Source organism: Nothobranchius furzeri, chromosome 4 (assembly GCF_043380555.1).
Source record: "Nothobranchius furzeri strain GRZ-AD chromosome 4, NfurGRZ-RIMD1, whole genome shotgun sequence".
Classification (NCBI taxonomy): domain Eukaryota; kingdom Metazoa; phylum Chordata; class Actinopteri; order Cyprinodontiformes; family Nothobranchiidae; genus Nothobranchius; species Nothobranchius furzeri.
In genome coordinates this window covers 55737377-55798883 of record NC_091744.1, presented here as the reverse complement: position 1 = coordinate 55798883, position 61507 = coordinate 55737377, and the positions used below count along the sequence as shown (strand labels likewise).

The 61507-nt window shown below is 43.7% G+C and overlaps 2 protein-coding genes and 1 long non-coding RNA gene across 4 annotated transcripts in view; 1 reads left to right on the top strand and 2 right to left on the bottom strand.

Annotated features, from left to right (window-relative positions):
• Window positions 1-7964: 7964 nt before the first annotated feature.
• LOC107372895 (mannose-binding protein C) lies at window positions 7965-45669 on the bottom strand. The gene is made up of 6 exons (XM_070550286.1): window positions 45443-45669; window positions 44940-45114; window positions 44154-44222; window positions 26118-26270; window positions 8724-8786; window positions 7965-8472 (listed from the first exon to the last, which is right to left on the bottom strand). The coding sequence occupies exons 2-6, from the start codon at window positions 45097-45099 to the stop codon at window positions 8090-8092; spliced, it is 828 nt and encodes a 275-aa protein (XP_070406387.1). The 5' UTR covers window positions 45100-45114; window positions 45443-45669; the 3' UTR covers window positions 7965-8089.
• On the top strand, window positions 33363-36216 carry LOC139069635 (uncharacterized). The gene is made up of 3 exons (XR_011520330.1): window positions 33363-34588; window positions 34666-34726; window positions 35667-36216. It is a non-coding gene; the product is annotated as an uncharacterized lncRNA (long non-coding RNA).
• A 6971-nt stretch (window positions 45670-52640) lies between the features above and the next one.
• The window catches only part of LOC107372896 (mannose-binding protein C), a 16224-nt gene continuing 7357 nt past the window's right edge, over window positions 52641-61507 (bottom strand). For both annotated transcript variants that reach the window (XM_070550656.1, XM_054732838.2), the window contains one exon: window positions 52641-57882. In XM_070550656.1, coding sequence (XP_070406757.1) covers window positions 57530-57882 — 353 coding nt within the window. In that variant the 3' untranslated portion in view covers window positions 52641-57529. The remainder of the gene's footprint in view (window positions 57883-61507) is intronic.

The following is a 61507-nucleotide window of genomic DNA, read 5'->3' as shown; positions in this document are numbered from 1 at the left end:
TTCGGCTGTGGTCATGGGTGTGGTGACAAGAATCTTCAAAAGAGTGACAGTCTCTGTGAACGTGCTTTGAAGATTGTTCTCCATGAAAAACTGGAAGAGAGTCAGTGCACCAGTGCAAGCCCTGAACTCATGGTTCTCATAGATGAGGGATAGCTCTGTTCTGAGCTTAGCTTTGTTCAGCATGGGCTAGGCCTCTACAGCGGTCGCCAGTGCTGCATCTGGGAACTGTGCTGTGTGTTGCACAAACAAGTCACTTTTCAGTAGAGTGGCAGTAACGAGGTGCTTGGTAAAAGAGAATTGCTCTTTTGTATGGCTCAGGATGGTGTCGCAAACCTGTCATATGATAAATAAAAAAACAACAGATAAGTACATAGGAAACACTTTCATAGGAAATAATGTCATCAGTATCCTCTTACAAATGTTATATTTCCCAGTTTTTGGGACAATAAAACATTTCTGATTCCCAATTAGATGTTTTTACTTCAAATGTAAAAACATCTCATTGAGAATCAGAAATGTTTTATTGTCCCAAAAGCTGCGAAATTTGTTTGCTGCAGCAGAAGTGTAACAAGTAAAATGGAATCAGATTGATGTATGTACAAATTTACATGAAATACACATTTACGTGATTAAATATGTATAATAAGTATGTGTTGAAATGAGTTTTTACAGTTATTGCACATTAAACAATGTACATGTTATTAAACAAATGTCCCTGTTTGTGGGACAACCAAGGATTTCTGATTCTGATTGTCTTGTTAACAGAAATGTAATGTACAGCTTACCTCTGCACCCAGCTGCTGTTGTTCTCCCTGGCCAAACGTCCTCCGTTTGTTGACTGCTGCTGCATTGACGCGCTGCATTCCTCAGTCAGAGAATGAATGGAGTCCCTAATGAGACACAAGTTCCACATCCACATTACTGGTTGTGAAACTAACATACTGGAGAATTTCATCACAATAATATTAAATAAACAAGTATGTACCTGATCTTTTGCATGCTGTTGGTGAAGCTCTGGATGACCCCTGTGATGTAGACTGAGTCAATGTTCCTCTTCTGCAGCTGGTTGAACAGCATGTCCACATGTGGCATGATCTTGTGATCCTCCAACACATTATCAAGTGAAGCAACCAGATCCACTTGGCCCCTGAAGACGCCCGGGTTGTGTGAGGATTCAGTCTCATCATGGCCACACAAAGCCTGCTCAAATGCTCCACAAAATTTAACACAGTCAATCGCTGACGTCGTTAGGTCCGTTTTACAGCCCCCCTAAAATAATCACAAGCCCCCCTATCATTTTGAGTTTTTTGAGGGCTGGGACTTTAATGTGTTATTATGATTAATTAGAAAAAAACGACTCGTTAAAAAAATTTCACGCATTTAATCGCAGCTTGCATTTCGAGCACGACGGAACCTTTGTCATTGCACGACTTCCTCGTAGACAGAATATCACTGACGCACACAACAATGCACAGTGCTAATGGCTACTAAAATGGAATAAAAACAGAAAGAAGTTGCCTTGCTTGGACTGATGCAGGATTTAGGAAACACGTCCGCCTCTTTTCTTAACTTGAAAAAACCAAACTTCCAGACAACAACGGAGTCCGTGTCGCGGACATTTTTCAGAGATCGTCTCTGCTGCGGCTGCCCGGTGGCAACGGAAACTTTACAAAAGTTGCAGTAAGCTATATTTTTAACATTTGCATAACATCTGTGCAGCGCTGAAAGCACCAGACAGAATAATTCTGTGCCCTAACAGTAGTTTATGAAAGTAGTCAGAGAAACGAGAGGCACCTGGCTGCCGCTGGGAAAACGCTCCGTGTTCTCACTACTCTGTAAACAATCACAAACAACGTGTCTTAAAGTTGAAAACAGAAGTTTAAGTTAAAACAGAAACACTCTGAATCTTTTCTGATGATTTTCTACACAATTCTGTCGGGGAGTTATACGTTTCTGAGACGAGTCTCTCTCATATATTAAAACTGTCAACTGCACACTCATTTGGCAGAATATAAGTTTGACAATTATTCATTTGTTCTTTGTCACATTTCAGTAACATTTATAATCAAGCAAGTTGTAATTAAACAAATTAAACAAATGACTGCAACATTTCCCCCTGTTAAGTGCAGTAGACTGAAATTAATATCTTTATATGGAAAAATAACATTTCTAATTTTTAATGGACTTATATAAAATCTTTCTTCAACATAGACCCCACTAATGAACTGGTTGTGTTATTTTTTTTTATAAAAAGAAGAGAGAAAATGCACAAAGGTAGGAAAGGAAAAGAAAGTGATAAAATAATAGGTTTTGTTAAATGTTCTTCAGATAATGAATTAATTGACAAAGTTTTTGCAGGGTGTGAAAAAAATGTTCAAGGTCAACCTCCTGGGGCTAAGCCCCCCCATATCTCAATCCTAGTGACGTCCATGCAGCCTCTGGACCCCGAGCAGATCTGGAAAGTACAGCGCCAGAAAACTACAATCAGCATTGCATTCGCTGGATGGAATCAACTGACTAAGTCTAAGGAGTCACACCGAGGTGACATGCTTTATGCTCCACAGCAACATTTACCATAATGTGTTTTAAAGTAGCAACAGCGTCGGTGGTACGGTATAAAACTGCCCTGAAATGTATGTACTGCCCCCTATTGACAGGAAACTACACACTGCCATTTTAGGAGGATAAAATCTCTAGATGAGCCATCTCATTTTCGAGCGGGTCCTCCTAAATTAGAGGATAGCTAATGAATGATGGAACTAGGCTGTAAACAAGTCAGAAAGTCATCACAGATGCCATTAAATTAATTGTATCTGTCTGAGAGGGAAGAATCAGTGTGCCCTATTTGTGATGTTGCTTTATGGTTTGTTCTGACTCCTGTGCCATGTACACTTTTATGTATCTTAAATTAAAGGATGGCGCCGGTGTACGTGGCAAGCCGTCTGTCTCCTGTCGGATATTTTATCTTTTTATTATTTTTGAGTGTTTTCGTGTGTAATGTGACTTTGTTGCTGACTTATGACCGAGAGGCTCTTCTAGAACTTCGATCAGCTGCTGGCCTGGTGAAACCGGGTGCTTGGACGGGCTGGAGGAGTTCCGGTTTTTTATCCTCCTGCCAGTGCCGCTCGGCACCACCGCTTGTGCCTCGACGGCTCCTGGATCGGGCTAACTGGAGGAAGCGTCGTAGGGGTCGTGGAAGGCGTGGTGGACGGCGGGTGAGACTACGGTCCAAGCTGTCACTGTCCCGTAGGGAGCTTGCTGAGCTGACGGGTATCAGCTGTCATCTTGTGGCGCCATCACGCCTGTTGGAGCCGGCCCCGTCCTGCCTCGTGCCGTTGGTGGGGTTTGAGGAGGAGACTGCGCACCCGCGCTTTCGTCCAGTGTCTCGGTACCGATGGAGGGGAGTCAACCCAGCGAATCTCCACCCGGTGACATGTACGGGGGTAGCATCCGCGTCCCTGGGCTTAAATAGCGCTGAGCCTACGACTCCACATCTCACACGGCTAGGTCTGGTCAACGCCAGGTCGGTAATGAATAAAACTTTCATTTTGAAATACTTCTTTGTTGCACAGGAGTTGGAACTCCTGTGCATATGTGAGAGCTGCTTCCTATGGGAGATTCGAGTGCTTTACTGGAACTACTACCAGTGGGTTGTAGCTGTTTTAATGTCCCGAGGTCTTCTGGCAGAGGCGGTGGACTGGTTGTCGTGTATAAATCTCACTTCAACTGTAAACAGCTTATTCCGTCGAATCCTCCTTCCAGCTTTGAAATGTGCCTGTTTGAACTTGGCCCACCTCCTCTGTTGCTCGTGGCGTTGATATATCGTCCTCCTAAATTTGATGTGGACTTTTTAAAGGACTTCTCTGACCTCCTGTCTGTAAACATGCTAAAATATGATCATGTTTTGATTCTTGGTGATTTTAATATTCATGTGTGTTGCCCTGATAAGCCATTGGCCAAAGACTTTTTACATCTGTTGGGCTCCCTTAATCTGTCACAGTGGGTCCTGGGTCCTACTCATGCACAGGGACACACCTTGGATTTAGTGATGTCTATTGGTCTCTCTGTTGCTGGTGTAGAGATACTGAGCCCGGTTTTTTCTGATCACTCGCCCATTTTATGTGATTTTAACTTGCCCTGCATGCCTGCTGTGGCTTCCTCTCATGTGAGGTTCCGTCGTGTTTTAAATGCAGCAAAGGTTATTGAGCTTGGTGAGCTCCTATGTGCAGAAGGAAGTGAGCTACACACAATGTCACTTAATGCAGAGGAGCTTACACTCCAATTTGACAGTATTTGTAAAAACATTTTGGATAAAATTGCACCTCTTAGGATTAGAAAGAAGAGGCCTAGGCCAGAACCATGGCTCTCTGATGATGTTCGGGCCTGCAGGCAATCCTGTAGGAGGGCAGAAAGGAAATGGAAGAAAGACAGACTCCAAGTCTCTCGTGAGATATTCAGAGAATCTTTGTTTAGTTATCAGCAAACTCTTAAGGAAGCAAGGGTGAAGTTCTTTGCTGATATCGTGGAAAAAAATTCTCATGATCCACGCACTCTTTTTTCTGTTGTAAATTCGCTACTTGAGTTCTCTGATTCTAGCTCTTTGCCTCCCACAGTTGAAACTTGTAATGACTTTCTTCACTTTTTTGTTGATAAGGTTACAGCTATTCGAGCTGCCATTACAAACTCACCATCTGACTCTCTACTCCCAGATCCGCTCCAGGCTACACTGGAAACATTTGAGACTGTTACATTATCAGACTTGGAAAAACTGGTCGCTCAGCTCAAACCTTCTGGCTCTCCTTGTGATGTGCTGCCCCCTAGAATTTATAAAGAACTCTTTCCAGTGATAGGCCCTTTGCTGTTGGCAATCATAAATGGCAGTCTTAATTCTGGTATGGTTCCGTCCTCGTTTAAGAAGGCTGTTATTCATCCCATGTTAAAAAAACCGGGGCTGGATGTGACAACCTTAGCTAATTACAGGCCCATCTCAAAACTCCCTTTTCTTTCCAAACTGCTGGAGAAGGTCGTGTATTCACAATTGGTTGACTTTTTGGACACAAATGATTTATGGGAAACCTTTCAGTCAGGGTTCAGGAAAGGTCACAGCACTGAATCTGCTCTTTTAATGGTTTTTAATGACATGTTTTTAGCCTGTAACATGGACAATGATGTTGTTCTGCTATTGCTTGACTTATCTGCAGCTTTCGATACAGTCGACCACGAAGTCCTTCTGGACCGACTACAGCATTGGGTGGGGATAACTGGGCAGGCCCTCCAATGGCTTCGCTCTTATCTTCAAGACAGGACATTTAGTGTTCAGATGGGTGAGGTAACGTCACCCAGCGTGAAACTTCGTTGGGGTTCGCCACAGGGCTCTGTCCTTGGTCCTCTCCTATTTGCAGTGTATTTGCTTCCTCTTGGAGTCCTCCTTCGCCAGCATAATATGAAATTTCATTTCTTTGCTGATGACTGCCAGATCTATCTCCCTCTTCAACGTGGGGAGGATAGATCAGTTTCTCATTTACTGGATTGCTTGAAGGACATAAAATGCTGGATGGCTTCTAATTTTTTGCACCTAAATGAGAGCAAAACGGAAGTTATAATACTTAGTCCTGGCAGAAGAAATGGCTCTGGTGCTGATATTGACCTTGGCCCATTGACACCCTATGAAAAGAAAATGGTCAGTAATTTGGGGATTAAAATCGACTCAGCACTTAATCTTGACACTCATGTAAATACAGTGGTGAGGTCCTGTTTCTTTAACCTGAAAAGACTATCCAGGATCAGGCCTCTGCTGTCCAGAGCTCATCTGGAGTCTGTGTTGCATGCCTTCGTCCTGTCTCGGCTGGACTACTGCAACGCTCTGTATGCTGGTCTGGCCCAGTGCACGGCTCCAGTTTGTGCAGAACTCTGTGGCTAGGTTCCTGACAGGCACTAGATGTCGAGAGCACATTACCCGCACTGGCTCCCGGTAAAATATCGAGCTCAGTTTAAAATCTTAACTCTCGTTTATAATGCCCTCCAGGGCAGTGCCCCCTCGTACATTACTGCACTTTTGAACAGATATGCTCCATCTCGGTCTCTTCGCTCAGCCGAGCAGGAACTTCTGGTGGTCCCCCGGTCGAAATTTTGATTGAGGGGTAGTCGTGTTTTTTCTATTTTGGCTCCAACTCTGTGGAACGAATTACCACTGAGCATTAAGCCGGGCGTACACTGTGCGACTTTTTCACTCGCAGCGTTCAGCTTCAGCTCAAACTGTACGACTTCCTCGCAGAGCAGATCTCACGAGTCGTGTGCTCACACTGCACGACCCAGTTCTCGCATGCGACCTGACTGCTCACACTGTACGTCTGGTAGCAACACGTCGGCCCTAAAAATGTGCTAAAAATAGCAGTTTTTACTCAACACGTCAGACTTTTTTGTCTTGCCTGTTGTCCTTCGGGAGTGCTGCAGGAGGACACACAGGGATTTATGGGGGTTGGATGAGGAAACGAAATAAAGAAAGTAAATATGTGTTTTGTGATCAGTTTAATTTGACATGAACACGACAAACACGCTTTCTTGACAATCTTTGTGAGTAAAAAAACATGTAGAAACAAAAACGCACAGCGTGTGTTATTAGGGAAATAGCGAGCGACCGGCCGGCGTTGATGCAGGATCGCGCGCGCATGCGCCGTGAGCGGTTCTGATACTTTTTGGATCGTAGCTGCTCGCAGCTGCTCGCAGCGCCGCTTCAACAGTGCGATACCCTCACGAGGGACGAGCGAAATATTAAACACACCAGAAGTCCGTGCGACCTCACGACTGCTGATCGGCGGCTGGTCACGTGGTGTTAATCGCCTCTCGTAACCCCCTGTACACTACACGACCGCTCGGCGCAAAACTCGCCCCGATGTCGTGGCTTCTCGCACGACTGGAAAATCGGCTCAAAAAAGTGAAAAAGTCGCACAGTGTACGCCCGGCTTTAGGCAGGCACCATCCATTCAAGTCTTTAAGTCTCGTTTAAAGACTCATTTTTATCTGATTGCGTTTCAGCGCTAGGGTCACTTGAATTGCCCTAACATTATGGTTTTAACTATTCTTCTTTTTAAACCGGATGCTTGATTTTATTTTGTCCGACATTTGTTTTTTTTTAATCGATTGGTCTTATTCCAATATCTCTTATCTGTAATGCTGTTTGCTTGCTATTTTATGATTTTATGTTTTTATCCTGCTTTTATGCCCATGTATTGAGAATGTTTTTCTTTTAATGATGTTGTTCAGCACCTTGGGCTTCGGATAATGTTGTAGAAGGTGCTATACAAATAAAATTTGATTGATTGATTGAAAGGATATGTCAACTTTTATAGAGCAAACTGAAGAGTACATGGTGCTCTGTCAGACAAAAAAGCCCTGTTAAACACATTGTTGTGGGGGAATTCCGCCATGTTTTCCAGTGTTGGGAATTTAGTAAATGCAATTTTTAAGCCATGCTATCTTATTTTCTTTTGCTTCCATTCTGCTTCACAAGCAACTCTTCTAATTTTACTACTACTGGTTGTTTTGAATGGCATCTGCTGAAGCCACTTCCTACTGAGTTACAAACTATCAGCATGAGTTAACCAATAGTTTCGCTCAGCTACTCCACCAGGCCGTTCCAAGTACCTACCCCAGATCAGGCACTCAGAAAGTTCCTGAAAACGGCCGTTTGGCCGGCCCGGTCAAGTGGAAACACGCATGTTGGGAAGTTCCTGTAAATCTACCCTAAAGTTCCGGTGGTGGAAACGCACCTGTTGAATGCCCTATACCTACGTCTGTATCCTCAAAGTCATAGTCAGCCTTTGCTAGGCTACTGTGAATAGAGAATTCCTTCCTAATAACAACAAAACTGAACAAAAATCATAAATATACTCATTTAAAAAATACAGCAGATGTTACCAAATCTTACCGGTAATATTCTGCCATCAGTTCACAGCAGAAATATATAGTAGAGATAGGAAACTATTTTATTTTTTATTATCCACACTTTCAGTTTGTTTGGCCAATTGGAAACAAAACAATTTATAAAATACAGGTCAGGAGAAACTATATAATCAAGACAGAGATCATTCTAGAGCTGACAAACAATGAAAGCATTCAGGAAACACTCTCTGGTTGCTCTCCAGATGCCATTCTCAGTCACCATGGTGCAGCCTGTATCCTGGATGGAGGGGTCTGGCTGATGTTCTCCCCATTTTGTGAAGGTCAGGGGTTGATTATTCATGTCAACACCAAAATTCCCCTCTGATTCATTCTTGTTGACATTGATCCAGACTTCATTGTAACCATCTCCAAACACCTCGGTCAGTTTGTTGTTCTCCTCGTGGTTCTTGGGCAGAGCCAGCTCTAAGCCTTTTTGGGAACAGAACTCAATGGCCTTCTCAAATGAGTCCCTCTCTTTGTTGGACACAATGTATTTCTGACCGACCCTTCGGACAAACTGATAACTTACAGCTGAAAGTGAAAAAGATCACATAGCTAAGACACTGATGGAAAAACAGGTAACGGCAAGCAACAAACGAGAACATTTTACTCAACAATCTAAATGAATTCTTTATGGTGGCCAAATATCATCAAATATTGTGACACTTCAATGTAATGTTGAATACATTATCTGATTGTAGTGTCAGTGGAAAGAATAAAGATAGTAAATATTGTTTTCTAAATTGGTTATTGTTTCTATAGTCTTTGATCATGCTTCTTACCCATCTCTAGCTTTGTTACTCTGTCTTGCAAGGCCTTGATGTTTGGGCAACTGCAGTTAGCACCTGAATCAAAAAGGTAAAGTTTAGTTTAAAGGTGTGGTTCATTTGTTCAATCAATACATTTGCCGTGGTCTCTAGTAGGAACGAATGCCTTATAAGTCATACTCTGGGTACAAAAAGCCCTGGTCCACCTGTTTCAGGATCTAGAAGATTGCCAAACAATCCGCCCGGCACAGTGAGGCTGGCACTGTGGGGAATAGTCAAACAGCTGCTTCTGAGCTCAGAGGATGTTGTTATCCTTCTCAGACGAGGAACGACTGTAAAATATCTAAAACCACTTGGTATCCTGACGGCTGGAAACCTTGTTCTACTGTTGCAACTACAACCTCCACACACTAGGTGTCACTTTGGTGTTCGTGCTTCATATTTTACCTTTAAAGTTTAGGTTCACTCATTTTTTTCACTAGATTTGCTGTTGTCTCTAGTATTAATGAATTCCACGTGAGTAGATCTCTGTGAGAAAAAAGCTCTGGTGCTTCTGTTTCAGGAAGTACAACTGAGCCAGAGAAGAACACGGTGGAATTTGGAGTCTAATTTCCTGATATTCAGACATATCGCCTCTGACCTGCCCTCAGTGCCAAAGCTACCAGTACCTGGTTTAGGGACCATGGTATCCCTGTTCTTGATTGGCCAGCAAACTGGCCTGACCTCAACCCCATAGATAATATATGGGGAATTGTGGAGAGGAAGATGCAACACACCAGACCCGACAATTCAGAAGAGACAAATTTTGCTTCTTACTATATTTTTTAGTTATTAAAATTTTGAAATCTGTAGGTCAGAAGCCCTAGGACAAGTTTGCACAAATAGGACATGTGCAAAAGAGACAAAATAGTGTCTTTGGACAAAACGGCCAACCCACTGTGGCATTTGGGTCATGGCTGCCAGATTCTTAGATGTAGGTCTAGACACACTACATACAGCGGGGCAAAAAAGTATTTGGCAGCCACCAATTGTGCAAGCTGAACAATCAGTAACTGACAAATATTTTTTGCCCCACTGTACGTGTGCCCAACGATTACTCAAGACAATAATAGCAGGAGGTGATCAGTTACAAGTTTAGGGTGATCTGTGTGGTAAATATCCTGTATTGGAAAAGCACCTTGTTGGGGTTCTACAACCTCCCAAGACACTCAGTCATTCATCCATTCACACACACATTAACACGCTAGGGGGGCTATGGTGTAGCTACAGCTGCCCTGGGGCACACAGATAGAGCTGAGGCTGCCGAACACTGCAGCCACTGGTCCCTCCGACCACCACCAGCAGACAAGGGTTAAGTGTCTTGCCCAAGAGCACAACAAAAGAATTCTCTAGTGGGAGCCAGGATTGAACCCACAACCTTCCAATTACTGGACAACCAGCTTGTTGAGGGTCTGACCTCATGAGGAAATTACTATGCAGTGATTTTCTCCAAAATGACTGTGCTTAAATTGCTTTGAAAAGCAAATAATCACATCAGCGCCAAGAAACTTCATTTCCCATGATGCTTTGCACACGGAAGCATTGTGATGACGTCACCGCCTAATACCAGAAACACATTCTGTGCATGTGTGGGAGTCACAGAGCTTTCCCGTGAACTCAAACTATAAATCATCAGGAAAGACAAAGGAACCTGGTTCTTTTGCCCAGGATACCTGGCGGTAAGGACACGCTTATCGAACGCTCCGACTCCCTTGAGCACGCGGAAGCTCTAAGTGCCCAAGTTGAGGACACAGAACGGCGGAGGAAAGCAACAACTCCATCCAGCTCTCAGAGACGCTGTAAGTTGTCAAACTCAGCACAAAAGAAACTTCGTTCTCTTTGTGTCCAGCCCGTGGAGAAACACTCGTGGAGGTAAACAACCGAGAAAGCATCAAACCGACGGACGACGCCAAACTGCGGAGAAACACGGAGAACCGTCAAATCAAACAGCGGGGACGCCTTGCTGTTCTGGTGATCAGAAAACTCATTTCTCTCTCTCCTTTTCTTCTCCCGTTTCCTCTATAGTCCAGAATAAGCAATAAAACCGCACTATTGCTTAAAAAATAGCTTCGTGTTTTCCTCTTTCGTTCCCAAACACATCCGTCGGGTCATTTTGAAAGAATAAACTGCTTATTGATCATTGTTTGGTATCTTTAAATGTTTTCTGCTTGGCCACGTGGTTAAACTAAAAGATATTATTCGTGATTAATCTTTTGTGTTGTTTCATGATCCTTTGAAATGTTTTGAGTGAATTTAAGGTTAAGTTACTTATGATTCTAAGTGCCTTGGAAGTTAAAGTGCAAGTTGCCACCCACACTTTAGCCAGACAAAGGGGTCAGCCATCTTGCATACAGACTCCATTTTAGAAACACACACACACATACATACACACAAAACACCTTGAACATTATTTTGAATATACATCCTTTTATTATATCACATGGTTATTATTCATTTATGCCACTGTTTATTCATTTGACAAATTGTTAATTAAACGTTATAAAATTCAGATTTTCGTCTCCAGTAGCTTTGTTGTGTCGAAGAGAAGTCTCTGCTCCGAGGATTCTACGAACTTCAAGAAAGACTGATAAGAGTTTTGGATTCAATTTTTCCCCGGTTAAAGGGGAATGGTGCCCCGTATATACTTAAGAATATCTTAATTAATTAATAAATCAGTAAATATTCCCATATTTACAGAATTTATTGAAGAATCCAAAAGTAAGTTAACGCTTACTAATTGTTCGCTACCGAATAACCCCAACATTAATTGGTGCCCCGTGTGAGGCGGATACACAGAGATTTCTATCCGGCACAAACAAACAAATAAATCTTATCTTGAATTAAAAATAATCAGTTGTCCAGCCTTGAACCAGCAACAGAGTGGTGCTGATTTCGCTGAGCAGGAAGCTGCATCGAACTCTCACCAGTAACTCAGTGCTTCTTTAAAGGTGCAACGTGTAAATTAATTCTGGTTGACTTTTAGGTTAAAATTCAGTTTTTCCTTAAAGGTGCAATGTGTAATTAATTCTGGCTAACCTTTTAGGTTAAAATTCAGTTTTACTTAAAGGTGCAACGTGTAATTATTTCTGGCTAACCTTTTAGGTCAAAATTCAGTTTTTCCTTAAAGGTGCAACGTGTAATTAATTCTGGCTAACCTTTTAGGTTAAAATTCAGTTCCTCATTAAAGGTGCAGTATGTAAGTGATTCTGACTAACCCTTTTAGGCAAAAATTAACTGCTAATTTAGCGACTTTAACTCACAGTGGGTATTATAACTAACTGAAACCTTCACTCAAAGACTGATAACACCCTGATTGCTAATATTCTGAAGGAATAATAGCACATTTAACACTGCAAGTGTTGTAAGACGTTGCTACGGCAACGCACCAGCTTTTGCTAAAATACTGAAAGGAATAGTATTTTAAGCGTCAGTCACGGCATTCCGTGCAATCTTAAAACGCTAAAACCTGTGCGCACAAAGGTTAATTTAGTGTTTTTCTGCTACAAAGCTAGCAGTTGCTGCCAAAAGGTGCAGTATCTGCAGAAGCTCTACTAGGCTATTTTTGGTTCGGTTGTTAAAATGGAGGGACAGAGTAGTGAACTGACCAACTCCCAGCAACCAGGTGGCGCTGTGGCCCACGACTATGAACCTGGCCTACTTTCTGGACAAATATTGTCCAAACTGGTCGCGGTTGCTCGATAACCCGGCTACCCTTCTAGGGATTTCACTGAAGAACAGCGTAGCGACGAGCTAGAAGCTGTAATTGATCAAATAGAAAACCCGGATGGTACAAAACCAATCCAGGTTCACTTGGCTAAGTTAGCCCTGATCCTCTATCAGAGAGGACTCCAGCGTGGTCAGAAGATCATGAACCTCCAGAGTATGCTAGCTGAAAAACAGCTAAATGGAAGGCTGATCGAGGAAGACAACACCAGCACCGATTCTGGGGAAGATGGGGAGGAGACCCTGCCCCCTTTTGCTGATGACAACAGACAGTGGGAAGGGGGAAACACCATGACTCTCTGGACGGACGCACGCCGCAGGGGAGAGATGAAGCTTATCTGTCCCAACCTTCGGCCCCGTTCCCTACACACACTCTAGGGCATTCAGGACCACCTAGGGGCCGAGAGCAGTTCGCCCTCGAACCCCAGGTTGGACCACCACCCTCATCTTCACGACCTTCTCAATCAGTGAGAAGTCGACCAGCTGAGCGGCACCTCTATTTAGACCGCTCCCCCAGTCCACGAAGGGTGCAAGGTGCCGATTGGGGTTATGCACCCCAACCTGCACCTCAACCATCCACCCATCCTAGCTACTCCGGTATTCCGCATGCCGGCAACCAGCTGCATGACAGAGCATACTACGCAGACGTGCCCCGGGAGGAGGACCTCCCAGGACACCCACCTGACGTGCCAGCAGCCCGCCACAGCATGCCGAACCCCGATTTGGGCCCCAGGAGTCAACATTGGGAGCCCAGAGCACACCAGCGATATCCAGCGCCCTCTGAGACAGACCGTGGGTCAGAGTCAGAGGATGACGCGCCGTACCGTGAGTCAGGACTCCGTGTACGCCAAATTGAATCGCTAGCTAAAGATATAGAACGCTTTGATCCTAACACCAATGAATCCAATGTCGACGATTATTTCAGGGAGATAGAACGTTGTCTGCTTGATCTTCCAGCACCCTCTTCAAGGGAAAAGCTCAAGCTAATTTGGAAAACCACATCTAGAACGGTGCACGGTTTCATGGAAACTCTACCACCTGACATTCGAGATCGGTACTCCTCGCGCTGCCGAGCGTTGAGAGATGAATACGCCACATATGCAGACTCTGCGTCAGCTACAATGGGGGCCTTCTCCATCAAACACGGGAGGAACGAACCCCCCAGAGAGTATTATCGCCGACTCAAAAGTGCTTATTTCCAAGGTCGAAACGGCCCTGGGCTCGAGGAAAACCCTGCCTTCAGATCCCTGTTCATTCACAACCTGCACGAGTGTGTTCGCTCCGAAGTCTCAATGTATTGTCGGATGAAAAAACTGACAACTCAGGAGATTAGGAGATACGCTCAACAGGCTTGGGAAGCCGGCGGAAAGCCCCAAAAGCCTGACGCACATCACCGCGTCATGCACCTTGCTCCCGACGCCGAGCCGCGTTTGGAGCTCGAAGGCACAGAAGCTCCACCCACTAAGCCAAAATCTGCTAAACCTAGACCCGCTAAGCCACAAGAGCAGTCCCAATTCCCTCAACAGGGGAAGGGGGGTGCTAATTGGCAGCCACCTAGGTCTGGACAATCAGACAGGAAGTGGCCTAACCAAAACCAACGGCAGGCAGGTCGAAACAGTGGAAGGTTTAAGGAGCGCCGCCCACAGGTAAGTCCCGAACGCAAGTCCGCAGGTGAGTACTTGACCAAAGCCGACCTCCAGGAGATGTTTCAGCAGTTCCTAGCTAAACAGAAGGAACAGCTGAGATCTGCAGATGAGACCCCTGCACCAAAGTCTTCTTCTAAGAAGCCAGACCCAGAGCCAACGTCCGCATGACTAGGCGTGGCTCAACCCCCCAGCGTGGCCAGGACCTACCTGATCAGCTGGGGGAACACTACCACCAATTGCGCCCTCCTGGGGCGACGGTGGCACAGGAGTTAAGTGCTCGCCTCGCAATCGGAAGGTCGCAGGTTCGAGACCCGCTCAGTCTGTCGCTGTCGTTGTGTCCTTGGGCAAGACACTTAACCCACATTGCCTGCTGGTGGTGGTCAGAGGGACCGGTGGCGCCAGTGCTCGGCAGCCTCGCCTCTGTCAGTGCGCCCCAGGGCAGCTTTGGCTACATTGTAGCTCATCCCCACCAGTGTGTGAATGTGTGTGTGAATGGGTGAATGACTGATTGTGTTGTAAAGCGCCTTGGGGGGTTCCAGGACTCTAGAAGGCGCTATATCAAATACAGGCCATTTACCATTTTACTGGTAGATCACAGGAGTCTCCTGAAATCTACCCCTCAGAGAAACCTGATACTAAATTTCTGAAGTTCCTTGGTGACTTAACAAACCATGATCATGCTTGCCGTTTGTACTGTAGCACCAACGTAGGTGGATGCATACAGGTTGATGCTCTGCTGGATACCGGCTCAGAAATCACCCTGATGTGCTCCACACTGTTCCATCGTGTGTCCGACACCATGCGGTCGCTCGGGAAACCAGTCCAGGTAGAACCCTGTGACCTGAAAATCACCAGCTACACCCAGACCCGGGAGTGTATCACTCACCGGGCGTGGCTGGATATCACCTTCCAAGACATGACTCTGGTTCACCCGTTTTATGTCTGCCAGCTAGACACTGAACCACTTCTCATTGGTCAGGACCTGCTTGAACGTCTAGCTCCCCTCATCGACTGCCAGAAGGGTCAACTGTGGGCCCAGGTGGACACACCTAAGCCCTGAAACCCAGATAGCAGCCGACCATCCTCCATTCTTGAAGTCAGCCTAAGTGAGCCGAAAAACCCTTGTTCCAAGGTCATGCCCCTCCCTACGGCTCCCACAGACGATGTCCGCCTGCATAGGCACGAAACCGCTCCTGGAACTCCGCTCTGCACACATTCATCTTTTCTCTGCTCGCTGAAGAACGTCAGCCTGCAGCCATATGCACCACACATAGTTGGTGGTCTCACCATCAACTGCACCCACATGTCAGATGCTCGCCTTGCTCTTTGGTCTGAAAAGTCAGCCATCAGCCAGCAGACGTTTGAACACCTGCGTCAGAAGGACCCTCTTCTGGTCAGTGTGACACGTAGCCATCGGCTCTTGTCACCTACTTGGCCGCAGAGGCTCCTGAAAGCGCCAGAGGTCTGCTCTCTGACTATCCAGCTTGGAGCAAGACAGCTCACACATACATTCAGCATCATACCACAGCTTGATCCACCTGCACTCATTGGAGCAGATCTGCTGGTTCGACTAGGTGCCCAGCTGGACACTTGCAATCAAGTCCTTTGGGTCCGGGCCACCCCATCCTCTGAGCCTCGCTCAGAAGGCCCTGAACACTTGCTGTCCGGTCAGACCATTCCACAGGCCTGCCGTGCAGTGGTTGAGGCCAGCACGGTTCTGCCCCCACTGGTCAAAGGAGTGCCTGTTCGTCTGACTCTGATGAAGCATCAGAAGCTGCCAGGCACACAGGCCTTCTTCCAGCCATCACCACACTTCTTGGAGCTCAACTTAGCCGTCTGTGGCACGCCACTCTTGGAGCTGAACAATCGTTCTGCCTACTTGTTGGTCGAAAATCCGACCCGGAGTCCTATCCACATGCCGGCAGGAAAGCCCTTGGGCATGCTGATAGATAGCTCATTCCATGACTTCGAACTTTCAGTCCCTGTGATCAGACAACTTCCGTTGTTCTTGAACGACAGACAGGTTGGTGCAGACACATTCAGTACTTTCCCCTCACAAATGATTACCATCAAGCGGCATGAAGCCCTTCCTGAGGAACCCATTTGCAGTGCAACCTTAGATGCTGACGGCGGTCAGTGTCTAACGGTTTTTGCAATAAATACTCAACCCTCTGAGTCACCGGTTGAAAGCCCGGAACACCAGAGACCCTCCTCCTCTGAACCTTATGACGGCTTTGAAGCCGAAGTCAGCCAGCAGCTTGACAAAGCGGATGCGCTGGAGTCAGAGGAGCAGAGAGCAGCGCTTAGAAGCCTGTTCTATGAGTTTCAGTCCATCTTATCCAGGTACCCCTTGGACTGTGGACTCACAAACCTGCACACGGTTCGCATTCCAACGAACCCGAATGCCCCTCCTACTTTTGTACGTCAGTACAAGATTCCCCTCGCTGCTTATGAGTCGATCCAGGAGATCCTCGATCAGCTGAAGGAGAAAAACATCATCAGAGAGTGTAACTCCACTTACAACTCTCCCATCTGGCCGGTTCTGAAACCGACTGGGAAATGGCGTCTCACCATAGACCATCGTGCACTGAACAAACAAGTACCTCTCTCCAGGTGGCCTATGATCCATTTAGATCAAGAGCTAGCCAGAGTCAGAGATGCTCATTTCTTCTCTACGGTTGACGTAGCCAACGGCTTCTGGACCATGAAGGTTGAGCCGGCGGACCAGTATAAACTGGCTTTCTCCTTTGGAAATCGCCAATATACTTGGAACCGCTGCCCCTTTCGCAACTCTAACTCACCTGCCGAGTTCAACATCTTCCTCCACAAAGCCATGTCAGATGCTGCTTCCAGAGGGAACCTCATATATGTCGATGACATCTTGATGAGGAGTCGAACCTTCGAGGAGCACCTGGTTGAGCTTCGTCATGTGCTGCAACAGCTCGCTGACGCCGGAGCTAAATTGGCTATTCTCAAGGGACAGTGGTGTCGAACCAAAGTGGAGTATGTTGGACTGCTGGTGGGCCCTAATGGAGTCGAGCCCCAAGCGGGACGCATTAGGGCCATTCAGGACATCAAAGCCCCAGCTAATCTGACCGAACTCAGGAGCTTCCTCGGAGTCTGCAACTACTCCAGGCAGTTCATTGAGGAGTATGCTGAAATAGCGAGGCCCCTCACTGAGCTGCTTCGGAACGACACACCTTTCGTGTGGGACAGACCCCAAGAACTCTCCTTCCAGTTCCTAAAACAGAAGTTGGCGTCCGCACCCTGTCTGGCTTACCCAGACAAGGATAAAGAGTTCTACATAGAGGCTACTTTCTCCTCTCACTGTCTGAGCGCTGCTTTGAAGCAGAAACACGACCAGGACATGAGAGTTGTGGCATACGCCAGCAAGCCTCTGAGCAAGGTGGAACTCCAGTTCTCAGACTGCGAGAGAGCTCTCCTCTCTACAGTCTGGGCCGTCGAACACTTTCGTAGTTACATCGGTGGACAGAAAGTGATCATTGAAACGTGTCATCAGCCTGTCACCTTCCTAAACAGCCAGCGACTGCGCGAAGGAAGAGTGTCAAACAGCCGCATTGCGACATGGATGATGGTGCTCCAAGGATACAACATTGAGGTCAAGTATGGTCAGAACACCAAGCTAGCGCTAGGACAAGGGCTAGCAGGCTGCCAGCACTGTGACTCTGACTCCGTCATGGGCCCCCTGGACACACCTGCCGCAGTCTACCCAACCGCATCCAATCATCGCTACTTTGATGAGAATGTTTGCCAAGGGCTTCCGAAAGTTTACACTGACGGATGTGCCTACCTTCACGAAGGCCAGCTCCGTGCTGGGGTTGGAGTCGTTTGGGTGGACTGTGACACTAAGCAACCAAATCACTACCGGCTGGGCCAAAAGTCTAGTCAGTACGCCGAAATCGCTGCAGTGTTGATAACCCTCCAGCAGGCGGCAGCCTTGGACATCACTCAAATCGTCCTTTGCTCAGATTCAAACTACGCTAGACACAGCTTCATTTCTCACTTCCCCATGTGGAAGGAGAACCACATGAAAAACACCAGGAACAGAGACGTGAAACACTCGGAGTTATTCCTAGCGTGTGATCTGCTCACCACTGAGAAAGGCATAATGGTCTACTGGAAAAAGGTCAAAGGTCACTCCAGGACCCTAGGTCCGGAGAAAGATGGTAATGACGAAGCGGACCGCCTTGCTAAGCTCGGTGCTGACCAGGGAACCTGTTGGGAATTCAAAGATGAGTGGCTTCCACCCAAGGCCGTTCACGAGGTCTGTGCGATTACTCGTCGCCATGCTAAACAGGCAGACGAACCTCGGACCGTTGGGGTACCCGTGTTTCTAGGCAGAAAACCACAGGACGTGGACCTAGTCACCATGCAGGAACAAGATCCTGACCTGAAGCTCATCCGTGAGTTTCTCCAAAAGGGCCCGATGTCTAAACAACCGTCACCACCTACTGGCGCAAGCCGAGATTTGGTAACCTTGCATCGTCAACTCGCGCATCTGAAACTACAAAACGATTTGTTAGTTTACATGCGTGACGACCACAGCCCGCCGCCCTGGGTTGTTCCACTCGACCACAGAGGAGTGATGCTTGCCTACGCCCACGACACTCCGGTTGGAGGTCACCGCAGAGCAAAAGCTACCCTCGCGTCACTGACAGAAGTAGCATATTGGCCGTCGATGTCCAAGGACGTACACAGCTATGTCCAAGGCTGCCTCATCTGTGCCCAGTTTCAACCCTCCCAGCCGCTTGCTAGAGCACCACTGCAACGCAGGGGAATAACCTTCCCTTGGTCCCACCTGCAGATCGACTGGGTTGGACCGGTTCCCAAATCGGCAAGAGGAAACAAATATATGTAACTGTAACTTGCAGTTTCACAAAGTGGGTGGAGTGCCTTCCAGCGCCAAACGATACAGCCGTCACAACCGCTGTACTGCTGATTAACCACGTTTTCAGTCGATGGGGACTTCCACTCTGCATTGACTCTGACCGGGGAACTCATTTCACATCCAGTGTAATGACGTCCCTGTTTGAACTTGTGGGAGTGGAAGTGAGATTCCACCTCCCCTATCACCCACAGTCATCTGCACAGGTCGAACGGATGAACCGCACGGTCGTCTCCATGCTCAAAAAGTACGTCCGCTCCACTGGGAAGGACTGGGACGTCAAGCTCCCTCTGGTCCTGATGGCCATACGGTCCACTCCCCAGCGATCCACGGGGGTTACGCCCTTTGAGATGATGACCGGCAGACTGATGACCCTACCACTGCACCTCCTGTATCACCCAGAGGATGTCAGTGTTGCCACTGCCTATACCGCTCATCAGTATGTGGCAGACTTGAAAACACACCTCAGAGCTACGTTCGCGCACGCTCAGAAGAAACTGGAGACCAACGTAGAAGGCGCTAAAGCCTACTACGACCAAAAGACAACCAGCCGCGAATACGAGGTGGGTGACAAAGTATTCTACTTTCGGTTCGCCCAACCGGCACGCAAACCTAAGAAGTTCCTGCCCTGCTGGTCAGGACCATTTGAGATCGTGGCAAAACTCTCTCCAGTTGCATACAGGTTACGCATCACCGAAGCGAGACAGGAGCCTGTCTACAAATGGGTGCATGCAAACCAAATCAAACCCTACGTCAAACCATCCCCGCGGGTACAGAGACCAGACTCCCCGCAGGAGGTAGACGTAGTCTCTACATAGTTCTATGCATGGAAATGGAAAGGGGGGAAAGTGCACGTTTAACCCACTAACATGTACTAACCGACAAAGAACCAGGCCCCCCCGCCGTCCCTTTCACTAACCTAGAGAACCTCCTCCTTCTAGAACGCTAACGGGAAGTACTTACTAAACCTTACAGGGTACTCTGGTACCTGTCAACCTACACTATGTTCTGATTAATGAATCTCTACGTGCAATCAAGACTTTGTCTGACACCATACATCAGGATATTGTGTACACACGAGTGGTGAGAGATGTGATGCAGGACCTGCTCAGGGAAGTAAGTTCCACGCTAGACAGCTTGGTTGAAAGTCGTATTTCCCCGTACTTGGTACCACTGGACCTGCTCAATGTTAGCTTGACAGCTGCTACCCCTCTACTGTGCACCTTTCACAAATCCACCTAGCGTACAGCCTAGGTAGTGCAATTCCCATTCACGTTGATGCAGAAAATTAGAACTCGGTTTCCTGTTAAATGTTCCCATAATTGAGACACCTCACATCTATAGGCTTAAGTCTAGGCTAAACATTGGTATTTGAAAGGACGGTAGGCATTTCCACTTTGAACTAGAAACCTGGCACTCCATCATCTCAACCTCGAACAGCATGACTCAGAGATTGAGATCATGGCCGCTTTCCAGGGTTATAACTTTGCCTTCGATTTAGAAATTGACCAACAATTACTGATTGAAGGAACCAAACTTGTTAAGTTCACACAAACCCCGCGTGAACTTACTTTGACGCTACATTGACACAGATTATACCACCTTAATCTGCACATTGGTCGCCCTGGGGATGGGATGGCTCATCACGGCCGTGATAGCTTATTGCGCCTACAGGCGTATTAAGAAACTCCAAGATAAGATGCACTTGCTCACCTACGGTGTGCCTCGTGACCGCGTTCGGGGAGACTCCAAGCGTGAATGTACCACACCTGTCTAAAGGGGGTGAGCAACATTTTCTTTATTATTTTGTAACCCTACGAGTAGTTCTCACTTTAGTCTACCTCACATTTTTATCTGAGTGTTGCATTATGTCACATTCTTTATAAGCTACACACTGAATGTATGACCTAAGAATGTATTTTATGAGACCTCAAGGTTGCTATGAATTTTCTTGGATGTTATATGTTTTTATTTTTTTTGGGTTTTCTGTATTTTTGTTTCTTACTTGGTCACATATTAACTAGTGGTTATGTGCCGGCCCAGCTCAATCTGTCAATGACTCTGTCTGACGCACCAGCACATTGTAGTACCTCTTAGTTTTATGGTCCTTGTTTTAGCCCAAAGACTGTCCTGATCCACCCTTTGGACCAAAAAGGGGGGAATTTTGGGACCACATAGGTCAATGCGCGTTTGCGAACTATGGACCTCGTACATCACCGCATGCTCCATAACTGAACTGTATGGCCGGCGGTGAGATGCCTTTGTGTCCCCTCGTGGAGTTAACCGCCCACCGACCTTCCTCCTTCTACACTACTACCTCTCGCATGGACGACATCATCATTGCGTACCACCTGCGTGAGTGGCTTCTTCTCGTTAATGCGCGTTGGGGACTATCCCGTTTCCTATCCTCTTTGTGCCTGACCAGGATCAAAGACCAAAGGCGCCAGGATCCAAGACAAAGACCAAAGACATAGGCGTCCAAGGAGACCAACGTCCTAAGGGACAAACCCACCTGTGCTTCCGACAATCAAGTCGACCTACGTTCATGAGGAACAAACCCATCTGTGCTTCCGACGATCGAGCTTTGGGCGCGATCCCCGAAACCAAAAGGGGGAATGTTGAGGGTCTGACCTCATGAAGAAATTACTATGCAGTGATTTTCTCCAAAATGACTGTGCTTAAATTGCTTTGAAAAGCAAATAATCACATCAGCGCCAAGAAACTTCATTTCCCATGATGCTTTGCACACGGAAGCATTGTGATGACGTCACCGCCTAATACCAGAAACACATTCTGTGCATGTGTGGGAGTCACAGAGCTTTCCCGCGAACTCAGACTATAAATCATCAGGAAAGACAAAGGAACCTGGTTCTTTTGCCCAGGATACCTGGCGGTAAGGACACGCTTATCGAACGCTCCGACTCCTTTGAGCACGCGGAAGCTCTAAGTGCCCAAGTTGAGGACACAGAACGGCGGAGGAAAGCAACAACTCCATCCAGCTCTCAGAGACGCTGTAAGTTGTCAAACTCAGCACAAAAGAAACTTCGTTCTCTTTGTGCCCAGCCCGTGGAGAAACACTCGTGGAGGTAAACAACGGAGAAAGCATCAAACCGACGGACGACGCCAAACTGCGGAGAAACACGGAGAACCGTCAAATCAAACAGCGGGGACGCCTTGCTGTTCTGGTGATCAGAAAACTCATTTCTCTCTCTCCTTTTCTTCTCCCGTTTCCTCTATAGTCCAGAATAAGCAATAAAACCGCGCTCTTGCTTAAAAAGTAGCTTCGTGTTTTCCTCTTTCGTTCCCAAACACGTCCGTCGGGTCATTTTGAAAGAATAAACTGCTTATTGATCATTGTTTGGTATCTTTAAATGTTTTCTGCTTGGCCACGTGGTTAAACTAAAAGATATTATTTGTGATTAATCTTTTGTGTTGTTTCATGATCCTTTGAAATGTTTTGAGTGAATTTAAGGTTAAGTTACTTATGATTCTAAGTGCCTTGGAAGTTAAAGTGCAAGTTGCCACCCACACTTTAGCCAGACAAAGGGGTCAGCCATCTTGCATACAGACTCCATTTTAGAAACACACACACACATACATACACACAAAACACCTTGAACATTATTTTGAATATACATCCTTTTATTATATCACATGGTTATTATTCATTTATGCCACTTTTTATTCATTTGACAAATTGTTAATTAAACGTTATAAAATTCAGATTTTCGTCTCCAGTAGCTTTGTTGTGTCGAAGAGAAGTCTCTGCTCCGAGGATTCTACGAACTTCAAGAAAGACTGATAAGAGTTTTGGATTCAATTTTTCCCCGGTTAAAGGGGAATGGTGCCCCGTATATACTTAAGAATATCTTAATTAATTAATAAATCAGTAAATATTCCCATATTTACAGAATTTATTGAAGAATCCAAAAGTAAGTTAACGCTTACTAATTGTTCGCTACCGAATAACCCCAACAAGCTCTACCTCCTGAGCTACTGCTGGCCTATTCTGTGTATGCTACACAGAATCACAACTCAGCCCAAAAAATGGTGGTAATGTTGAACATTCTGCTCAGTTTTGTGGCTTTCTTTCAGACTCTGAAACAGGAAGTTCCACAGAAACGAGTGACTCTACCCCAAGCCAATCAGCACACATGGAACCACAAGGAAGCAGAAGGAAAGAAAGAGGAAATTCTGAACTGTGCTGCTCAGGTGTAATGATACAGATAATATCGCGTCATACCCGTGTCACAACCCGTGCACGCGCATTGGGTCCACAGCGCGCGTGTGAACGAGACTCGCGCGCGTGTGAACGGGACTCGCGAGCGAAAATATACATGGCGAGAGGTCATTTGTGCACAGAGAGGGAGCAAACTGTGTCTGTGAGCGCACAAGGATGTGCACAAGTGACAAACCTGCGTGCGCGCGTTGTCAACGAGCACACGGCAGAGGAAAACGTGCGCGCACGGCAGCCTCTGTGCGCGCTCGGCAGCCTCTCTGCGCGCTCGGTTTCTGACTCCTGCTCGCTCGGCTGTAAGGGCTTTTGGCACTCTGGAGGCGTGGCCTGTGGCAGATCTTGTCTGTCCTCTGATTGGTTAGTTCACCCCGCACTTTACCCTCTATCTATATAAAAAAGTCTGATGTTCAGTAGTTGCTGGCATAGCTCAGCTGGGAGAGCGGGTGACTCTTGCACCGGAGGATCCAGGTTCGAGTCTGGGCAATGAAAATGTAGTAGATGTCATGTTAATTTTTCTTAATTTCAGGTATTTTACAGTTGTGACCGTTCAACTGTCATTAAACGTCCGAATGTTTGCTGGGCAGTGTTTTAAAAAGTGCACATAAGCTAGATGGTTTTAACCATATAAAATTACATTTTTTGTGATACTGGAAAAATACATACTGAAATAAAACTACTGATTGAAAACTTTATGACTGTGGTTGTACAATATATGACTCACTAATACACTGCAAACTCCCTTAGAGTGGGGCTTCCTGAGAGAGAGAGAGAGAGAGAGAGAGAGAGAAAAGTTCTTGCCTCATTAATGAATTGTTTATTTTTTTCAGTATTTAATTGACAAATTATCCTTTCAAATAATTAATTGATGAGTTACATAATTGTCCATTTCATAAAGAAACTGCATATCAAGCTTTCATTCAGATGACCTTCAACAGTGCTGCACCCTGCTGAGGGACATCCGAGTAAAACCTTGAGATGGCCATTTTCTGTTCACTAACTTGCTTTAGTAAATCCTTACTTTTGTTAAATAAATCAGTTGTTGAACCCCCACTCCTCTGTTTGGCCTCCTTTCTTATTACAGCCCACCACTTCCAGTCTGGGTTGTAACAATCTGCAGACAGATTTCTGAGTATCTCCTCCTTTACACAGATCCTCACTGAGCCATGTACTGTGAACAAATAGTTTCTCCATGATATTATCCAGCAAGGTCCCGTTTTTGTCAAAACAAGGGTGAGGTAATGAAAAAATAGAAATATTTCATTAAATTAACATTTAAATTATTTATATGCATCATTAAAAAAAAAACATGTTTTGAAATATATAAAGTGCACCAAACTTGACTCAGTCCATTCAACAATTCTAAATGGACAATTATGTAACTCATCAATTAATTATTTGAAAGGATAATTTGTCAATTAAATACTGAAAAAAATAAACAATTCATTAATGAGGCAAGAACTTCTCTCTCTCTCTCTCTCTCTCTCTCTCTCTCTCTCTCTCTCTTTCTCTCTTCTCTCTCTCTCTCTCTCTCTCTCTCTCTCTCTCTCTCTCTCTCTCTCTCTCTCTCTCAGGAAGCCCCACTCTAAGGGAGTTTGCAGTGTATTAGTGAGTCATATATTGTACAACCACAGTCATAAAGTTTTCAATCAGTAGTTTTATTTCAGTATGTATTTTTCCAGTATCACAAAAATGTAATTTTATATGGTTAAAACCATCTAGCTTATGTGCACTTTTTAAAACACTGCCCAGCAAACATTCGGACGTTTAATGACAGTTGAACGGTCACAACTGTAAAATACCTGAAATTAAGAAAAATTAACATGACGTCTACTACATTTTCCTTGCCCGGACTCGAACCTGGATCCTCCGGGGCGAGAGTCACCCGCTCTCCCAGCTGAGCTATGCCAGCAACTACTGAACATCAGACTTTTTTATATAGATAGAGGGTAAAGTGCGTGGTGAACTAACCAATCAGAGGACAGACAAGATCTGCCACAGGCCACGCCTCCAGAGTGCCAAAAGCCCTTACAGCCGAGCGAGCAGGAGTCAGAAACCGAGCGCGCAGAGAGGCTGCCGAGCGCGCACAGAGGCTGCCGCGCGCGCACAGAGGCTGCCGCGCACGCACGTTTTCCTCTGCCGTGTGCTCGTTGACAACGCGCGCACGCAGGTTTGTCACTTGTGCACATCCTTGTGCGCTCACAGACACAGTTTGCTCCCTCTCAGTGCACAAATGACCTCTCGCCATGTATATTTTCGCTCGCGAGTCCCGTTCACACGCGCGCGAGTCCCGTTCACACGCGCGCTGCCATGTATATTTGCGCTCGCGAGTCCCGTTCACACGCGCGCTGTGGACCCAATGCGCGTGCACGGGTTGTGGCACGCTTTAAACGCCATAAGATAAGACTAGAAAATCTCTGAAAAGGAAATTACCCAGATTATTGTGCTACAGTTAACTGAGACAGAGACTAAAGAAAACTAAAGGACCACCAAAGCTATCACTGTGATTGTTTGACTCTGTTGCCATGACAACCCACCGACCAATTATTCCCAGTCCTTGCTCCACTCTCCGATACAAACAACAATAAGTGTTTCAAAAGTCGCATGCGAGAGGACAGCTGTGAACTTGCAAGAGAAGAGAATAGCGTATAAACACACTTACGAAGTTTTGCTTTATTACTTGTAATGAAGATTTTACAAATTACTATTTTATTTCATTTATTATGAAATATATTGATCAGTGTATGGCACTGCAGGATCTGAGTCCCTGGCAGCGACGAGACCCACACGGCAGCACAAAAAGATGAAAAAGTGCGTTTTCCATATTATTTCATCTTTAGAGACTAATTATTTCAGCATACCTGGTGGTCCTTGTGCTCCAGGTAGTCCTTGTGGTCCAACTGGCCCAGATGCCCCTTGTGGTCCAGTTGGTCCTTTTGGTCCAGTTGGTCCTTGTGCTCCAGGTGGTCCTTGTGCTCCAGGTTCACCAATGGGTCCAGCTGGTCCGGGAGTTCCTGGGTCAAGATTAGAGTAAAACATTATATAAAAATAACAGCACACATGGGCTATCAAGGAAGATACAGTGAACAACCCATCCATTTTCTTCAACCTTTCCAGGGTCAGGTCATAGAGGGCAGCAGCTAAAAAAGGGAGGCCCAGACCTCCTCCTCCCCAGCCACTTGGGCCAGCTCCTCTAGGGGAATCCCAAGGCATTCCCTGACCAGCCAAGAGACATAGTCTCTCCAGCGTGTCCTGGATCTTCCTTTAGGTCGCTGACGTCGTTAGGTCCGTTTTAGGGGGGCTTCAGCCCCCCTAAAATAATCACAAGCCCCCCTATCATTTTGGTTTATTTTATTTTTTCAGTTAACTTTTTTTTATTTGTTCACATCTACATGCTCAACACAATCACGACACGTGTAGTTGGTACATGAGTTTTTTTTTAGTCTGAAACAGAAATAATAATTAATGAATATAGAACTACACCGTCGCACACAGGAAGTATCAAGAAAGGACTTCCTCCCCTTAAGCCCGGCAGCTTTGTTGACAAGTCAGGGGCAGGGGTTATACAGCAAAACCTTTATATCGAAGAGCAAACCCTGCTCAGCGCTCTTGTAAGTCACTCAACATCACATTAGGGTAAGACAGCAACAGCAGCACACCGTTAGTTCAGACGAGAGAGGAAAATGTTACCGCACCGACATGCTAATGCTAACTCCGCTAGCATGTTTACATGCCGCAAACCATAATGAAAAGCCGCGCCATAGTTAAATGGTCGGAAAACTCCCCTGAAGTGACGTGATTAACGAGCCAGCCAGTTCATTGAGTGACTTAGTGCCACCAACTTGAGCGTACAGTAATGAGTCTGCACAAACAGAACCTGCTCTGTACATGTGTGCAGGAGTGCAGCCCTCTGTGGGCTCAACTCTGTCTCTGCGATGCAAATCTCTCCCTGCTCTCCTCAACAAGTAGCCTCTCCAACTGTCAATCACAGACAGCTCTGTTTTATCCAATCAAAGCATGTCCAGGAAATACTGCTTTACAGAAAAACACCCATTTAACAGCTAATTGAACTGCTTTCTGCTGCTGGTTAGCTACCAGTCACCATCCACTGCCTGCAAGATACTTTGTTGTAATTCATGTGTCATGATTAGGGTGACCATATTTGACTTCCAGAAAAGACACATTGCCCATTCCTAAAACTGTTAAATTGCACTATTTTCAGTTAAAGAGGACTTTTAATTTCAACATATAAAGTGTTTCTTCTCTGTTTGGTTAGACATAAATGAGCCCTTGATGTGTAAAAGGAAGTGAACACTGGAAATGTCCCAGGAAAAGAGGAGGGTTAATCAACCTAATTAAATATAATTATATAAAGTCCTCTTTATCTGAAAAAAGTGCAATTTTCCTGGCAGTATTTCCTGGACATGCTTTGATTGCATAATGGAGAGCTGTCTGATTGGCTGACGGAGAGGCTACATTGCTTTGTAAATTGCAAATTGAGCAACAACAGGGAGATTTGTGCAGGCAGAGACGGAGTTGAGCATGCAGAGAGAGGGCCGCATATGACTGCAGAGTAGGATGTACTCCTGCTGATTGATCACTGCACACTAAAGTTGGAGGCACAAAAATCACTCCACACTAAAAACCTGAATCAGAATATGGCCAAATATGTATATTATTGACCATTTTTCTATATTATATATTTTTTCTATAATATATATATTATATTATAGGTACATATACTGTATGTATCTATTATATAGTAAACAGCCAGTTTTATATATGTCACATATATTCAAAAGCTACATCAAAACATATATTAAAACCAATATGTTTATATGAATTATTTCCATGTGGGTTGTCAATTGCTTAATAATTCCTATGTTTACCTATGGGAAAGAAAGGAGATATTGTACTCATCTAACTTTAACATAAATTTTGGCAGCTTAATGTGACATTATGGAAAATGCCATCATCATGAGCAACCAAACATAGGCTATATTAGGCTAATAGTTGTCCATATTCTGTACCATCTATCCACCAATGGCTGTTTCAGTTATTGTGAGTGAAAACTAAATGGCTTAGTAGCATTTTTTTTTTTGGCATTAGAAATTGAAAATGTTTTTCAATGTGTTGGCTGGATGGATATACGAAGATTTTTTTAAGAGAGTGAGTGAGGAACAGGAGACAGACCAGGTGGTTGATGCTGAGGAGATCTGCATGGTCAAGGTCAGTGATCTACAGCGAAAACAGGGGCGAGCGCATCGTTATGAGCATTTACCTGAGCACGAAGTTCCCAAGCAAAATTGAACAGTTTTCTATTTAGGAGTGAACAGGTAAGAGAACTTGAGAAAAAAAAACTATAATTATCATGTGACCTGCAACCAGGGGTGTAGCACCAAATTCTGGGCCCTAGGTACAAGTCTTCTAGGTGGGCCCCCATGCTCAATTACGTAATATCTCTCTTACACATTTTTTGTCATGCTATAAGACAAGATAATAAATATGATCTTAGTTTAACCTCTATATTGAGCAAATACAAATGCCAGCATAATAAAAGTGAAATGCCCAGACTTCACATATAATTATTTTTATTTGCCAACAATGTGTTCAAACAAAAATCCTGGAATTTATTTTCCAGTAAATGCCCACTGACGGGTCTTCATGTTAGCAAAATCACTTATGAGATCTTTAAAGTCCAATCCTTTGGCTAATTGGCTTTCAATAGAAAGAAGAGCTAGGCTGTTCAGTCTATCCTGGGACATTGTCGATCTCATATAATTTTTCACCAGTTTCAGTTTGCTAAAAGCCCGTTCACCCCCAGCAACAGTCACAGGTAGTGTGCAAAATATCCTCAGTCCAATACAAACTTCTCCAAAAATGCTCTGTAATTGCATCCTGTAGATAGCATTAAGCAGCTCAAGAGGAGACCGAATGTGTGGAAATGTGGCACCATATATTGTTCTCAGGTGTAGCATCTCATTCTCAAATTCAGCTGTGAGATCCTTGTAATATTTTCTCATCAGTGCCTGGCACGATATCTTCATCTGCTCTTCAGTCATGTCTGTCATGGTTCATGATGTTAAGCTTTGCTGATACTGATATATATTGATATATTAAATACATATGACATGAAATAAACCAGGTTCTCTCTGTGAATGTAATGTACTCTAAATTTTATAATCCCTGCATTATCAGCCAAATTATAAGATTGTCCGTTTTCAAGATCAAATATAAAGAAATTTAAAATAGGTTTAAAATATCTAACCAAGTCAATAACAATCCTCTAACACCAGTGTCATCATGCTATACGAAAAACAGTGGCAGCTTCTCATTCCTGAGATTACCACGAATCCATCGATACCAAGTTTGTCCTGGTCCATGACTGGGAAGGAGCTGAAATATCCACACAGAGTGAACCTGTTTTTACTGTGAGGTCCGCGATTTAATTGGCAGCGGCTGCCCGCGATAATAATTCTGATTAATATATATAAATTAATTAGTGTTTTCACTGATAACACTAATTAATTTATATTTGATCTTGATGGTGAAACTAAAGGCGTTTAACACTGAACACCTAACATGAATGCAGCTTCTGAGAGCTAGCTAATATCAGCTAAAACTGTGTTCTGCTGCTGCTGCTCACCTTCCTTCTACTTGCTTCTGTTCAATTAACTTTTCCTCCTTCTCCTTCTTTTCTTTTCTTTTCTTTTCTTTTCTTTTCTTTTCTGGAAGCCAGATTTCCCCTTCTTGGGAAAAGACATGACTGACTCTCCTGCCTCCAGCTCTGGCTGTCGGCATCTGCGATGTCTTATAGCTGTACATGAGGCCGTGCAGCCCCTGGCCGCTGATGTGGACTAAACCACTTTGCACATTTTTAAGGGGTGATAGATGCCTCAGAGATTATTCAGTTATTATTTTTAAGGCGAAATTCTGTTTCTTAACCTCTTTATCCAGGTAAAGGGAAGTTTATTAAGACATTAAGTAAGTTGGGGGGAAAAACAACAACAATAAAACATTTTTATTCAAAGCTGTCTCAGGGCCCCTCCCTGCAGTGGGCCCTGGGTAAACGGTACCCTTCCCCCCCCCCCCCCCCCCAGTCCGACGCCCCTGCCTGCAACCTTATGTCAAGTTGTATCTGTATAGATGACTTTCTGTATTATAAGTTCTACTACTTGCTGGATATTTTCATATATACTGTTATTTTGTCTTGTAATAGTTAATTATATACTCCTTTATTCCATATCATAGCAGTGTTATTCATATATTAAAACTGTCAACTGCACACTCATTTGGCAGAATAAAAGTTTGACAATTATTCATTTGTTCTTTATTGTCACATTTCAGTAACATTTATAATTAAACAAGTTGTAATTAAACAAATTAAATAAATGACTACATTTCCCCCTGTTAAGTGCAGTAGACTGAAATTAATAGCTTTATTTGGAAATATAACATATCAAATTTTTAATGTACTTACATAAAATCTTTCTTCAACATAGACCCCACTAATTAACTGATTAAGTGTTATTTTTTATAAAAAGAAGAGAGAAAATGCACAAAAGTAGGAAAGGAAAGGAAAGTGATAAAATAATAGGTTTTGTTAGATTTTCTTCAGATAATGAATTAATTGACAAAGTTTTTGCAGGGTGTGACAAAAAACGTTCGAGGTCAAGCTTCTGGGGCTAAGCCCCCCCCCCCCCCCCCCCATATCCTAGTGATGACGTCCATGCTTTAGGTCTTTTCCTGGTTGGATGTACCCTGAAGACCTCACCAGGGAGACATCCAGGAAGCATCCTAATCCAATGCCTGGGCCACCTCAAATGGCTTCTTTCAAGAAGAAGAAGAAGAAGAAGAAGAAAATATCGTTTCTATAGCGCCTCTCAAGATAAAAATCACGAGGCGCTTCACAAAAACAAAAATGTAAAAATAAAAAAAAAGGAATTTATAAAATATTTTAAAATATATTTAAAATGAGCAAAAAATATACAAGTATGATTTAAAAAATGTAATGTAACATTAAGACCTGAACGCCAGCGAGTCTGGGAGGAAACCATAACATCTGCCACCTGCGGTACCAGAAGAAGGAGTTCTCATGGACAAGTAGTCATAACAAATCAAAACATAAAGTTTAAACTTCTTTTTCTTGATTTTAATGTTAAAGTAACCATTATCATTTTGCTCATTATAAATGTGTTTAATCAAATGAATGGTTCTTATGCTTTGGGGTAATTATAACGGATTAATGAATCCACACTTAAGTAGATAATGTTGAATGTCTGGTACTGACCTTCACACACACCCACACACATCTTCCCACAGTAAACTCCAGACACATTTGATGACGCACACATTTGCTTTGAGAAGAGAAAGGTTTTTGGTAAGTTTCAGTCTCATGTTTAGCCAGTTCGTGCTTGACAACGAAAGAGAGAGGACGTGTGAACAACCGCTAACGGGGCACGGAGCCCATTGGCTCAATCCCCCCCCCCCCCCCCCCCCCCCTCTCACGCTGTTTCTGTCAGCCAGGCAGAATAGCTGAATCGCAACTTCTAACGCAGACTCATTACCGAGTCTTTTGATTTCTGAGTGAATTAACTTAAGAAAGCGCGTCGACAAAACGCTTTACCATCAACGTGTACCGAGGGCAACTCTGGACCGGTTCAGTTCGACACCTACGTCTCCTGTCAGCCACCGGTGTCATCTGGATGAACCACAACATCCTCCACGGCCCGGATCCGAAAGAGGGTCCACAAGAGTTCGGTGAGACAGCACGGTGTTTAGCGTTTTGATGCATCTTTTCCAACTAAACCTAAGTTTATTCAAACCATCACTTTTCACTCAGACACCTGTTTCTTCCTGAAGCAAAATCAGATGCACACACGCATCCATCTCACATCATATCACTCTCACAACTCACAACATTCTCAATCTTCATAAATTCACCAGAAGGTCTATTTGAGCAAGAACAGCATATCAACTGTTAAAGATTGTCCCACAAAGTTGCCAATGTGATTGTTGTTTCCTGTTTGTCAATTTTCAAAATCCTTAGTTTAATTTGAAGAATTAAAACTTTTAATCGTCAAACTGGTTTCCTCATTGAACTGAAACACAGACACTCAGATATTATCGGCAGTTTATCGATGAAAACAACCTTTGAGTCTTCTGAACAATATAAAACTTGGTTATTGAATATTAAAAATTAATATTCCGAATTAATACGTAGCATGGTTCCTCTTTCTTAAAAGAGCATAAAACCACAACGCTACATTAATAGTGAGCCAAGCTAGTTTCTTCTAGATTAATGGCGAGCGTATCCAGACTTCTATATCTGCGATTTATCTGATTCTGAACATCTAAAAGCTACAAACAACGCTTTTCTCTGTGTTTCACTTTGATGTCTTATTTTGAAATAAACCGGAAATTATTCCGCTGAAGTCACTCTTCCGGGAGACGTCCTGGTGGAAACTTGACGGGGAAGATCTCCGATCTCAAATTGACCGCATATTACAGAACTAACTTTGATTTATCCCATCTTCGCCTTAGGAGCGAAAGTGTGAGTTGTGCTTTTGACTAAATTCTGTCCGTTTTGACGCGCCGTCGCATCTCTAATCTCTTCAGGTCGGAAAGCTACATTTCCGCTCTGGACCTTGCTGGGTGAGCTACCGTGAGCAGCTTATCCTCAGTTCCTAAAATTAAGACTAAATTCTCCGAACCTCCGTACCGAAACTAAATTCTCGGACATCCTTCGTCTCAGTGTGTTGACACTGTGGGCGAGCTATTGTGGAAGATATTTCCATTTCATAGGCGACTGATCACAGCCGAATCTAAACGGAATGCTCGGAGGCACCTACCGTAGCTTGGATCGCTCGGTAAACGTCGTAAGTCGAAGCATGGCCGTCACGCGTTACTGCATCCAGATTGCGTACGCTTTATAGCCATTTTTACAAGCGGAGCAAGATGCCTGCTTGTTAATCGGGAAAATTTAAGTCTGGTCGCTACAGACAAAGGACACTAGACCTAGCCGGAGAGCTAAGCTAGCGCGCCACAGTTCAACTACCCCTGACTGCATCCCGGAGATCGGGGCGGGGCTAAATGTGGGCGGGGTCAAACGTTTAGAGGTGGGCGGAGACAACTATTTGACTCCTGCGTCCTGCCCCTCTCAATGGAACCAGGAAACCGCTATGCTATGTGTGTGTGCAATGCTGTAGCCGGGACAGAGGGAAGTAGCTGCCAAAATGGAGGTAAGCTAGGATTTTTCTTTCTCTGTTTTAACAATATCGAGGACCAATGTTGGGCGAATGTTTTATAAACTTGGAAATTAAAGTTTTTTTTTCCATTATGAGTTTTAGATGATACATATAGCCTATTTTACACATGCGGGGCGACTTACTTTTGAGGAGAAATGTTTACAGGGTTCCCACGGAGTCTTAAAAGCATTGAATTTATGAATTTGAAAGTAATACCTTTAAAAGACTGGAGAAACCCTTCAATTTTGGCATCTGGGTCTTAAAATTTGTGTTGGATGTAAGTTTTCTGTACTGCATTTTTCTTCTGAAGTTCATCAAAATATTCCAAACAAGTGATGACACCAAGAGAAGCACTATTTTTAGACATTTATTTCAATTTTGTGTCTTTACTGTTTGCACTGTTGCTTTTATACAATAGAAATACTGCAAGAAATTAGGGTAATAAAATTAGCAATAATAAAAAAAATGTCTTAAAATTAAACTAAAATATAGGCAACAAAAATTATTAAGGTTCTAATGTCCAACCAGATCGGTTATATTTTTAACCATTTGTTTAAAAATATAACCGATCTTCTACCAAGTGCCCACCCAGTGTTTTGTCAAAATATATTGGTAAAGTTGTATAGATAAATAAATGAAATTAGTTCAATAATTTTATTTTATTTATTTACTTTTTTGCTGATAGTGCCGTGAAATAGGTATTAATTTTCCATATGGCTTTAGAAAGATCTTAAACAGACTTAAACTTAAGTTGAAGAAACCTGTAGGAACACTTTTATAGCTTTGGGGAGATATGTTGTGTAGTCATGATTACTTTTTGGTGGAAAATATATTTTACAGGGGGAAATATGTTAGTTTTTTAAGCTTTTTATGTTCGTATCTGGGTTCTACACCTGATGGGCTTTATTATTATGGTTAGAGTGCTAATCTGATATGTGTAATTATATAAACGTTTTGCTCAGTCAAGTGTCAACAGAATAACATGAATGTTTTCATAGTGAATGAATGTTGTCATTGTATCACCAAGGTCTGAGGAAGACAGAGTGCAGGCACGAAAAAGACGGAGAGAGGAAAGAGTAAAACAGGTGAGAGACAATTTGATTAATTCTTGTAGTTTAACTGTTGCTTGCAGACTGAAGCATAATTCCTTCACTTATTTCAGGGCCTGGAAGTGGTCCCTCCTAAGAAGTCCTGCCATACTGAATTAGTCTGTGCAGCATCAGGTATTGTTCAAACAAGTATTATTGTACACAACCCCCAAGGTTGTCGAAATGGGATGTGGGAAGATTCAAGATTCAACCTTTTGTCATATGCACAGCTAGAAAAACACGCTTTCTGCACAATGAAATTCTTACTTTGCCAAGATTAGAAAATTAAGACCGTTCCAGACAGAGCACTTTTTTTTCCAAAGCAAGTTTTTCAGTCATTTCTCTATTTTCATTAAACCAGAATACTAAGCAACTGATCTTTTTTACAACTTGCATCGTTAATATGCTTTTTATGAACCACAATCTTTTTCCTTTCTAGCAGAGGCTGAGAACTTGCTGGAACTGGACTTTTCTTGTGTCATTGTTTCTTCTCCAACCTCTATTTTAATTAGAGGTGTCAAATAATTCCATTACTTGCAATTAATTTTTTACAGCCATGATTAACGTGTTATATATTTTAATTATGTTTATCATTTTTAATCTACTGCTTCTTTATGGGACTTTTAAATAAACCAATTTCTTTTCTTGTTCTTGAAGGGTTGATGTAAACTCATAAGTTGAATGGTTGACATTACAGTGACAAGACCGGTGAGAGATTAGCTGCAGCAGTGTTTATTTCAGCGACCTTGTTATCTTTACTCTGTTTTTTTTCACCCTTCTTGCAACTTTTTCCAAAGTTATTGTTACCATTTGGATGTAATGGGTGTGTCACTGAGCATCAAGGCTGCTGACAGCTTCTCTCCTGTATCAGACGCACCTCCGTGCTGCAGTTTGGAAAGACCACAGCATCAGCTGTTTGGCTAGCTGTTAGCATTGAAAATAAGGCTTATATTATGTACAGTTATTAGATTAAATTGAAAGATTAGATTACTTTCAGATCATACATAATTAATGTAAAATATGTTTTTAATCTCTTGACAGCAGTAATTTTAATATTGTCTTTATTTTTGATTAGGAGAATTCTCTGCTTGAGGACACCTTTGAGGCAGCAAGGTGGTGTACCACAGGGTCCTCCATAGGAAGCCTTTCCCTTCTCCAGGTCATCACCATGGACAGGGAAGCCTGCCGGAGGGCAGTGGAGAGGTTATGCTTCTGTGATGGCCTGGATGAAGAGGAGATGAACGATTGCAGGGAACCGTTCCTGTTCATGTTTAGTTTTCAGTCAGACTATGAGGAGTTCTGCAGAGAAATTGAGGAAAAAAGGAAGATGAAGGTGTTTTCTGGTTTTGAAATGCCATAGTACAGCGGTGTCACAGTTTTTGCATTCTTTTTCCTCCTCACATTGTTTTTTTGGAGGTTTTCTTGATTTTTGTGTGCTTTTTGGTTCATTTGTTTGTACTTTTTTTTATTCCTGTGTTGGCTGTTGTTTGCTCTATTAAATTTACCTTTTTTGAAAAATTTAGTCTGCATTCTTGGGTGTCTCACACAATGTCTCACCACCCCGCCTCAAACCCTGGCATGTTTTAAGAAGTATCAGCACAATTTAAGTTTCTGTTCCTCTTAATGTAGCTGATATAACTGAGTGTACAACAAATTTACCCGTGTCTGTCTGTACTGTTTTACACTCACTTGGGAAATGACTATTAAAATAAAGGCAGCATTGATAAAATTAACTATTAAAATGGTTTTGACAGGTTCAAAGAATAGTCTTATAAATGCTTGAACCTTTTATAGAGGTACCAAAAGTATAGCTAAAAGACACAAATACCTATGTGCTATAAATACACATACCATACAAAAGTAGAAAAAAGAATAAAAATATCAGAACAGATTGGATCAAAAATGGCGCCTGTAATTATCTGCTCTTTAAAATTATCATGACATCCAGCAAACAAGTCATTTGATTACCAATGTTATGCTTTACATGGGTTTTGTGGGTTTTTAGGGCTTTCTAATCCTTAGAAAGGGGCTACTCGCAGTTTCCTGGTTCCATTGAGAGAGGGGCAGGAGTCAAATAGTTGTCTCCACCCACCTCTAAACATTTAACCCCGCCCACATTTAGCCCCGCCCCGATCTCCGGGATGCAGCCAGGGGCTACTCCCACAGTTGGACAAAAAGGGAACGCGTCCCGTTAAATTGTCAAACCATTTCTGACACAGTCAGTCTGTGTCCTCACAAAACCCGCATCGGCGGTGATTCTTGTAATTCACTACGGTGTGTAGAATCTACAGTTTGCTACGTTTGTCCGTCTGATAACATCTCGGCAGCGTAGGGTTTTTTTTTTTTTTTATCTTTTGTTTTGGACCGGTAAGGGTCGGCTTTCACAGCCTCCGTTGCTCGGTTCCATGCCTTTTTCTTCCATCTTGTGAAGTTGTGTGTATTCATTTCTCTATCAACAATTCCTTGTTTTACCCTGTGTCATAAAGTTAAGTAAGCTACGGACAGTCCTTGTTTGTGAGACAAATTAAGGAATTTGCCCGGAGTTCTACGTCGACTCAGAAGGTAAAAACGCGAGTTGCTCTGAACTTAATGAGGGATGGACGAGACACGACAAAATCTTTCTTGCACTGTTACACCTGATGTAAGGTTCTCTGACGTTCTGCTTCCAGAACATGCCAAGACGCAGGAGTCTGGTTACCGGCCGAGCCTCGCTGGTCCCTCCGCCCGCCCGAACGGGCCCGTTTTAGGCGGGTGCCGCCGGTCGGGCAAGGTGGGGACTAGTGGCAGCGGTTCGGTGCCAGCTGCACTGGGTCGGAGGTGATTCTGGTCTGCAATTCATGACGTGAATTCCAGCAACATGCTGTTTACAGTCATAACGCTTTTTCTTTACTTTTATTTCTTCCAGGGGGTCAAAAACCCACCATCAATATCAAGGTTTGAAATAAACAACACTTTCTCTGCTGCTTTTAAGCTGAATAAATCTCTTGAGCCTATGGTTAACCTCTCTGACGAACAGGTTGTGCTTAACCCTTTGGTTCCTGATGCTTCTTCTCTGTCATTCATGTTAGAGGCTGACCATCTCTCCAGCATGGGTGTGAAATCTTCAGGCTGTGACCCACCGCTTCAGTCAGAGGTCTGCTTTACTCGTCAGTCCGCCTCATGCACAAACCGGCTTCTTTATCGGGGCGTGATGGAAACGTCAGCCACCGTGAAACACTTGTGGTCTCCGGACGGAGCTACCATGCCATTTAAGGGTTTTGTGCCCGGACATCTAGACCTTTATGTGAATGACCTTGTCACTTTTCAGTTTGTGACCTCTGCTAATACAGTGGCCAATTCCTTTCTCCTTTCACAGGGGTGTGACTTAGTCTCTGGCCTCTGTGTTCTATTTCCTGTGATTTCTCTTACAGGTGACCACGACAACGCAGAAAACCCTGCGGGTTCCAGTAGTCAAGTGGTCAGCGGCGATATTGAAGAAGGCTCAGTGGTTGCTGCGCACACCTCTCTCACGGGCTCGGGAAGGCCACCCGGCCCGGGAGGTGTAGGTGCGTGCAGTGATGCTCTGCTCGGGGCCCCTCCTGACAAAAGGGGGGTGCCGGGTGGCACTGAGTTTTCCGTTGCGGACTTCAGGCTGTTCGGGGGAAACCCTCCTCCGAGCGGGCGGGTCATTGCAGAAATCGACACTGACCTTCCACCAATTCAGCTGACAACATTGACCTCCGACCCGGAGATAGGTGTGGCACCTTCTACGGGGCGGAACTTTAGTCAGTCTGTGACTACTCTGGTTAAACCGGGTTTTTCTGATTCTGTGTGGGCACCTCCATCATTCTTGGGAATAAAGTATTCTTGGCTTCAGTTTTCAGGACAGAACATGTTCCTTTCGATAGTGTCATGTCTGTGTCATATTCTAAACATGGCTAGGTTTGCTTTGACACCCGTGACACAACCATCCTTGGATCACTCCTTTTCAGAACCTCCAAGTCCAACACCTCCAGGTCTTTGGACATCTGAACACCTACTCTTTCAGCACGATTCAGGTGACAATGTGCATCTTCTTGGTAATAGGGCTTTTAAGAGCTTAAGAACTGTTCTTTGTTATGCTTCTCCTGTCTCACAGACACGGCATAAGTTTGAGAAACAAAAGGGGGGTGGGGAGCCTCCTCCTGCTTTGCGAGCATCATTTTCGCATTTCCAGTTCACTACTATTTCTGATCACAACAAAGTCGCCTCCGTAAAGCTGCAACCCAACTTTGAGCAGGTAAAATCAGGTTCTGATCTAACAATTACACCATCAGCTTCACTCGAGTTCCGGACGGAACCCTCAGGTAAATTCAAACAAGTTTCCCTGTGGGTTCGTAACACAAGATACAAACAGTTTGATAACCAAATCACTTATGAGCCTGCTCCCACAGATACATCCAAACTCGTGTCTCTGTGGGTCCGCAATACCAGATTCAAAACGCTTACTGAACAACTCTATTCTGACCAACTCTATTCTGACCAACTCTATTCTGACCGGATTCTTTTCCACTAACTGGTGGACCGTTACAAATTCTCTCGTTTGTGGGATGAATTTTTAACAAATGTGATTTCCTTTGAGTTTTTTTTTTCAGGTTACCTGCCTCCAGCCAGGGTCCTGTTACTAACTCGTATTTTTAGGGATTACTAACCTACTGATTTACATTTTTAGAACTGATTTACATCTCTATCTTTTTATTAGTGCTTTGTGTAGCATGATTGTATTTGATTACAAATTTAATTTTATGTTGTTACTATTTCCCTTCAAGGGCCACAAGCCAATTTGCCCTTCATTTTCATGATTATTTCTTTTATATATATGCCTTTACTTAGTGCAGCCTGCTGAGTTTCACATATCAGTTAGGATTTACTTTCTTTTATTTGTGTTTTCTCTGCATCACGTTTTTACATGACATGTAGAACAGGGTGCAGAACATTTCTTCTTCAGATAATTCACAAAAGGCATCCACATTTTCCCAGAGGTACCCATAGATAGGTTTTGATTGATTTCTTTGATTTGCATCAAATGCTATCTATCGTGTGGGCTGTCTCACTTTGTCTCCTTCTCCGAGCTCGTATGGACTACATCCCATCAGAGGGGTCGTCTTCACCATCCTTCAACTGGTTTCCTGTCGCATGGGGCTTCGGTCGTGGTTCGAGATGGGTCGAGGTCTGCGCTGGACTTCACTTGGATTACGCCTGAGGAATACATCACCTGCCCAGCTCCGTGTGGCACACGAGCTGCTTATCCTTTGAATACCTTTGCATTATTGCTGATGAAATTAACTGCTATTGAAATAGCTCTGCTTTCAAGATTCCCTAAGTGGATTTTTTTACAATGATTGCAACAGTTTTGGCCTTAATCATCTGATCAGGATAGACTCCCTTCTACACAAGACCTGTGGAGATGCTTCATCGTTCCTGCCTTCATCTGGGATGTCTACCTTCACGAGTGCATCACGTTATTGTGGTTGTGACGTCAGGTGGCCTCTGCTTGACCACCATGTCGTCACAAAAAGGGGGGTCTGTAACGTGAGGAAATATGGGTTTTCTGTCACAATGGTGGTGCTGGACTCAGCTGGGTCAAAGCTGGGTCGTTGAGAACTTTCACCCACAGATTAAGACCTGAACGCCAGCGAGTCTGGGAGGAAACCATAACATCAGCCACCTGCAGTCTACCAGAAGATGTGTTTCCATGAGTTGTACCCAGACCAAGTCAAAACATAAAGTTTAAACTTCTGTTTCTTGATTTTAATGTTAAAGTAACCATTATCATTTTGCTCACTATAAATGTGTTTAATCAAATGAATGGTTCTTATGCTTTGGGGTAATTATAATGGCTTAATGAATCCATAATTAGATAGTGTTGAGGATGTTTGTTGCTGACCTTCACACACAAACATTCACACATACCCACACACATCTTCCCACAGTAAACTCCAGACACATTTGATGACGCACACGTTTGCTTTGAGAAGAGAAAGGTTTTTGGTAAGTTTCAGTCTTATGATAGCAGTTCGTGTTGGACAACGAAAGAGAACAGACCTGAAAACCAAAGGGGGGGCAGAGCCTGTTGGCTCGTTCTTCCCCCCTTTCACGCTGTTTCTGCCAAGCCAGGCAGAATAGCTGAATCGCAACTTCTAACGCAGACTCATTACCGAGTCTTTTGATTTCTGAGTGAATTAACTTAAGAAAGCGCATCGACAAAACGCTCTACCATCCACGTGTACCGAGGGCAACTCTGGACCGGTTCCGTTCGACACCTACGTCTCCTGTCAGCCGCCGGTGTCATCTGGATGAACCACAACATCCTCCACGGCCCGGATCCGAAAGAGGGTCTCTGATAAGACCTAAGTTTATCCAAACCATCACTTCACTCAGACACCTGTTTCTTCCTGAAGCAAAATCAGACTCACACACGCATTCATGTCACGACATTCTCAATCTTCATAAATTCACCAGAAGGTCTATTTGAGCAAGAACAACATATCAACTGTTAAAGATTGTCCCACAAAGTTGCCAATGTTGATTGTTATTTCCTGTTTGTCAATTTCAAAATCATTAGTTTAATTTGAAGAATTAAAACTTTTAATTGTCAAACTGGTTTCCTCATTGAACTGAAACACAGACACTCAGATATTATCGGCAGTTTATCGATGAAAACAACCTTTGAGTCTTCTTAACAATAAAACTGAGTAAAGACAGTTTCTCCTTACAATATGACCAGCCAGCCAGTTTTACAATATAACTGAGCCAGTCAATATTTTCTTTATGCATGTGATGATGTTTAGACAGAGACTCGTCTCAGAAACGTATACCTCCCTGACAGAATTGTTTAGAAAATCATCAGAAAAGTTTCAGAGTGTTTCTGTTTTAACTTAAACTTCTGTTTTCAACTTTAAGACACGTTGTTTGTGATTGTTTACAGAGTAGTGAGAACACGGAGCGTTCTCCCAGCGGCAGCCAGGTGCCTCTCGTTTGTCTGACTACTTTCATAAACTACTGTTAGGGCACAGAATTATTCTGTCTGGTGCTTTCAGCGCTGCACAGATGTTACGTAAATGTAAAAAATATAGCTTACTGCAACTTTTGTAAAGTTTCCGTTGCCACCGGGCAGCCGCAGCAGAGACGATCTCTGAAAAATGTTCGCGACACAGACTCCGTTGTTGTCTGGAAGTTTGTTTTTTTTCAAGTTAAGAAAAGAGGCGGACGTGTTTCCTAAATCCTGCATCAGTTCAAGAAAGGCAACTTCTTTCCATTTTTATTCCATTAGTAGCCATTAGCACTGTGCATTGTTGTGTGCGTCAGTGATATTCTGTCTACGAGGAAGCCGTGCAATGACAAAGCTTCCGTCGTGCTCGAAATGCAAGCTGCGATTAAATGCGTGAAATTTTTTTAATGTGTCGTTTTTTTTCTAATTAATCATAATAACGCGTTAAAGTCCCAGCCCTCAAAAAACTCAAAATGATAGGGGGGCTTGTGATTATTTTAGGGGGGCTGAACCCCCCCTAAAACGGACCTAACGACGTCAGCAGTTGCAGGTTCGAGCCCCGCTCACTCTGTCGCGGTCGTTGTGTCCTACGGCAAGACACTTAACCCACGTTGCTTGCTGATGGTGGTCAGAGGGACTGGTGGCACCTGTGCTCGGCAGCCTCACCTCTGTCAGTGCACCCAGGGCAGCTGTGGCTACATCGTAGCTCATCACCATCAGTGTGTGAATGTGTGTGTGAATGGGTGACTCTAGAAGGCGTTATATCAAATACAGGCCATTTACACTTCATCCCAAGTTCTTGTGTAACTAATCATGTAATAAAATGGGGTGAACATTTAAGAAGACACAAATCTAATTATCAGTTGCAGCTACAAAAACATATCGGTTGTAATCTCCAATGGAAAAAATAACAGGAGAGCAATTCTTCAGCTCAGTTTGATGCATGACACACTTTGAAGGAGGACATAGTTTGACCGCTGTTTAATAGATGGTTTTATGATGTAAGAGGGTGTAAAGAAATTTGGCTGGCTCAGCCATATTTGTAAAGAAAATATTGACTGGCTCAGTTATATTGTAAGGAGAAACTGTCTTTACTCAGTTATATTGTTAAGAAGACTCAAAGGTTGTTTTCATCGATAAACTGACGATAATATCTGTGTGTCTGTGTTTCAGTTCAATGAGGAAACCAGTTTGACAATTAAAAGTTTTAATTCTTCAAATTAAACTAATGATTTTGAAATTGACAAACAGGAAATAACAATCAACATTGGCAACTTTGTGGGACAATCTTTAACAGTTGATATGCTGTTCTTGCTCAAATAGACCTTCTGTCGGTGAATGAAGATTGAGAGTGATATGATGTGATTATGGATGCGTGTGGGTGCCAAGTGTCGTGAGAATTGAACATGAGGTGGGATGGATGCGTGTGTGCATCTGATTTTGCTTCAGTAAGAAACAGGTGTCTGAGTGAAAAGTGATGGTTTGAATAAACTTAGGTTTAGTTGGAAAAGATGCATCAAAACGCTATCTGTCGTGTTTTGCCTCACCGAAAATCGGACCCTCTGTTGCACCCGGGACGTCACCTTAGGATGTTTCATCCAGGGCACCTTGGCTGGCAAAGAAGACAAAGATGCGCCGCGAACCGGTCCAGAGTTGCCCTCGGTACACGTTGATGGTAGAGCGTTTTGTCGATGCGCTTTATTAAGTTAAGTTCACTCAGAAATCAAAAGACTCGGTAATGAGTCTGCGTTAGAAGTCGCGATTCAGCTATTCTGCCTGGCTTGGCAGAAACAGCGTGAAAGGGGGGAAGAACGAGCCAACCGGCTCTGCCCCCCCTTTGGTTTTCAGGTCCACTCTCTTTCGTTGTCAAGCACGAACTGAAATCATAAGACTGAAACTTACCAAAAACCTTTCTCCTCTCAAAGCAAACGTGTGCGTCAGCAAATGTGTTTTGGAGTTTACTGTGAGCAGATGTGTGTGGGTGTGTGTGAATGTTTGTGTGCTTGAGTGTGTGTGAAGGTCAGTACCAAACATTCTCAACATTATTTAAGAATGGATTAATTAAATCTCTTATAATTACCCAAAAGCATAATAGTCATTCATTTGATTAAAACACATTTATAATGAGCAAATTGATGATTAAACTTTTAACATTCAAAATAAGAAAAGGAAGTTTAAACTTTATGTTTTGACTTGTTATGACTACTTGTCCATGAGAACTCCTTCTTCTGGTACCGCAGGTGGCAGATGTTATGGTTTCCTCCCAGACTCGCTGGCGTTCAGGTCTTAATCTGTGGGTGAAAGTTCTCAGCGACCCAGCTTTGACACAGCTGAGTCCAACACCACCTTTGTGACAGAAAACCCATATTTCCTCACGTTACAAGGGGTAGGAGAATTGAAGGAAACCAGAGTCATTCACCTAGTATTTCGGGTAGTCCAGGTTAACGGAATCTGCTTTTAAATATTAGATAATATGAAAACTTCAAATAGCTAATATGATTCTCATTAGACAGAAATTGTAAATAGGAGATCCAGCCGTGTCTTTTACCAGACCTGGTATGGCTTTCCCAGGTATCCCTGGTAAACCACGTAGTCCTCGTTGTCCAGGTAGCCCTGGTAGTCCTGCATCAAAAACAAAGCAAGCAATAAATAATTAAAGTGACTGAACACAACTGTAAAATGTCATTAAGAGAACACTTTCACTTATTCAAATATCTTGGCAAGTAAAGGAACAGTTTCTAAAATCACTGCTGGAGATGAAACATCAACTTTTGTTGAAGGAGAAATATTGTTCCTCATGTTTCTAACTTTATCGATAAAAAAGAAACAGTGGAAGGTCCTAATCAGAGAAAAATGGACTACAACTTGGAGTTACCTCTGGATTTAATGGTGGGACCGCCTCCACTGCCCCAACATCCAAGGTTGACAGATGAAACAGGACACCCCATACCATTACAAAAGGGGTTAGGGTTAGTCCCAGTCAAAACTAAAATCCCAGGTTTGGAGACTGTATGAATTCTGGTGGTGCCGCTATGTTTTCGTCTTATTACCAGGGTGTGGTAGAGAATGTTCTAGCATCTTCCCCTCTCTAAAGGTCATTTACACCAGAGGACTTGAAACCAGAGCAACAAACATAATGATTAACCACAACCACTCATCTGACTATCTATTCAGAAGGTAAAGAAGAGGAACCAGCTGCTTCCCTGAGGTTGTGAGGCTTGTGACCTCTTACCCTTTTTCTGCACCTTGATTTGAGATGTTTATTCATAACCCTGGTTTTCTGTGCTTAATAAATAAAATGGACCTCACTAGAATCATTGGAAGCGTTTGTGCTCTTACCTTGTAATCCTGGTGGTCCTGGTAGTGGATATCCGCAGAAAATACAAGGATCTGGATCTGGATATGGATATGGATCTGGAAATGGATATGGATTTGGGAACTGACAGACAGTGACACCAGCCACCAGGAAGAGCGTGCAGAATATGAGAAGCAGACTCATTTTCTTGAAGGAAAACTGAAACACAGATGAAAACTCAAATTCCAAATGTACATTCTACATATTGTTACAGAATTCACCAACATTTTTTAGCTGTAAACATTTATTCTGATATCTAATCAGTCCAGTCCTATTTTATTTACGAGGTACTTTAAATACTATGAAATAAAAGTGCTGTACAATAACATAAACTAGTAAAACGTATCAGTATACCACAGCTTAAAGCAAGCAAATAAAATGGAATAAAAAAGCAATGAACAAAGTATAAAACTATAACATTCAGATCAGAAAATGACACATTAAATACAAATATAGGACAAAAACTATTTAAATTAAGATTTTGTACCTGGGATTGGGGACACGGTCTAAAACACAAAGGTTGTTGGTTCCAAAGTTTCAGGACTGCAAAAGGATAGTCACCTCTGAGTTTGTAATTTGTCCAAATGAAAAAGAGAAATGAGGAAATGCAGCAAAGAAATGTGTAAATGTGGGGTGATCTGCTGGTGTGTACTGCCTCTTGACTTATTTCAAAGATTGATGACTAAGGCAGTAGTCAGACGTCATTTATGAGAAAACCGCTCTACAGGAAACAGCAAAATCTGTCCTAATCTGGAAATTTAAATAAAGAAGCAGAAACTTGGCAGAAGGTACTGGTTAATCATCCATCTTACTCTGCAACTTTACTTTGCTGTTTGGGTTCCCTCCCATCACAATGACCCACGGCCCGCCCACTGGTGGGTCCTCTGTTATTGACCTGGCTGTGATTATGCAAGAGGATTAGGGCCGCTGAAAAGAAAAAAAAATTATTCTGACTTTAATCTCAGAATTCAGACTTTTTCCTCAGAAGTCAAAAAGTCAGACTTCTGAGATTAAAGTCTATTTTTTCTAATCAGTTGCCCTAATCCCCTTTCATACTGCCCCTAGTTTTATTCAGGATTGGGATGAGAATCAGCTCCTCTAAATCAGAGACCATGGTCTTGAGTCGTAAAAGGGTAGAATGCCTTCTCCAGGCCAGGGATGAGGTCCTGTCCCAAGTGGAGGAGATATAGTAACTCGGGGTTTTGTTCACGAGTGAAGGAATGATGGAGCATGAGATCGATAGGTGGATTGGTGCTGCATCTGCAGTGAAGCGGGCGTTGTACCGGTCTGTCGTGGTGAAGAGAGAGCTGAGTCAGAAGGCGAAGCTCTCGATTCACCGGTCGATCTACGTTCCTACCCTCACCTATGGTCATGAGCTTTGGGTAGTGACCGAAAGAATTGCTTCTCAGTTTTCTTTATTTAATTTTTTAATAAATTGGCAAAATCTACTATAAACTTCTTCACGCTGTTGTTGCTTTTTTAAGACAAAAACATTTAATTCTTATGTAAGGTTACAGAGTAATAAATTGTGGGAAAAGTGATGCACTGTGAATACTTTTTATCTACACTGCGTTCCTAATGTCTGTGTGGTGTGGGTTTACTTCTCATATTAAGACTTTAGCTAGAAATTCTTCCTTCATTCTTCCTTTACTTCATTTCCTCTCTTCTGCTTTTAGTTAGTATCATTTCCTGGTTTTCTGCTTATTTTCTGTTTATTCTGCAGAACTTCTTTTATTGGTTTGTACATTATTTTCTTTTTTGACCATAAAAAACAACTTCTGTGCCATTAGATTTTAATTCCACGACTTTTTAAACTCAGAAAATAAATACTAATATATACTACTACTACTACTACTACTACTACTACTACTACTACTACTACTACTACTACTACTAGTACTACTACTACTACTACTACTACTACTACTACTACTACTACTACTAGTAGTACTACTACTACTACTACTACTACTACTACTACTGCTACTACTACTACTACTACTACTACTACTACTACTAATAATAATAATAATAATAACAATAATAATAACCAATATTTCACTGGAGTGGACTGAATTAATAACCTATGTGAATAAACAAGATCTTAATCCTGGACAAAACCTTTTTTAAACCAAGTTATTAGTCAGGGCTTTTTCCATAACTTCATAACTTTCACTGTAGGCAGCCATTAGGGGGCAATGTCCACTTCACAATAACACAAGGTAGTAAGGGGACATCTGATCTGGGCATCTGGTCAGGATGCCTCCTGGACGCCTCCCTGTTGGGGTTTTCCCAGCACGTCCAACCGGGAGGAGGCCTAAAGGGAGATCCAGGACACATTGGAAGGACTATGTCTCTCACCTGGCCAGGGAACACCTTGGGATTCCCCCGGAAGAGCTGGCCCAAGTGGCTGGGGAGAGGAAAGTCTGGGCCTCTCGACTTAGGCTACTGCCCCCGCGATCCAACTCCAAATAAGCGGATGAAAATCGATGGATGATGGAGTAAGGGGAGAGAACCAAGGGAATTTTATGGGCAATCAAGGGTTAGGCCTGTTGCTGCATGACTCTGGACAGAACCAGGTAGACATGCCACTTCACAAATGCAGAGATCCAAGCTGGAAGTATCAGCCTTTAGTGCCACTTCTGTGCACCCAAACCAGTCCAGAACCATGAGTAAGAGCAACCTGGGATGGATGCTGAGGACCGGGTGATAATTAACATCTTGGAGGCCCACTCCTAGGTGCTCTGCCGTGGTCAGAACTAGGAGGAGGAGTGACCTGGGTCAGAAGCATGAATTGCTGCAAGAATTCATCTTCAACTGTATGTTTCAAGCCACTAGCTAAGCTAATTTATTGGGTAACTGAAGGAAAACACAGCCTTTTTGCAAACATGCACATGTCACAGCTTTCATAGGGTGGAGCCAGCCAGGAGATGATTAAGAGATGAAAACACTGGATATGGATTTGAAAAATGTTTTTATTTCATCAAAAATATTACATAATGCAGCTTTACGGACAATGCAAGTTACCTTAAAGCAGAAAAGGTTCTGTTGACCCACCAGAACCCCCTCACCAGTTCAGCTATGTCTGCAGATTCAGAGTTGTAACTCTGATGTTTGATTACAATATAGAAAGGAATGTGATCAGTAATTACTCAGTTACCACTAATTAATAATCTGTAACACTGAAACTAGCAAAGCTCTGAACATTGACTGTTAGCCTGATGATATAATTATCATTAATCACACAGAAACTCACATTTGTTTCAGAGGCACAGGGAGCCTAAGTCTCCTGTTTTCGGTCAGCTCATGGTTACCCGGAAGAACGAAAAAATTAATGCAAGTCAATGGGGCTAAATTTGGGCGATTTTAGCAGCTAAAAACGCCCAGTAGGCCCACCCACAACGCTGCTGCTGCTGTGGCTCCAATGTTTTCTTTACTGTGGGAAACGGGTAATGATGGCTCCTTGATGGGAAAAGGTTGCCGACCCCTACACCTTGTATCTGGTGTGGTAGATCTTGCCTCTGTTAATATGGTTTTCATGGCCCGTTCCTGTGCAGCCATGATGAGGGCCTCTGTGCTGTCCTTCAGGCCATCTCTTACTTTTCAAAAGACAGAGCACTAACTCATGCAGGAAGTTGGAGCATGGTGCGTGCCTCACCTAATGCATTTGTAATGTGTTTAATTAGAAAATACATAAATTCAACAATTTTGATCAAAAACATCTTGAGATGACACAGAAAGCTAATGTATTGTCCAGTCGGTGGACACATAAATTTTTTATTGTCTCATAACCTCGCTGTGACTAGGACCACTTTGATCCGATCATGGGATTTCCAGATGATTTGGGTGGTAAAGGTCAGATAAAACTTATTTGCACAGCTTGACAAATAGAAGGTGTTCTCCTTTCTTCTTCATCTTATTTTAATGCATCGCTGAATTATTGGATCAGGACTCGATATCGGCAGATAGTAAAGATCTAACGGATTTGGGTTGTGGCGACATGTGCCATTGGAACATCCCTTATTGTGACCTTCAATAACATTTCATAAAGAGGCACCAAGAACAGTTTTCAATAATAATAATAAAAAAAAAACTTCCAGGAGACATTTCATGTGCCACTTCACTTGCATTTTATTTATGCATAAGATTCAAAGCATTATCCATCCATCCATCCATTTTCATCCGCTTATCCGGAGTCGGGTCGTGGGGGCAGTAGCCTAAGGCGAGAGGCCCAGACTTCCCTCTCCCCAGCCACTTGGGCCAGCTCCTCCGAGGGAATCCCAAGGCGTTCCCTGGCCAGGTGAGAGACATAGTCCCTCCACCGTGTCCTGGGTCTACCTTTAGGTCTCCTCCCGGTTGGAGTGCCCGGAAAACCTCGCCAGGAAGGCGTCCAGGAGGCATCCTGACCAGATGCCCGAGCCACTTCAACTGGCTCCTCTTGATGTGGAGGAGCAGCGGGTCTATGCCGAGCCCCTCCCGAATGACCAAGCTTCTCACCCTATCTCTAAGGGAGAGCCCAGCCACTCTTCGGAGAAAACTCATTTCGGCCGCTTGTATCCTCGATCTCGTTCTTTTGGTCACTACCCAAAGCTCATGACCATAGGTGAGGGTAGGAACGTAGATCGACCAGTAAACCGAGAGCTTCGCCTTCTGACTCTGCTCTCTCTTCACCACGACAGACCGGTACAACACCTGCATCACTGCAGATGCAGCACCAATCCGCCTATCGATCTCATGCTCCAGTTTTCCCTCACTCGATTTAGTGGAGCTGATTCTCATCCCAGCTGCTTCACACTCGGCTGCGAACCGCTCCAGCGAAAGGTGAAGATCACGTTCTGATGAAGCCAACAGGACCACATCATCTGCAAAAAGTAGAGACCTGATCCTTAGGCCACCAAAACGGATGCCCTCCACACCTTGGCTGTGCCTAGAAATCCTGTCCATGAAGGTTATGAACAGAATTGGTGACAATTGGTGGAGTCAAACTTTCACTGGGAACGAGCCCGACTTACTGCCGGCAATGCGGACCGAGCTCTGACACCAGTCATACAGGGACCTAACAGCCCGTATCAGAGGGCCTGGTACCCCATATTCCTGTAGTACCCCCCCCCCCCCCCCACACACACACACACACACACACACACACAGGGCCCCCAGAGGGACGCGGTAAAACGCCTTCTCAAAATACACATGTAAACTGGTTGGGCAAATTCCCACGCACCCTCCAGGATCGCCCTAACCCCCAAATTCCACTACCTCCGCTCCGCTCCGCTCCGGTCCGCCCCCGCCTTCCGCAGCCGCTCGCTTCCGAACTCAATTTTACTGGTACCCGCTCTACAACGGCTCCGCTCCGGTGCGGAGACCTGAGGGGGGCAAACAAGCATGCGCGGGATTTTCGAGATCTTGCGATACAGTCCGAGCAATAAACGCGGAAGTTAGATCCAAACACCCGTTGTGCGGGAGAAGCATCGGAAATGAGCTGTTTAATCTGCCCATCATTGTGTTGAGAGATCAGCAGTGTTTGGATCAACAAAGTGTGACTACTTTGATAGTGGCAACTGTATTTATGGCTTATTTTTGTGCATTTAAACTTCAGCCGCCATTGATAGTTGTTAAAAGTTGTTAAACCTGTGCATATGAAACAAAAAACGCCTTTTGTTTAGCGATTTATTGTGAAAAACGGAAGATGTGCTTGCTCCTTTTCCTGTTGGGCCGTTGTGATTTCTGTCCTTTTACTGCGGAGGTGCTCCGGCGTCCGGCAAAAATAGGATCGATTCTATTTTTGCCGGACGTCGGAACAGAGGGCGCCGCACGGCGCCGCACTGCCGGAGCACGGCCGCAGTAGTGGAATTGCTCTGATTGACTAGAACGGGACCGATTTTGCTCCGGCGTCCGTGTCGGAGCGGAGCGCAGCGGAGCGGAGGTAGTGGAATTTGGGGGTAAGGGTATAGAGCTGGTCCATTGTTCCACGGCCAGGACGAAAAACACATTGCTCCTCCTGAATCTGAGGTTCAACAATCCGAGGGACCCTCCTCTCCAGAACCCCTGAATAGACCTTACCAGGAAGGCTCAGGAGTGTGATTCCCCTGTAGTTGGAACACACCCTGCAGTCCCCCTTTTAAAATAAGGGGACCACCACCTCGGTCTGCCAGTCCAGTGGGACTGCCCCCGATGTCCACGCGATATTGCAGAGCCGTGTTAGCCAACACAGCCCCACAACATCCAGAGCCTTAAGGAACTCCGGGCGGATCTCATCCACCCCTGGAGCCTTGCCACAGAGGAGCTTTTTAACCACCTCAGTGACCTCAGCACCAACTCAGGCTCCTTCCCCACCAGAGGGGTGGCGTTCCATGTGCCAAGAGCCAGCTTCTGTAGCCGAGGATCAGACCGCCAAAGTCCCCGCCCTTGACTACCACCCGTCACACACTGTACCCGACCCCTTTGGCCCCTCCCACGAGTGGCGAGCCCATGGGAAGGGGGGCCCACGTTTCCTCTTCGGGCTGTGCCCGGCCAGGCTCCATGGGTGAAAGCCCAGCCACCAGGCATTTGCCAACGTGCCCCACCTCCAGGCCTGGCTCCAGAGGGGGGCCCCGGTGACCCACGTCCGGGCGAGTGAACACGGTTTTCATTTATATAATTCATCATAAGAGGTCTTCGGGCTGCTCTTTGTCTGATCCCTCACCTAGGACCTGTTTGCCATGGGTGACCCTACCAGAGGCAGAAAGTCTCAGACAGCTTAGCTCCTTGGATCATTGAGACACTCAAACCCCTCCACCACGGTAAGGTGGCAGCCCAGGGAGAGGCTCAAAGCAAGACGATGTAGGCTTTCAGAGTACAGTCTCGTGATACTCTCCAGTAGCCCTTATCAGACACCACAATGCAGCTTTCTTGCTGGATGATAAAGCACCAACAACTGGTATGATAAACATAGACGCGACTCTGGCAGACGAGCTGAACACTTTCTATGCTCGCTTCGAGGCTGCAGCTAAGGACTCCAACGACGCTAGCACTAACGGCGCTAACGGCTGCAGACAGGAAGATACTGCCAACACCGAAAACATGCTCGTCATCTCCGAGCATGACGTGAGGAGAGCCTTCAAGAGAGTGAACACCAGGAAAGCAGCAGGACCAGACGGCATCCCAGGTCGTATCCTCAGAGACTGCACATACCAGCTAGCTCCTGTGTTCACTGAGATATTCAACATCTCTTTATCTCAGTCGGTGATCCCCACATGCTTTAAGGAGTCCATCATTGTTCCTGTACCGAAGAAACCCCACCCTGCTTCTCTCAATGACTATCACCCCGTAGCCCTCACCTCAGTAGTGATGAAGTGCTTCGAACGCCTGGTCAGAGACTTCATCATTTCTTCACTACCAGACACACTGGACCCACTACAGTTCGCTTACCGTCCAAATCGCTCTACAGACGATGCCATCTGTCATCTCCTCCACACATCACTCACTCACTTGGACACTAGAAGGGGGAATTATGTTAAAATGCTCTTCATCGACTACAGCTCTGCATTTAATACCATAATTCCCTCCACACTCACCACCAAACTGGAGCACCTGGGACTGAGCTCATCTATGTGCCAGTGGATCTCCAACTTCTTAACTGGCAGACCACAGGCAGTAAGGATGGGCGGACATGTCTCAGCCCCCACCACTCTCAGCACTGGAGCCCCCCAGGGGTGTGTTCTAAGCTCCCTGCTGTACTCTTTGTACACATACGACTGTGTGGCCAGTACCAGCTCCACCACCATCATTAAGTTTGCTGACAATACCGTCGTGGTGGGCCTGATCTCTGACAACAACAAGGCGGCCTACTTAAAGTAGGTCAGGAATCTGGAGACCTGGTGCAAGAGGAACAACCTCCTTCTAAACGTCAGTAAAACGAAGGAGTTGATAGTGGACTTCAATACAAAGCAGGAGAGAAACTACCAGATCCCCGTCATCAACGAGTGCCCAGTGGAGAGAGTGAGCATCTTCAAATACCTCGGTGTTCACATCACGCAGGACCTGTCATGGTCCTGTCACATCAACAGCGTGGTGAAAAAGGCCCGGCAGCGTCTCTACTACCTCAGACGCTTGAGAGACTTCCGACTGCCCCCCAGGGTGCTCAGGAACTTCTACTCGTGCACCATGGAGAGCATACTGACGGGGAACATCATAACCTGGTTCGGGAACAGCACCATGCAGGACAGACGAGCTCTACAGAGGGTTATACGATCAGCTGAGCGCACCATCCGCTCCGAGCTCCCTGACCTGCTCTCGATCTACAGCAGGCGGTGCTGGACCAAGGCCAGGAAGATCGTGAAGGACCTCAGCCATCCAAATAACAGACTATTCTCTCTGTTGAGGTCAGGAAAGCGATTCCGCTCCCTGAAGACCAACATAGAGAGGCTGAGGAGGAGTTTCTTCCCACAGGCGATACGATCTTTAAACCACACCATCACATAGTAAGTGCCCACACATATGGTTCTCACACACACTGAACAGTCTGGAATTTGCTTAAGCACAATTGCACTACAAAGTCACTAAAATGTGGTTTGCACAACTCTGGACATTATATATATACATTTTTTCATTTCCATTTAATACTTGTTCAGCCGCTGTTTTGTATAGATATTTTTATTTCTTCATACATTCTTATACATTTACATACTGTGTATTTTGTTGTACAGTTACTTTATTCTCAACTTCAACTTATATATATTTTATCTTATTACTTCCCAGCTAAATTTACCTTTTATTCTAATTTGTATTGTATTGTGTATTTTGTTGTAAAGCTATTCTATTATTCAACTTTAATTCAGATATATTTTACCTTACTCTTTCCCAGTTAAATTTACCCTACATTTTAATTCGTGGTGTACAGTTTTTTATTTTCAACTCTTAGGTCATGAGCAGTTGTGTAAGGCATTTCACTGCATTCCGTACTGTGTATGACTGTGTATGTGACAAATAAAATTTGAAATTACTTATATGTTTTGCACAAAAGAGGGCAGTGTTACGTCAAAAGTAATCGGTATGGTCATCTTGCCTCCTGGTAGAGAGATTTGATTCGTGTAAACCAGACAGATGGTTCCTTTGCTTTGCTTCAGTTTGTTTGCTCAGTGTTTGGCAACCACAGAGATGCTTCTGGTATGTATCTTTACTTATTAAACAAAAAATAAATAAAGTTATAAAATAAATGTAAGCTTATTTGTGCTGCATCTCCAAAGGGAATTAAAGTTTAAAAAAATGTACAACTAAAGTCTATTATGTCTAATCTGTCTGCTAATGTCTGTAAATGTGCTAATTATATGAATTTGTTTGCTTAAGGTTATCAACCTATTACTCACCAGTAAAGAAAAGAAACGAAACAGACGAAATGAGTGGAGTTGTCCAACATCCTCTGTTGGGGCCACGCCTAGAGTTTGGGTAACGAGAAGATAACTCGACAATGGGACTTATGGCTCTTTGAAAGGAGCCATAGATTACTCTGTCATTTAACTCAAAGACCCGTATTAAAGAATCATCCCTTTTAATGAAGCAGAGCCATGAAAGCAGGGAGAAGAGTAACGTGTCCCCCGGTGTCCGTGAAAGCAGGGTTGAAGGGGGTTTACTGGAAGACCAGATTAACTGTTCTCTACAAGGGCTCGGCTCTCATTGTTGGCTCTGAAAACTCGTTTAAAAGATTTGATTTGTTTGTGAATGTCACATCACTAGTTGTCACAGGGCTAGCCATGCAATGCTAGCTTAGTGAACTGGACCAAATTCTTGCCTTGCAAGGTTTGGTCTTGGAACCTCTGCAGACCCTAGTAGCATTTTGGCTGGCCAGTCGCAGCTCTCTACAAGGGTTTCAAAAACACAGAGAGCTGTGATTGGTCCACAATGTTGGGCTAATTACAGTGCTCTATCTGCTTTATGGACCAATCACAGCACTCTATGCGCTTTGTAGGTGTAGCATCACAAAATGGTCTGATTTTAAGACTCACAGGTCAGATCCACAGCCTGGGTCACCTTGCCCTGGCTGCTACTCCAATCTCCGATAGTCCTTCACAGGAGACTTAAGGTCTACTACCACTCCTTCAATCTGCAGCTGTCTGCTTATCTGACTGCTATTCCATCCACAGCAAGATGAGGATATTTCAAGATTTAAAATAATCATTTAAATAAACTCTTTTTACTACTAATCATCAAGGTTCATTATAACTGTGTTTAATTACTGAAATGAATTGTTATTCTTTGGTTAATAATTGTTTATGATAATCAGTAATGTCAACTATGACAAGTAATCATGTGCACTTATATGTAACGGAATGAAAAGACAGTTTTTTCCCCTCCTCTGCACAAGACTAGTCTGCATGAGATATGGTCTCAAGGTCTCATGCATTCCTTCTAACCTGCTTATTTTCAGCTCAACAGAAGAATGGAGAATGAACTCTTTTCTTTTAATTAATCAAAGAACTCTATTTTAATAAAGCTAATCCATCAAAGTGTTAGTCAATGAATAAGATGTGACCGATCTGTGAAATCAAAATATTTATTACTTTATTATAATCCTATAGAATATAAAGATACTGTGACTTTAAGTGTTCCAACAGGACTCATTTCACGTAGCGTTAAAAAGACATAACACATTACTTTCACTGAGCCAATCAGAATCTTACAGATCTGACGGAGGCGTGCTTCTGACGGTGTTTGGTAATTTTCATTCGACAATAAACCATAACATCCGAAGTATAAAGCTATGCCACGTCATCTCTAATGCCAGTTCAAAGCGTTCCAGAGAAAGTGACGGAGTGGCCAATCCTGAACTACAACTCTTTAACCGAAAGAACCAACGACAAGCTGAAAAATTTGTTGCTATTCCAACTGCTGCAACAGTTCCTTTCAGAATAAAAACTGAACCATCAAGACCCAGGCTTGGGTCTCACCAGACGCCAACAAATTGTCGCGACCCGGACGTATCCCAGGACGGGTGGTCGGTTGCCGTGGATTCTTCTACATGCTCCGGCTCCATAAGGTCAAGCTGGACCTATACACCTCCTGATCTAGACGGGGACTTCCGCTCAGGGCATGTAGCCCGGCAAATGGTGTCTCATGTGTTTATGAACCTCCTAACCAAAGCTTTATGTGAAGACATCACCTTCAGTTCCCGTCAGAACAAATCGCTTCTTCGGATTTGCTGGTTCTGATTAACATCACACGTCATCCATCCACCGTCTCGTCCACCTTAGTTACACCATACATTTAGTTTTAAAGTCAGTCTAGTTTAATTTGTTAGTAATAAAATTCTTAACTTTTAAACTTGACTCTCTCTCTTCTGTTGTCTCTGATTGAATATGAAGCGGTTATCTAATCCCTGCAATAAAAAGATCCAATCTTCTGTTTTAAATAACTCACAGATCCGTAAGGTGGATTTCATATTTCCTATGGAACCCCACGCCTTATGGCTCATTAAATAACACATAATCTAATTCATTACATGTACACAGAAACACAGGTCACAGTAACTAGGTTAAAGGTAATTTGCACTCACATGATCTTTTCGCATAACACCAGAACCTTCTATCTTCAGGGAGGCGTGTTTCTGAAGGTTTGTTAAAACCTTCCTTCTACATGTCAGGACCTGATACGTTGGAATATGGAAGTAACCATCTTATAAAACAGAACTCTGGTCATTTGCGAGTGAGTTCTAGAGAAGTTGGGACGGCTGCCCACACTCTTTAACCAACAAAGCAATTTCTGTCATGCTGGCAGAGTTGCCCCTACACAACAAAATGACACCTGCTGAACAAGCTGATGCTACGAGATGAATGCTCTTTTATTAAGAACAATTTAGCTTATTCGCAAACCAAATTCTTTTTCAACCAGAACACGTCCTTTCTTTCAAGATACACGTTCTGAGACATTGCATTCACCCGCAAACAAAACACATTTCACCTTAGATTCATCCAAACACAGGGTTGCTTTTTAATACCAAAGCTTTTATAAATTGTCTTTTATGAATTGTCTTTTTAAAGTGGCATGTTTAAATTGTTTAGTAATAAATTTCTTAACCTTTTTAAACTTGACTCTTTCTTAAAATAAACAGAGTGGGTGTATACTGATCACTGAACAAGCAAAGATCTTTAGATCTTTTGAATTAACAAATAACTTTTGCTATTAAATTAAATCTTTAAATAAATATTAAACATTATAATCTTTTGAGTAAATATAGAACAGGCAAGTTGGTGTATGAATTTCTATCTATTATTTATATATATATATATATATATATATATATATATATATAGGTGTGTGCTGGTGAAGGTTCAGTAGATGAGAGTAGACTAAAGAGCTCCCAGTCCTTGTGATGTTGTTGGACGTCACCTCCAAGAGAGGGACTGGACCAAACTTTGTTAGAACTTTCATTGGATTTACATGACACAGACATAAATTCAGTCTTCAATGTGTCAATTATGTTAATTTTCTGCAGGAACTTCAAAGCTACATTAAGAGAATCACTGATATGAAAGCAGTCAGATAAAAGTTGCTAAATAATCTTTTTGGCTTTTTAAGCAACAACATGCCAGATTACATCTTTCTATATCTGACAGACGATGTAGGCGTTCAGAGAACAGTCTCGTGACACTCTCCAGTAGCCCTTATCAGACACCACGATGCAGCTTTCTTGCTGGATGGGTTCATCTGGCTGTCCTTCTGCCCATTTGGTGAACTTCAGAGATTCGCTCTCTAACCTTTCTCTGTTGATCCAGGCTGTTTGATCAGCTTCACCAATCAGCTGAGTCAGCTTGTTGTTCTCCTCTCCACTCTGGGGCAGGACCAGCTCTACTCCTTGTTGGGAGCAGAACTCAGAGGCCTTCTGAAAGGAGCCTCTCTCCTTGTTGGACACCAAGTATTTCTGACCAACCTTCCTCACAAAGTGAAAGGTAACCGCTGGAAAATGGGAGAAATGGTACAGGGAATTAGAAAAAATTATACACTGTGTGCATTTATTACTTTGTATGTATTTGAGTTATTCTTGGTACATGGATTCAGTTCTGTCTTTAGGGTCCCTTCACAGGATGAACATCTTAGAATGGTGTAAAAGAAACCAGCAAGAAAATGTGTTTATTATACTTGTTGATGTTCTCACTCCCTGTGAATAGTCTGCTACAGTTTATTATATAGTTGATTTTTTTATTTGGGGAATTCATTCAATTTCAATCTTAAGTATATTTTGCTTTTTTATTTTCACTTCACAGTATTTTATTCTTTAGACTTTGTTCACGTCACTCTTAATTGATACTGCTTTGTTGCTGTTACACTAACATTTCCCCACTGAGGGACAATAAAGAAAATTGTTCACATGGTTAATGTGAGATTGGAATGAAAGTGTACCATCAAGTATGACACCAAGATTTTTACCTGTAAAGATGGGTGAACTGTGGCGTCATCAATATTGATAGAGAAATTGGGAGAATTTTTTAAAACTGAAGCAGTGCCAATGAGTAAGAGTTCCGTTTTATTGCTGCTTAGTTTAATTAGATTCTGAGAGAGCCAAGATCTAATTTCTGATAGACAGTTAGAGAGGGAGATTGGTGGAAGGGATGCATTTGGATTGGAGGAAATGTACAGCTGGGTGTCATCAGTACAACAGTGAAAATCAACGTTGTATTTGCGGAAAATGTAACCAAGGGGGAGCAAATAGATGATAGATAAGAGAGGGCCTAGAACTGAGCCTTGGGGAACTCCTGCAGTAACCGGGGAAGGACTAGAAGAGTGAGATTGAATTTGAATGAACTGAGTACGATCCGATATGTATGAGGTGAACCAGGCTAGGGATGTGTGACTAATGCCGATAGATGCTAATCTTTTGAGAAGTATGCTGTGAGAAATGGTGTCAAATGCAGCACTTCGATCTAGTAAAACCAGAATGGAGAGATGGCCAGAGTCTGCTGCCATTAGTAGATCATTTGTGATTTTTACTAGTGCTGTCTCTGTGCTGTGTTGTGGTCTGAAACCAGGTTGGAATTGTTCATATAGTTATGAGAATTGAGATATGAGTGAAGCTGAGAAGCAACAACTTTTTCAAGGATTTTGGAAATAAATGGTAATTTAGATATTGGACGAAGATTATCAAAGTTGGTGGGATCCGCACCGGACTTTCTGAGAATCGGAGTGATACAGGCAGTTTTTAATGCTGCAGGAACAACTCCGGTAATGAGGGAAGAGGAAATGATGGAGGATATGAGAGGAGCCAATGATGGAAGACATACTTTAAGTAGCACTGTGGGGAGAGGGTCAAGCTGACAGGTGGATGATTTGGATTCCCTGATTAAATATGACATCTCAGTTAAAGAGGGGAGACTGAAACTTGAAAATAAATGACTTGGAGTTGTCAGGATGGGTTCAACTTCTGAAACAGGATCTCTAGTAGCATGGAGTTGTTGGTGAATATTTGAGATTTTGGACGTGAAGAAGGACATGAGGGAGTTGCAATAGTCAGAGGACACCATACTGTTAAGCAAAAAATCAGGAGGCTTTGTAATTTTAGAGAACAGAGAAAAAAGGGTCTTGGAGTTACCTTCACTCGAGCTGATTAAATTAGAATAGTAAACCGATTTAGCTGTGTGAATGGAGTCTTTATAATGCAATAAGTGATTCTTATATAGATCTTTATGGATAGTGAGGCCGGTTTTCTTAGACAAACGTTCCAATCTGTGTCCTTCGGATTTAAGACAGTGAAGGTCGTAGTTAAACCAAGGTGCTGAGCAGTTAAATGAGACAGATCTTTGCCTAATTGGGGCAAAAGTATTGAGAATGTTATTTAGATTAAAATTATAGTTAAAAACAAGATCCTCAGGAGATGAGGTAATGTGAGCAGGCTGTAGATCAGATATTGCAGTGGAGAATGCATCAAGATTTCTATTGTTGATTTTTCTAAAAGCAATAATGCGAGCAATAAGGGTTTTAGAGGCCTTTATAGTTACATTAAACGTGATTAGCTTATGATCTGAAAGAGGAAAAGAACTGGCTATGCATTGGGCTGGGGTAATACCCGAACAGCAGACCAGATCCAGAATATGGCCTTTGGAGTGAGTGGGGAAGCTGATATGCTGTTTGAGTCCAAAACTATCTAAACAGGAAGTAAAGTCTCTGGTAAGAAGATTGTTTTCATCCATGTGAATGTTAAAATCACCAGTGATTATCAGACTGGGAGAGAGTATGCAAAGGTCAGTGAGGAGAGCAGTAAAGTCATTTAAGATGTCCTCATTCGGCTTTGGTGGGCGGTAGACAGTACATATGATGGTAGGAGTGGATCCAGGGAGTTGTAATGCGCTGTATTCAAATGAGTGGAAGGATGGAGCAGAGACTGGAGAGACTTTCCACTGCTCCCGGTGAATTATCGCGAGACTTCCACCCCTCCCTGACTCCCGAGGTTTACAGACGTAAACTAACTCGGGCGGAGTGGAGTTATTGAGTGAAATAAAGTCATTATTAGGGTGTTGCCAAGTTTCATTCAAGCAGAGAAAGTCAAGTTTATGGTCAGAAAGGAGATCATGGACGAGATGCCCTTTTCCCGTAAGAGAGCGAATGTTCAGTAGGCTGAAGTTGATGGTGGAGTTGCCATGTTTGATCGTATGATCAGCCGACCTGGCTAGGTGGGCTAGCATGTGGTGGTTGGCAGTTCGGGTCATTGTATAGGAAGGACAGCGGGTTTTGGACCAGAAGGAGGTGACTGTGCCAGAATCTTGGACACAGAAACCTCGTTGGGATCTTGCAGCGTGGCTGGAAGGCGATGTCTTAATGGAGGAACCGGCAGGAAAAAGCGCAGCCATAAAAGTTCGTTAGCAGAATATTGAAGAATAGTCACTGGGTAGTGGACGATGGACAAGACGACCCAGATGAGCACGGACCACACCCATAAGCCGTGGATCCACATCTTTGTTTGACTGTTGAGGCTGAGCGAGCGTGTTTAAGCCCCTCAGACAGGTAGTTTTTTCAGTCAGACGGGAAGGTTTCGAAAAGGTTCAAATAACAGTTCAGGAAGACCTCCAAAATAGCACAAAATAGCGTAAAAATGTATAAAAGAAACGTAAAAACAACTAACAACCTGAGAGCACTGGCATCCAGACGCGCCAGTGTTCACTCACCAGGAGACGAGGTGAACAATGAACATATATGCAACAAACACATATGCAACGAACAGATATGCAACGAACACATATGCAACTAACACATATGCAATGAACACATATGCAACAAACACATATGCAATGAACACATATGCAATGAACACATATGCAACTAACACATATGCAACGAACACATATGCAACAAACACATATGCAATGAAAACATATGCAACGAACAGATATGCAACGAACACATATGCAACAAACAGATATGCAATGAACACATATGCAACGAACAGATATGCAATGAACACATATGCAATGAACACATATGCAACAAACACATATGCAACAAACACATATGCAATGAACAGATATGCAACGAACACATATGCAACAAACACATATGCAATGAACACATATGCAACGAACAGATATGCAAT

Bases quoted from the DNA above. Each gene is read 5' to 3' on its own strand.
- LOC107372895 (XM_070550286.1), bottom strand. From the start codon at position 45,099: ATGAGTCTGCTTCTCATATTCTGCACGCTCTTCCTGGTGGCTGGTGTC. The intron at 26,271-44,153 runs GTCTGGTAAAAG...ATCTTGACCCAG, and splicing joins ACCTGGGAAAGCCATACCAG to GAACTCCCGGACCAGCTGGA. The intron at 8,787-26,117 runs GTATGCTGAAAT...TTTTTGATTCAG, and splicing joins TGGAGCACAAGGACCACCAG to GTGCTAACTGCAGTTGCCCA.